General features: G+C 43.2%; 3 protein-coding genes across 4 annotated transcripts in view; all 3 read left to right on the forward strand.

Moving 5' to 3' along the window:
• LOC135530167 (uncharacterized) overlaps window positions 1–1,640 on the forward strand; it is a 5,221-nt gene extending 3,581 nt beyond the window's left edge. Inside the window, exons 6-10 of the mRNA XM_064958539.1 lie at window positions 1–32; window positions 183–522; window positions 558–1,116; window positions 1,207–1,318; window positions 1,576–1,640. The exon at window positions 1–32 is cut by the window's left edge and continues 61 nt beyond it. Of these exons, the coding sequence (XP_064814611.1) occupies window positions 1–32; window positions 183–522; window positions 558–1,116; window positions 1,207–1,318; window positions 1,576–1,640 (1,108 nt within the window). The remainder of the gene's footprint in view (window positions 33–182; window positions 523–557; window positions 1,117–1,206; window positions 1,319–1,575) is intronic.
• A 13,944-nt stretch (window positions 1,641–15,584) lies between these two features.
• LOC135530160 (EVI5-like protein) lies at window positions 15,585–44,355 on the forward strand. The gene is made up of 19 exons (XM_064958535.1): window positions 15,585–19,419; window positions 21,657–21,846; window positions 22,771–22,995; window positions 25,096–25,170; window positions 25,372–25,497; window positions 26,271–26,414; window positions 26,637–26,726; window positions 29,352–29,449; window positions 29,682–29,745; window positions 29,928–29,981; window positions 30,557–30,589; window positions 31,079–31,219; window positions 35,698–35,814; window positions 35,913–36,053; window positions 36,406–36,573; window positions 39,717–39,863; window positions 40,308–40,403; window positions 40,801–40,896; window positions 42,511–44,355. The coding sequence occupies exons 1-19, from the start codon at window positions 19,184–19,186 to the stop codon at window positions 42,817–42,819; spliced, it is 2,550 nt and encodes an 849-aa protein (XP_064814607.1). The 5' UTR covers window positions 15,585–19,183; the 3' UTR covers window positions 42,820–44,355.
• Window positions 44,356–47,980: 3,625 nt separating this feature from the next.
• Window positions 47,981–53,526, forward strand: LOC135530159 (zinc finger protein Gfi-1b-like). Of its 2 annotated transcripts, none has more exons than XM_064958533.1 (7): window positions 47,981–48,430; window positions 48,766–48,830; window positions 49,884–50,231; window positions 50,448–50,608; window positions 51,030–51,173; window positions 52,392–52,557; window positions 52,973–53,526. In XM_064958533.1, the coding sequence occupies exons 3-7, from the start codon at window positions 49,958–49,960 to the stop codon at window positions 53,134–53,136; spliced, it is 909 nt and encodes a 302-aa protein (XP_064814605.1). In that variant the 5' UTR covers window positions 47,981–48,430; window positions 48,766–48,830; window positions 49,884–49,957; the 3' UTR covers window positions 53,137–53,526. The 2 variants fall into 2 exon arrangements, with proteins under 2 accessions (XP_064814605.1, XP_064814606.1); XM_064958534.1 differs by having other exon boundaries at window positions 49,908–50,231.
• The last annotated feature ends 18,563 nt before the right edge of the window (window positions 53,527–72,089 follow it).

Here is a 72,089-nt window from a genome sequence, read left to right on the forward strand (position 1 = left end):
CGATTACAAGGCCAGACTCATCATCCAGAAAGGTACACTTATAACCTGTTTTGCCCATATCACCAGTAATAACTTGTGTAATAACCAGTGTATTACCATTATAGTAAATGTACTAGATACTGCATAGTGTTATACATGGATGTGGCTTTGAACCAGTTCAGAATATGAGTGTGTTTTCTTAGGATTGGATTCCGGTGCCAGGGAAAGGTTCCCTGACTCTCTGTGTTCCTCTTCACCCAAGGACGAAGAGGAGGTGGTTGTAAGTGTCATGACTGTCTCATACCCTAAGCCCTCCACCTCAACCCAGGCAGCATGGGCAGCTCCTGCCCAGACTCTGGAAGAAGAGGTGGGGGGGGCTGAGGTCTCCGAGATGAGCTCCCTGATGCCCACCAAAAACAGGCAGGACCCCCTGGAGAAGATTCCCTCCCTCCTACCAGGCAAGGAGCACATCCTCCTTTGCAGCACTCCCTGGGCCACCGTCATGAGCCCCCAGACTCTGAAGTTTATTCTCCACGGCATCATGTGCCAACTGGAGGCCTCAGAGTCCCCCAGACAAGGAGGGCCAATGACCCCTTCAGGCTGATGAAGGATCTCTTTGTGGAGGTCCAGCATGCCCTGAAGTATGCTGACATCTCTGTCGTCTTTGGCCTGGAGGAGAGCATCCAATTCAGTGGGGAGGATGCGGTGAAGGCCATCGTGAAGACTGCGGCTAAAAGATTGTCCTTGCGTTCGGACTCCAACCGGGCTCAACTGCGTGCCGCACGCTCTGGTAGTGAGGGAGCCATCAGGTGCATGGCGGACACCATCACACAAGTCATAGATGACTATTCAGAGGACTGTAGTTCCGATGGCCATTTTGGAGCCAGGAGGAGCCGTGGTAGTGGGAGGTCACACTCCTCAAGGAGTGACGTCACCCTCACCGAGGAGCTCCTGGCTTGGAGGGAAACCCTAGAAGAGGACCGAGAGGAGATGGCTGATGACAGCACTGGTTTGGAAAAGACCAGTGTAAGCTCAGCCATCTCTGAAAAGTCCCAGGTTATTAGCTACCTTTCTGAAAGCACCAAGCCCATCAGCAGCGCCCTCTCCACAGACCTCGAGGACATCACCTCCACACAGGTGAGACGGCCAAGAACTAGTAGATCGTTTAGTTATTTGGGCTGTTTAATTGTGAGGCATCAACTCATGTCTGTTTCTCTCTCTACTAAGAAGAAAGAGAAGGAAGAGGCTATGAAGAAAGAAGTGAGGAAGTCAGGAAAGAAGAAGCGAGGAAATAACAAGAACCAGAAGAAGAACAAGGTGTCTCCTCTTGGCAATGATAGTAAGTCCTCATTTCTGTCAGTCAACATGTGCATCTGTCTTCAGCACACTATTGTAATGTAAGGACGGGAGACTATGATGAAGTTATCAGGGTCTTATTCATTAGCCACTAAATGGAAGACAGCGGACTAAAACAGGGAGGAACTTTCTTGAACTTGCCAATAACAAATGCTTGTTTTTGTTTTAAAATATTTTGCTACTGTGTACCCTAATGAACACGACCCTGATTTCATGCCTTGTTCTCTGTCACCTGTTCAGGTACTGTGGCTGCAGATGAGCCTAAGAAAAAACAGGCTCTCCTCCCCGGATCACAGCCGCCCTAGCAAAACTATTTTGCTTCCCCTGCAAAAAAAAAATGCAAAAAGTAACTGTGCAGAAGACGAGTTTGGGAAAAACCTGCTGCCACCTCCCCCAACCCACTTTCTAAATAAACTCTCAAAGCCAACAGAAGAGGGAGTGAGACAACCCCCCCTACTCACAACTAATTTTTATTACACCCCATTTAATTCAATAAACACAACTTGCAGCTATTTTGATCTTCTTCTTGATTTTTTTTTAAAGACCCACCTGCATGCTATTGATTATTAAGGTCAATTTGTCTACTGTCTACTACATTATCATTGTTATGAGTATGTTCACTGTGCCAGTCATTATAGCCAGTATAGGCTATAATAATGCCCTAACCTAATTGCAATTGACATAATAAGAGTTACATTTGAATAATTCCCCATTTTTATATTTTTTTAGAGGGAATAAATCTCTAAAGCACAATAGAGTGCCGCCACTTGGATGGGGTGCGTCCCCACAGAATTAGACATGGGTTGCGGTGTCACTGATGTGATCTTCCTTCATTGGCTTTGGCATGCCAATAATGCTTGGGTTGTGCCGGAGATCTTTGTGTTGTTGTCTGATTGGTGTGTGCATCACCTCACGGCAAATGGTCTTGAAATGCTGATGCACGCCATTCTGTTTATGATTTCTATTAATGATTGACGCTGGTTGTTTAAAGATTTTAATCTGCCTTATTTGTATGGGGGCATAGTTTTGGCAAAGTGGGTGGGGTTATATTTTCCTGTTTGGCCCTGTCAGACGGGGCTGAGCGATCATTTTCGGATGGGGCCACGAGCGATGGCTCCTGACTGCATCCTGTTTTTCTCAGCCTCCAGTATTTATCCTGCTGTAGTTTGTGTGTCGGGGGGCTAGGGTCAGTTTGATTATGGGAACATTCAGGTGGGCATTGCTGTTTTATTTATCCGATGTCCTTTAGACATTATTTACTGTTGTTCTTGCTTTATAATTTCAGGTGTGAGCACTAGGACCATTCCTCAGGACTACCTGGCATGATCACTCCTTGCTGTCCCCAGACCGTGCAGCTGCTGTTTCAGCTGCTCCAGTTTCACATAAATATTTGTCATACATCAGATGGACCTGGCATGTTTACGTTTCTGTCCCAAAGTCCACCTGTATTTTTACATTGCAGCTGCTCTTAATATTCATCAGAGGTTCTGCGAGCGGTGCTATGGATCGTGACTTCTGTTCTCTCTTGTCGAATTAATACCTGTCCCAGACAAATTTTTGACCATGCAAATGGTCATTTATGAACATTAGAAAATCTTGGCCATGTTTTGTTATAATCTTCATCAGAGGTTAGAGGACACATTGTAGCGGTGCTGATACTCCATTCATTTCGTTATCAATCGTTGCAATGTTTTAAGTGGTCTTCATTTGCATATTTCCCAAGACATAGGATTGAAGACATTTGAATTGGAAAGGGAAGACAACAAAGCAGAAATCATCTAGCCGAAGCCTAGGCTACAAACCCAGGTTGCAGGCATTAGCATATTGGCCTGAAATCCGTGCTCAGTGCCATCACACAAACAGAAACAGGCAAAACCTACGTAATTACATCCTCAGACAGTTCTTTGTAGCCTATACAACACAGGTTATTTGTCCTTCAGGTGTTTTCTTTTTGCTAGTGAAGGCATGCTACAGCTGTTAGAATATTGTAGTCAGAAATTGGTGTCCCTTGGGTTGGCTTTACTCCAAAAGATGAGAGCGAAAGATCTCAAACATTTTATTATGGAAGAGGTATTATGGCTGACTATAAAAAAGTGAAGTATTCTGCCCCAAGCATCTGCATTCAGTCTTTTTGGGGACAACCTTTCAAAGAATAAATTACCTTGCATTTCAGGCTAATTATTGTTAATATTATAAACGCTGGAATAGAACAGACTGGAGACATGCACCACCAAGTGAAAGCGCTGGGTAGATTTCACCAGCATAGGGTGTGTTGAGTGAGAAATCAAGTCATTTCTTTTAACCTTATCTAGGAAATGCACTCACCATACAGAGAGTGAAACACTTGCTCTCAAGAAAACAATGATCTGATCTTCACACATCATGACCTTGTTTTTAAATTAAAACTATACTAGATTACCACACACACGAATGGGACATTTGAACATTACAGCTCAGTAAAAGTGACAGTTGGCATTTACACACAGCTGTGTAAACCTCACTTCTTTCTCATCATCCCTGCTACTTGCTGTTGTTATGGCAATCCATGCTAAGGTGAACTGTGAATGAATGGTAAACTAATATGCCTTTGTGTTGTTGTCAGATTAAGTCTTTGTGTTTTACACCGGCTTGGCTGTGGCGTGCTTCTGCTGTACAAAACTGCTGAATGCCACAATAAGGACTGTAGTTGTCTGATGTCTCTGTCATCTCTGTCTGTCTCTGCATTCTGTCTATCTGTTCGTCACACCGACTCTCACTGTGGTTGGTTGGTTGTAGCGATCAGCAGAGGCCTGCCCTGTGCTAAAGTTCCACTCCATTATCCTGCTGACGCTGAGATACTGGGAGCAACTCCATGACCTGACATATCAAGTCTAAAACTCCAGTATCCTGTCCTACTGCAGCTACTACAAGCTCCCTTCTAGTCTGTTGTTCATATTATTTTGGAAGCACTTCACATTACAGCACGGAATAAAGAGGAAATGGAATGGCAACTGGTTAAAGTTACTCACAAAGCAAACCATTATTTGCCCAGATACAGGATGCTACAGATCAGTATAACTGTATTGTTTCAGAGACATCACATACTAAAGGGATGATAATATTACAAAAACAACATTGCAGTGTTTCCCCTAAAATTCCCCAAATGTCTTGGCATGGGGCCCCCAATTGATTTTGTTATAATGTTTGACTCACTCAGATACACTATATATACAAAAGTATGTGGACACCACTTCAAATTAGTGGAGTCGGACAGTTCAGCCACATCCTTTGCTGATAGATGTATACAAATTGAGCACACAGTCATGCAATCTCTGTAGACAAACATTGGCAGGAGAATGGCCTTTACTGATGAGCTCAACGTGGCATCATCACAGTTCGTCAAATATCTGCCCTGCTTGAGCTGCACTGGTCAACTGTAAGTGCTGTTATTGTGAATTGGAAACAGCTAGGAGCAACAACGGCTCAGCCGTGAAGTGGTAGGCCACACAAGCTCACAGAACGGGACCACCGAGTGTTGTAGCGCGTAAAAAATAATCTGTCCTCAGTTGCAACACTCACTACCAAGTTACCAACTGCCTCTGGAATTAACGTCAGCATAATAACTGTTTGTCGGGAGCTTCATGAAAGGGGTTTCCATGGCCGAGCAGCCGCACACAAGCCTAAGATCACCATGCGCAATGGCAAGCATTGGCTGGAGTGGCGTAAAGCTTGTCGCCATTGGACTCTACCAGGACCTGCCACAATGCATAATGCCAACTAATGTTTGGAGGAGGAATAACGAATTGCCTGGGGCTGTTTTTCATGGTTCGGGATAGGCCCTTTAGTTCCAGTGAAGGGAAACCTTAATGCTACAGCATACAATGACATTCTATACGATGCCCTTTCCTGTTTTAGCATGACAATGTCTCCGTGCACAAAGGGAGTTCCAAACAGAAATGGTTTGCCAAGGTTGGTGTGGAATAACTTGACTGGCCTGCACAGAGCCCTGACCTTAACGCCATCGAACAGCTTTGGAATTAATTGGAACACCGACTGCGAGCCAGGCTTAATCACCCAGCATCATTGCCCGACTTCACTAATGCTTTTGTGGCTGAATGGAAGCAAGTAGCAAGTCCCCGCAGCAATGTTCCAACATCTAGTGGAAAGCCTTCCCAGAAGAGTGGAGGCTGTTATAGCACCAAAGGGGGGACCAACTCTATAATAATGGCCATAATTTGTAATGAGATGTTTGACAAGCTTTTGGTCATGAAGTGTAGCATAAGAACACAACACAAGCCATGGCAAAATGTGTAGAATTGCAGGAAACTAGCTTAATTAAACTGTAAAATGCATTCTTTTCCCCATGGCAAAATGTATAGAATTGCGAATAGCAGACAAAATTGTTTTAAAACGGCAACATTTTGTTTCTGCTGCCATGGGAGGGCCTCTAAAAATGTTGGTCGGAGAAGGCGCTGTTGGCCACGCCCCTGTTGGCCACGCCCCCCCCCCCCCATCTATTTCTCCACCTAGTCAGGTGAACAGGGCCTTGCCCTTTATTATGATAAACAAGCCCGGGCAACCATTTCACCAGACCTGTTGTCTTGGTTACACCAGATCACTGGTGTCTGGTAATGTACAGGAATGATTCACCTCAATTAAACTTACATACTTCCGGCGCCGACAGAGATGGCCGCCTCGCTTCGCGTTCCTAGGAAACTATGCAGTTTTTTGTTTTTTTGACGTGTTATTTCTTACATTAGTACCCCAGGTCATCTTAGGTTTCATTACATACAGTCGAGAAGAACTACTGAATATAAGATCAGCGTCAACTCACCATCAGTACAACCAAGAATATGACTTTCGCGAAGCGGATCCTGTGTTCTGCCTTTCAACCAGGACAACGGAATGGATCCCAGCCGGCGACCCAAAAAAACGACTTCGTAAAAGAGGGAAACGAGGCGGTCTTCTGGTCAGACTACGTAGACGGGTACATCGTGCCCCACTTCCTAGCATTCTTCTCGCCAATGTCCAGTCTCTTGACAACAAGGTTGATGAAATCCGAGCAAGGGTAGCATTCCAGAGGGACATCAAAGACTGTAACGTTCTTTGCTTCACAGAAACATGGCTCACTGGAGAGACGCTCTCGGTGGCGGTGCAGCCTGCGGGTTTCTCCACGCATCGCGCCGACAGAAACAAACACCTTTCTGGAAAGAAGAGGGGCGGGGGCGTATGCCTTATGGCTAACGAGACGTGGTGTGATCACAGAAACATACAGGAACTCAAATCCTTCTGTTCACCTGATTTAGAATTCCTCACAATCAAATGCAGACCGCATTATCTACCAAGAGAATTCTCTTCGATTATAATCACAGCCGTATATATTCCCCCCCCAAGCAGACACATCGATGGCTCTGAACAAACTTTATTTGACTCTTTGCAAACTGGAATTCATACATCCTGAGGCTGCATTCATTGTAGTTGGGGATTGTAACAAGGCTAATCTGAAAACAAGACTCTCTAAAATGTATCAGCATATCGATTGCGCCACCAGGGCTGGCAAAACCTTGGATCACTGATATTCTAACTTCCGCGACACATATAAGGCCCTGCCCCGCCCCCCTTTCGGAAAAGCTGACCACGACTCCATTTTGCTGATCCCTGCCTACAGACAGAAACTGAAACAAGAAGCTCCCACGCTGAGGTCTGTCCAACGCTGGTCCGACCAAGCTGATTCCACACTCCAAGGCTGCTTCCATCACGTGGACTGGGACATGTTTCGTATTGCGTCAGGCAACAACATTGACGAATACGCTGATTCGGTGTGCGAGTTCATTAGAACGTGCGTTGAAGATGTCTTTCCCATAGCAACGATTAAAACATTCCCTAACCAGAAACCGTGGATTGATGGCAGCATTCGCGTGAAACTGAAAGCGTGAACCACTGCTTTTAATCAGGGCAAGGTGACTGGTAATATGACCGAATACAAACAGTGCAGCTATTCCCTCCGTAAGGCTATCAAACAAGCTAAGCGTCAGTATAGAGACAAAGTAGAATCTCAATTCAACGGCTCAGACACAAGAGGTATGTGGCAGGGTCTACAGTCAATCACGGACTATAAGAATAAATCCAGCTCAGTCACGGACCAGGATGTCTTGCTCCCAGGCAGATTAAATAACTTTTTTGCCCGCTTTGAGGACAATACAGTGCCACTGACACAGGCTGCAACTGAAACATGCGGTCTCTCCTTCACTGCAGCCGAGGTGAGTAAAACATTTAAACGTGTTAACCCTCGCAAGGCTGCAGGCCCAGACGGCATCCCCAGCCGCGCCCTCAGAGCATGCGCAGACCAGCTGGCTGGTGTGTTTACGGACATATTCAATCAATCCCTATACCAGTCTGCTGTTCCCACATGCTTCAAGAGGGCCACCATTGTTCCTGTTCCCAAGAAAGCTAAGGTAACTGAGCTAAACGACTACCGTCCCGTAGCACTCACTTCCGTCATCATGAAGTGCTTTGAGAGACTAGTCAAGGACCATATCACCTCCACCCTACCTGACACCCTAGACCCACTCCAATTTGCTTACCGCCCAAATAGGTCCACAGACGACGCAATCTCAACCACACTGCACACTGCCCTAACCCATCTGGACAAGAGGAATACCTATGTGAGAATGCTGTTCATCGACTACAGCTCGGCATTTAAAACCATAGTACCCTCCAAGCTCGTCATCAAGCTCGAGACCCTGGGTCTCGACCCCGCCCTGTGCAACTGGGTACTGGACTTCCTGACGGGCCGCCCCCAGGTGGTGAGGGTAGGCAACAACATCTCCACCCCGCTGATCCTCAACACTGGGGCCCCAGAAGGGTGCGTTCTGAGCCCTCTTCTGTACTCCCTGTTCACCCACGACTGCGCGGCAACGCACGCCTCCAACTCAATCATCAAGTTTGCGGACGACACAACAGTGGTAGGCTTGATTACCAACAACGACGAGACGGCCTACAGGGAGGAGGTGAGGGCCCTCGGAGTGTGGTGTCAGGACAATAACCTCACACTCAATGTCAACAAAACTAAGGAGATGATTGTGGACTTCAGGAAACAGCAGAGAGAACACCCCCCTATCCACATCGATGGAAAAGTAGTGGAGAGGGTAGTAAGTTTTAAGTTCCTCGGCATACACATCACAGACAAACTGAATTGGTCCACTCACACAGACAGCATCGTGAAGAAGGCGCAGCAGCGCCTCTTCAACCTCAGGAGGCTGAAGAAATTCGGCTTGTCACCAAAAGCACTCACAAACTTCTACAGATGCACAATCGAGAGCGTCCTGGCGGGCTGTATCACCGCCTGGTACGGCAACTGCTCCGCCCACAACCGTAAGGCTCTCCAGAGGGTAGTGAGGTCTGCACAACATATCACTGGGGGCAAACTACCTGCCCTCCAGGACACCTACACCACCCGATGTCACAGGAAGGCCAGAAAGATCATCAAGGACAACACCCACCCGAGCCACTGCCTGTTCACCCCGCTATCATCCAGAAGGCGAGGTCAGTACAGGTGCATCAAAGCTGGGACCGAGAGACTGAAAAACAGCTTCTATCTCAAGGCCATCAGACTGTTAAACAGCAACCACTAACATTGAGTGGCTGCTGCCAACACACTGACTCAACTCCAGCCACTTCAATAATGGGAATTGATGGGAAAGGATGTAAAATATATCACTAGCCACTTTAAACAATGCTACCTAATATAATGTTTACATACCCTACATTATTCATCTCATATGTATACGTATATACTGTACTCTGTCATCTACTGCATCCTTATGTAATACATGTATCACTAGCCACTAGTGATACATGTATGCCACTTTGTTTACATACTCATCTCATATGTATATACTGTACTCGATACCATCTACTGTATCTTGCCTATGCTGCTCTGCACCATCACTCATTCATATCTTTATGTACATATTCTTTATCCCCTTACACTGTGTATAAGAAATTAGTTTTGGAATTGTTAGTTAGATTACTTGTTGGTTATGCGAGTGTAGCGAAATGCTTGTGCTTCCAGTTCCGACAATGCAGTAGCATTGTCGGAACTGGAAGCACAAGCATTTCGCTACACTCGCATTAACATCTGCTAACCATGTGTATGTGACAAATAAAATTTGATTTGATTATACTCCCAGAGAGAGTGACCTAACGCCACCTCTCTATTGGCCCATTCCAGTGTGTGTGGCAAACTATTCAGACCTGTTCTGTAACCCCAGAGGGAGGTTTCATGTGGTGTTAATATAGAGCTGAATGAACACACAATCAACTGACACAATGTACTGAGGCTATTGTACCAAAGTGGCACAGGTGTAATAGTAATAGGTCAGATGGTTTCTTTTTGACGCCACACTAACTATACTGGTCCCAGATCAGTTTCGATCAGTGCTCCAGAAAAAGGGATCTGGTTGGTTCGTCTACTTTGGGAAATTGAGGCTTAAACCAATCCCATGGACATACCATGTATCGTTTATGTGTGTATTTTCTGTTAATGCCTAGGCAAATGCAATGGCATCCGGGGTTATGTTGGTGTACAGTGTTAAATCTGTTTGTAATCCATTTGAGGTTAACGCAGCAGTGCTGGTGATCCTTTTAATCTGTATCTTATTGAATCACAGACCTGATCAGGGTCAGATCGGCCTAGCCCCCCTCCGACAATACACTCACTACCATTGCAGAATAAATTATTAGTCACATCGCATTGCTTTGCAATTCCTGTGGAGGGAGGATGGTGGAAGTGTGTATTTTAAAGCCATGTTCCCCTTGGTATTCATGGAAACGTGATTATCAGGAGGGCGCTTATTGCGACACGAGGAATTCAGGAAGCTATTCTTCTTCAAAATGTGGTTGCATTTAGGGAACTTGGGTAGTCTGAGGGAGCTTCACCGGATGACATGATATTAGCTAATTAGCTCAAATGTGTCTGGTCTTCATTCAAGCTTATCATCAAAGTAACTTATTCATTAGATTCATCTTGATTCTAGATAACAGCTGCTGTACAGGGCCATGGACCGATATAATGAATGTATATAAACAGCAAAAAAGGAAACGTCCTTTTTCAGGACCCTGTCTTTCAAAGATAATTTGTAAAAATCCAAATAACTTCACAGATCTTCATTGTAAAGGGTTTAAACACTGTTTCCCATGATTGTTCAGTGAACCATAAACAATTAATGAACTGGAACGGTCGTTAAGACACTAACAGCTTACAGACAGTAGGCAATTAAGGTCACAGTTATGAAAACTTAGGACACCAAAGAGGCCTTTCTACTGACTCTGAAAAACACCAAAAGAAAGATGCCCAGGGTCCCTTCTCATCTGCGTGAACATGCCTTATGCATGCTGCAAGGAGGCATGAGGACTGCAGAGGATAGGTACATCCAAACATCACACCTGCGGGACAGGTACAGGATGGCAACAACAACTGCCCGAGTTACACCAGGAATGCATAATCCCTACATCAGTGCTCAGACTGTCCGTAATAGGCAGAGGGGGGCTGGACTGAGGGCTTGTAGGCCTGTTGTAAGGCAGGTCCTCCCCAGACATCACCGGCCACAACGTCGCCTATGGGCACAAACCCACCTTCGCTGGACCAGACAGGACTGGCAAAAAGTGCTCTTCACTGATGAGTCACGATTTTGTCTCACCAGGGGTGATGGTTGGATTCACGTTTATCGTCGAAGGAATGAGTGTTACACCGAGGCCTGTACTCTGGAGCGGGATTGATTTGGAGGTGGGGGGTCCGTCATGGTCTGGGGCGGTGTGTCACAGCATCATCGGACTGAGTTTGTTGTCATTGCAGGTAATCTCAACGCTGTGCGTTAAAGGGAAGACTGCCTCCTCCCTCATGTGGTACCCTTCCTGCAGGCTCATCGTGACATGCATGACAATGCATGACAATGCCACCAGCCATACTGCTCGTTCTGTGAGTGATTTCCTGCAAGATAGGAATGTCAGTGTTCTGCCATGGCCAGCGAAGAGCCCGGATCTCAATCCCATTGAGCACCTCTGGGACCTGTTGGAACGGAGGGTGAGGGCTAGGGCCATTACCCCCCCCAGACTTTTCCGGGAACTTGCATGTGCCTTGGTTGAAGATTGAGGTAACATCTCACAGCAAGTATTGGCAAATCTGGTGCAGTCCATGAGGAGGAGATGCACTGCAGTACTTAATGCAGCTGGTGGCCACACCAGATACTGACTGTTACTTTTGACCCCCGCCCCCCTCTGTTCAGGGACACATTATTCCATTTCTGTCAGTCACATGTCTGTGACTGTCTGTAACTGACTTGTTCAGTTAATGTCTGTTGTTGAATCTTATGTTCATACAAATATTTACACATGTTAAGTTTTCTGAAAATAAACGCAGTTGACAGTGAGAGGAATTTTTCTTTTTTTTGCTGAGTTTATAATTCACTCTGTCAAGGATGGTCAGGTTGTCATTGCCATGAAGATGTTGGATGACTAGGGGAGGTCAAGCCTATTACAGACCAGGGTTAATACACAGCCATTACAGAAACAGTGGGAATACATCAACAACAGTGACGTCAGAAGAGCACATGGTTCATAATACTAACCCTAGACACCAGAGCGGGAGATGAACTGGGCACTACAAAGTGGACTACTTTTGACCAGGGCCCATTCCCAGGTAGCGCACTATATAGAGCATAGGGCGCCATTTTGGATGCTTCCACAGTCGCATGCACTTGGATGTTGTGGCGTTGAGGAACAAGCCACGTGTCAGTGGACAGACGGGCATAAAGATGTAAATGAGATGTAGCAACAGCGAGGTTAGGGCGAACAGGAGGGAGGACTGGGGGAGTTGCATGGGGGGCTGCCTGTGATGTCAAGCATGGCCTGAGGGTGAGGCACAGGACATACAAGGAGGGAGAGAGGGGAATGGAGGGGTGGATTAGGGGTTCAGGGGGAGAAATGGGGGATAGGGAGGGCTGATAGTTCGGGGTACAATAGGTCTGTCTGTTGCAGTGGACGGTTGGCGCGAGGATAGGAAGCACTGAGGCGCACACAGAATGCGATAATTGTGCACGCGGATAGTGGTTTACATACAAACTCATGCATAGGCACAACACAGTGCTCACATTGAAGATGCCCCATTCACGGCAAGGGAGAAGCTCCTGTACACATACACACACACAACAGGGCTCACATTGAAGCTCCCTCATGTGCTGGGCACGGCCCTTGGTCCCCCAAGGCTATCTCCGTCTCCAGTACTCTGCAGTCCCAAGTTTACCATGGTGGTGTCTTAAATTGCACCCTATTCCCTATATGGTGTAGTACTTTTAACCAGGGCCCCAAATTGGCTCTGATCAAAAGTAGTGCACTATATAGGGTGCCATTTGGGAAGCACAACATATCACCTCCAGACACACTAAATGGGAGGACTTCCGCATTCAGCTACATTCAGTGCCATTTTTTTTTTGTCCTACGGTTACCCTTAGAGAGAGTTAATGTACTGATAGCGAGAGCAGCAATAGTCCCGCATACTGCTGTAGTCTAGCATGACTCAGAGTTTGGACTATAGCCTGGCTTCAATGACATTGCTGTATACCTCCTCTGGTGTACATCCTACTGTAGCTGGACTGGAATGATTCCTGGTGATATGACAAATTAGGATGCCAGTAATTTAGGGGATTTGTTTGCAGAGGGAGACTAGTGTTATATTTTCATAGATTTTAAGATTATTTCTTGCATTGGTTTCTTAAAAGGTAACTATTGTGCATTTCCATCGTCACAGTGAGCAGTCTTGAGGAATATCAAAGGTTAAAAGTGCAGTATTTATGGTGTCATAAGATTAGCTTTGATTAAATTAGGCTACATATGGACAACTTTTCTCTTGTTTATATTGTTACATTGTTTTGGAGGAACTAGCTGCGTGTCATTTCGAGGGAATATCGTGACGGTTTGGGGATGCTCGTTTTGCCCGAGCTGCTGCTCTTCTGATGCAATTGGTCTCGTGCTAGTTAATGGCTCTTTTGATTGGCCTCTCCCAGCGCATGAATGGTGTCCTTGTCCCTCCATCCCTCTGCAGTGTTTTCTCCCTTCAAACAATCTTTTTTTCTTCTCTGGGCAGTTTTTTCTGCTTGTCATTGTCGCGCTTCAGTAGACTTATGTATCGGTGTGACGATGGCGGATATTAAAACAGCTAGGATTTCAGTGTGTGTGTGTGTGTTGTAGTCATAGAGCTGTTCAGCATTCCAATGGGGGCTAGCCCATTCTCCTCCTCTCTCACTCTTGTAGATGTGCATAAGCCCCACCTTCTGGGATTCCATTTGTCAAATGTATGCTGAAATTACTCTCGGCTTGGGGTTAGGTCTATCTCTCCTCTCCCTCTGAATTGGGGCCACCAGCTCGGCTGGGTTTTGGCTTACCCAGTAATAGAGTTCCCATACATGATGCAGGCCAGGGCTGTGCTTCTGTCCATAGAAATATAAGCAAACAATGGAAATGCTATGAGGGTGCAGTCAAATTGCCATGGCCATGAGGCTGTCAGGGATTTCTTTTTCATTCTAGTAATTATATTTCTATGGTGCTGCCTAGCTGTCATATACAGGAGTGGAAACACCATAGAACTAGAATGAGTTGAAAGGAAACAACCCAGGCCATCGCAATTTGGCTGCACCCTCATGGGATTCTCATTCTAGTAATTCCATTTCTATGGTGCAGCTTGGCTGCCACAGACAGGAGTGCAGAGAGGAACTCCAGAGCAGTGTTGCTACCTTCTTGGTTAAACAATAGCAGCGGGACCTCTGGCTCTGGTTTATCACTGACCAATGGTTCCTCTCTGGTTCAGTGACTGCCTGCAGGGAGAAACTTTGTTGCAGGGCAGGGGAAAAAAGAGGAAGAAGCATCGGATGAGGAAATGTTGGCTGGGCAAGGAGGCATGGCTGAGTCAAATAGGAATCCTGACTAAATTAAGTGGTGATTTAAAGGACTAAGCCATGTGCTTCTTGTCAGTAACAACCACATCATCAACTTTAGGGGACATGGGAAGCTGCGAGGAGGAGGGTTTATTCTCCAGGTCTTTAACCGTTTTCCAGAACTTCTTGGGGTTAAACCCACAGAGAGAGAACATCTCATTTTCTTTATGGGGGCGTATTTGTTAACAATACCACTGAAAATATAAAAAAAGAAGGTCCAAGCGTCTTCGACAGAGGGGATCAAGCTGATTCTATACCATTTTACAGAGGCCTGTTCATGAAGGAAGGCTTGCGGACAGACTTGGTGGAGACAACTGAGCACTGAAGGTGATCCTTGGTAAAGTTTGCCTCTCCACCACCTTTTGGAAAATCTGTCTTGCCAAAAAAGGTTATAACCAGTAAGGTTATCAGAATTCAAAACACTCTCCTTAACCACCTCTCAGTAATGACCATCACAACACACCCTACCATACCCCTGTCTCTACATTATGCCCTGAATCTATCCTACTTCGCCCATTATTCTGCTTCTTTTATTCTTTGTCCCCAACGCACAAAACTACCAGTTTTGATAGGCTTCAGCCATACCCTCATCCTACTCTGTTCCTCGGGGGATGTGGAGGTTAACCCAGGCCCTGCGCTCTCACTTGTTGACTTCTGTAACCGTAAAAGCCTTGGTTTCATGCATGTTAACATCAGAAGCCTCCTCCCTAAGTTTGTTTTACTCACTGCTTTAACACACTCCACCAACCCTGATGTCCTTGCTGTGTCTGAACCCTGGCTTAGGAAGGCCACCAAAAATTCTGAGATTTCCATCCCCAACTACAACATTTTCCATCAAGATAGAACTACCAAAGGCGGAGGAGTTAGCCTGCAAAGTTCTGTCATACTTTCAAGGTCTATGGTCTATGCCCAAACAGTTCGGGCTTCTAATTTTAAAAATGAATCTCTCCAGAAATAAGTCTCTCACTGTTGCCGCCTGTTATAGACCCCCCCCCCCCCCCACTCCCAGCTGTGCCCTGGACACCATATGTGAATTGATTGCCCCCCATATACCTTCAGAGTTCGTTCTGCTTGGTGACCCAAACTGGGATATGCTTAACACCCCGGCAGTCCTACAATCTAAGCTAGATGCCCTCAATCTCACAAGGAACCCACCAGGTACAACCCTAAATCCATAAACATGGGCACCCTCATAGATATTATCCTGACTGGCTTGGTTTTGCTCTAACATGCACGGTCAACTGTGGGACCTTATATAGACAGGTGTGTGCCTTTCCAAATCATGTCCAATCAATTTAATTTACCACAGGTGGACTCCAATCAAGTTGTAGAAACATCTCAAGGATGATCAATGGAAACAGGATGCACCTGAGCTCAATTTGAGTCTCATTGCAAAGGGTCTGAATACTTACAGTACCAGTCAGAAGTTTGGACACCAGCTCATTTTAAAGGTTTTTCTTTATTTTTTACTCTTTTATACATTGTAGAATAATAGTGAAGACATCAAAACTATGAAATAACACACATGGAATCATGTAGTAACCAAAATAGTGTTAAACAAATCAAAATATATTTTATATTTGAGATTCTTCAAAGTTGCCACCCTTTGCCTTGATGACAGCTTTGCACACTCTTGGCATTCTCTCAACCAGCTTCATGAGGTATTAACCTGAAATGCATTTCAATTAAAAGGTGTGCCTTGTTAAAAGTGAATTTGTGGAATTTCTTTCTTTAAAACTTCTCTGGGATATGTGGGACGCTAGCAACAGCCAGTGAAATTGCAGGGCGCCAAATTCAAAACAACAGAAATCTCATAATTAAAATTCCTCAAACATACAAGTATTATACACCATTTTAAAGATAAACTTCTCGTTAATCCAGCCATGGTGTCTGATTTCAAAAAGGCTATACAGCAAAAGCACACCTTGTGATTATGTTAGGTCAGCGCTAAGTCACAGAAAAACATACAGCCATTTTCCAAAGAAGGAGAGGTGTCACAAAACTCAGAAATAGCGTTATAAATATTCACTTACCTTTGATCTTCATCGGAATGCACTCCCAGGAATCCCAGTTCCACAATAAATGTTTGTTTTGTTCGATAAAGTCCATCATTTATCATCCATTCATTTGTTCACGCGTTTAGCCCGGTAATCCAAATGCTCAATGCGCGATCACTTAGTTCAGACAAAGTCAAAAAAGTCATATTACAGTTTATAGAAACATGTCAAACGATGTCTAGAATCAATCTTTAGGATGTTTTTAACATAAATCTTCAATAATGTTTCAACCGGACAATTCCTTTGTCTTTAGAAATGAAAAGGAACGCAGCTAGCTCTCATGCCTCTCATGCCATGCGTGCCTTACTGTGCTCATGGCATTCTGCCAGACCTCTGACTCAAACAGCTCTTATTCTCTCCCCTTTCACAGTAGAAGCCTGAAACAAGGTTCTAAAGACTGCTGACATCTAGTTGAAGCCTTAGGAAGTGCAATATGACCCCATAGACACTATATATTGGATAGGCAATGACTTGAACTGTTCTACCTTATTATTATTCGACCATGCTGGTCATTTATAAACATTTGAACATCTTGGCCATGTTCTGTTATAATCTCCACCCGGCACAGCCGGAAGAGGACTGGCCACCCCACATATGCTCTCTCTAATTCTCTTTCTTTCTCTCTCTCGGAGGACCTGAGCCCTAGGACCATGCCCCAGGACTACCTGACATGATGACTCCTTGCTGTCCCCAGTCCACCTGGCCGTGCTGCTGCTCCAGTTTCAACTCTTCTACCTTATTATTATTCGACCATGCTGGTCATTTATGAACATTTGAACATCTTGGCCATGTTCTGTTATAATCTCTACCCGGCACAGCCAGAAGAGGACTGGCCACCCCACATAGCCTGGTTCCTCTCTAGGTTTCTTCCTAGGTTTTGGCCTTTCTAGGGAGTTTTTCCTAACCACCGTGCTTCTACACCTGCATTGCTTGCTGTTTGAGGTTTTAGGCTGGGTTTCTGTACAGCACTTTGAGATATCAGCTGATGTACGAAGGGCTATATAAATAAATTTGATTTTGATTTGATTTGATTTGAAAAACTACAAACCTCAGATTTCCCACTTCCTGGTTGGATTTCTTCTCAGGTTTTTGCCTGAGTTCTGGTATATTCACAGACATAATTCAAACAGTTTTTAGAAACTTCAGAGTGTTGTCTATCCAAATCTACTAATTATATGCATATTGTAGCTTTTGGGCCTGAGTAGCAGGCAGTTTACTCTGGGCACCTTATTCATCCAAGCTACTCAATACTGCCCCCCAGTCCCAAAGAAGTTAATGCGTTTGAGCCAATCAGTTGTGTTTTGACAAGGTAGGGGTGGCATACAGAATTTGGTAAAAGACCAACTCCATATTATGCCAAGAACAGCACAAATAAGCAAAGAGAAATGACAGTCCATCATTACTTTTAAGACATGAAGGTCAGTAAATCATGAATTTCAAGAAATTTGAAAGTGTCTTCAAGTGCAGTCGCAAAAAAAAAATAGTGAAAATAAAGAGGAACCCTTGAATTAGTAGGTGTGTTCAAACTTTTGGCTGATACTGGAAATAAGGTATTTCTGTTTTTTATTTTTAATAAATTAGCAAAAAACTCTACAAACATATTTTCGCTTTGTCATTGTGGGGTATTGTGTGTAGAATTTTTAGAATTTGGCTGTGAAGTAACATTTGGAAAAAGTCAAGGGTTCTGAATACTTTCCGAATGCACTGTTTGTATGTATACTGAACAAAAATGTAAACGCAGCATTCATTCAAAGATTTTATAGTTATAGTTCATATAAGGAAATAAGTCCATTTGAAGTGAATGAATTAGTCCCTAATTTATGGATTTTACATGACTGGGAATACAGATACATCTGTTGGTCAGATACCTTTAAAAAAAAAACGTAGGGGCATGGTTCAGAAAACCAGTGTGACCACCATTTGCCTCATATAGCGTGACACATCTCCTTTGCATAGAGTTGATCAGGCTGTTGATTGTTTCCTGTGGAACACAATGTCATACACGTTGATCCAGAGCACCCCAAACATGCTTAGTGGGTGACATGTCTGGTGAGTATGCAGACCATGGAAGAACTGGGACATTTTCAGCTTCCAGGAATTGTGTACAGATCCTTGCGACATGGGGCCGTGCATTATCATGCTGAAACATGAGGTGATGGCGGCGGATGAATGGCACAACAATGGGCCTCAGGATCTCATCACGGTATCTCTGCATTCATTTTGGTTAGAAAAATGAACATTAGATTCTCTGGCAACAGCTCTGGTGGATATTCCTGCAGTCAGCATGCCAATTGCACGCTCCCTCAATTTGAGACATCTGTGGCATTGTGTCGTGTGACACAAATGCTCATTTTAGAGTGACCTTTTATTGTCCCCAGCACAAGGTGCACCTGTGTAATGGTCATGCTGTTTAATCAGCTTCTTGATATGCCACACCTGTCAGGTAGATGGATTATCTTGGCAAAAGAGAAATGCTCATGAACAGGGATGTAAACACATTTGTGCCAAATATTTGAGAGAAATACGCTTTTTGTGCATATGGAACATTTCTGGGATCTTTTATTTCAGTTCATGAAACATGGGACCAACACTTTACATGTTGCATTCATATTTTTGTTCAGTGTATGTCCTCATGCATATGTCCTCATGCATATGTCCTCGTAATTCAAATGTCCTCAAAATTCACAACAGATTTGAGGAACCCTGATCCAATTGGCTCCGGCACCACCCTACCAGGTGACCTTACAGCGGGGGAGACGGGTAAGGAGACCCAGCCACAGCCTCCCCTGTCCAACAGTGCATTGCACCGTGCCCACCTCCACCATGTCCACCCCCAGCGGCAGCCCCGAGAGAGAGTGCTCCACAGGGGGACCCAACCAGCTGGAGTGTCCCCCTTCCTCTCCCCCTGGCATGGACCATTCCATGGGCAGCCCCCTTCTCAGCCCGGACTCATCTTGCCAAGATGCCATGCTCTCGGCCCCCGCCGCCTCCCCCGCCGACTCTGAGAGCCTGAGCCCTGACGAGCTAGAGCTGCTGGCCAAGCTTGAGGAGCAGAACAGGTGAGAAAGAGATGGGAACCGGGGTTCACATGTGCTGCACAGTAGCTACAGGTAACTGCCAAAATAAAGGAAACACCAACATAGTGCCTTAATAGGATGCTGGGCACCACAAGCCAGAACAGCTTCAATGCACCTTCACATAGATTCTACAAGTGTCTGAAACTATTGGAGGGATGCGACACCATTCTTCTGCATGACATTCCATATTTTTTTGTTGTTGTTGGTGGTGGAAAAGGCTGTCTCAGGCACTGCTCCAGAATCTCCCATAAGTGTTCAATTGGGTTGAGATCTGGTGACTGAGACACACACGCTTTAAACCCCCTATACTCCTTTGATCCCCCTCTTTCAAAGTCACTGATGTCTCTTCTTGCCATGGTAGCCAAACTAATGGGCAACTGGGCATTTTATACATAGATGCTAAGCATGATGGGTTTTTAATTGCTTAATTAACTCAGGAACCACACCTGTGTAGAAGCACCTGCTTTCAATATACTTTGTATGCCTCATTCACTCAAGTGTAATTTATTTTGGCAGTTACCTGTATGTTTCCATTAACTTGTCCAGTGGTTTTGTGTAAATATTTAGAAAGAAAATAGATGCGACAATTGCCTGCCACTTTGCGTTTTCATTGAACTGTCTCGTGTCAATATAAAAACAGCTGGACGTAATGACATCCCATGAAAAATAACAAACCTTTTTAGCAAAAATGTGTCAACCACTTCATTTTTATTTGACATTTTTCCATGATCCATTTAGGCAAATTGCACATTTATTAAACTGGCGGCAGCCTGTATGCCCTCTCACCTATCTGTTTCATGTCTGAGGTAGCTCCCAAAGTCAGCATGGATAGAATGCAAGAATTGACTAATATTCTAAGAATTCTCATGTGCCACCTTATCGCCATGGTGAAACTTGCACTCTTTTTAGATCTGAAATAATTGGATCTTGAACTTGCATCCAGCCAACCAGAAAAGAAAGGCTAAGCAATTCAGGCATTATTGAAAGTCACTGCAAAGGGAAATATATATTTGACCAATAGTTGGATTTAGAATTAAATGTGGATTCGATGTGCCGCTCGTAAGCTTATCTTAAAAATGATTTGGCCATAATCTATTACATAAGCACAGTCTCCATCATCATTTCTTGCAATAAAGAAAGATCCACCCTTATTGAACGGATAAAAATGTTGTCAATCTGTAGCACGTTTCTCATATATCTGCCGTTTTCATGACACATGTCTTTTTGCAACATTGCTTTTGTAACCTTGTTCAATGGAAACTTACTGTTCGGTTGTGACTGGTCTCGCATGACTGCGTTCAAGATCCCTGCGCTGTTGTGAGAATGGCATTTGCTGATATTTTGCCAGGTAAATGATGAGCCACTCATAAACAGACGGGTACAGTCCAGCGATCCAACTGTGTTACAGCACATGGCTATGAGGTTTCCAGGTCAGTATGGGGTAGCAGAGGTTAGCCTCTCCCCGCTGTGGGTAGCTCCAAAGCAGATGCACTGAGCAGATGTGTCATTGGGCTGGAGGAGCTTCTGGCCAAGGTCTAGCGGGCCGGCTAGGCTAGCTGAGAGACACTTTGATGCCAGAGCTGGAACATGCACTGTTGCACCTTCCTCTTCTGGCTCTGTGAGCTGGACCTTTGTTGTTACTGGCACGGTGTTATAACCAATGTGCAGGCACACACTCAGCCTGCGTCCCAAATGGCATCCTATTCCCTATGTAGTGCACTACTTTTGATCAGGGTCCAGGCGAGCTCGGGTCAAAAGCAGTGCACTATATAGGGGAAAAGCTGCCATTTTGGACACACCCTCATTGTCTCTACTATCAGAGTAGCTGCTTGGCACTGATAAGTATCTCAACAATAGGCCCAGTGCCCAGTCACTATCAGAGAGGTGCTCAAGGCTCAGTAACTTGACCTAGTGGTATTAAAGTTACTGCTGGTTCTTTGTGCTCTCCAGTGTTTTACATGACATTCTCCCACACGTGATTTTCTACTACATGGAGTAAAAATTAAAAACGTTTCAAGTAGCAGTCTAATTTAATGCAAAAGAGCATATAACATTAAGCCTGAAAAGCTTAACATTATGGATTAACAATAAAAAGATCAAAGCAAGTAATGGAAACAAGACTAGAGTAATGAAAGCATAAGTGGGTCTAGATTCACTCATATGACCCATGTCTGACCTTTGACCCCTAACCCCTTGACACCTCCCCCCCCCTACCTCAGACTTCTGGAGGCGGACTCCAAGTCGATGCGCTCGATGAGCGGCTCGCGGCGGAACAGCGGCTCGTCCCTTGTGTCAAGCTCCTCTGCCTCGTCCAACCTGTCCCACCTGGAGGAGGACACCTGGATCCTGTGGGGACGCATCGTCAACGAGTGGGATGAATGGAGACGCAAGAAGGACAAGCTGCTCAAGGTGAAGGGGGGTGGATGAGTGATTGAGAGACTGACAGAGCAAAGGGAATAGAGGGGAGAAGATGGGGAGGAGAGGGGGAAAAGTGGTGTTGGAGGGCCAGTAGGAGGCACCCTTCCCTCTGGTCTAAAAAAAAATATCCCAATGCCCCAGGGCAGTGATTGGGGACATTGCCCTGTGTAGGGTGCCTTCTTTCAGATGGAACATTAAACAGGTGTCCTGACTCTCTGTGGTCACTAAAGATCCCATGGTACTTATTGTAAGAGTAGTGGTGTTAACCCCGGTGTCCTGGCTAAATTCCCAATCTGGCCCTCATAACATCACTGTCACCTAATCATCCCCAGTTTACAATTGGCTCATTCATCCCCCGCCTCTCCCCTGTAACTATTCCCCAGGTCGTTGCTGTAAATGAGAATGTGTTCTCAGTCAACTTACCTGGTAAAGTAAGGGTTAAATAGAAAAAGAGGAGATATGACATGGGAGTGGTGGGCAGAGGAGAGATGGATGGATGGGTAACGGAGAGGGTACATTGGGGTTAGGGGGGATAAGATAGAGAGCGGGGACAGAGGAGAGAGGACGAATAAGGGGGGGGACTGTAGGGAAGGTGAAAGTGAGAAGAGATGGATGAGATGGTAAAGGACAGTCAGAGTGCGGGGAAGAGCAGAAAAGATGGAGGGAGAACATTGAGGGAGAGAGCAGACAGAGCTAGGGAAAAGGATGGAAAAAGGGAGAGGGAAACAGCAGGAGAGATTAGAGAGGAGAAAATGGGAGCGGGGACAAGTGAGGACAGAGCACAGATGGAGGGATAAGATAAGTGAAGATTAGAGACGTATGAGATGACATAGATATTCAGTATAGGCTGGGAGGTGGAGTTCTGCAGCAAACTGAGAATTTGATTCGTAACTAAATCTTTCTTTTCACCTCCAGGAGCTGATCCGCAAAGGCATCCCACACCACTTCCGGGCCATCGTGTGGCAGCTGCTTGGTAACGCCACAGACATGCCAGTGAAGAACCAGTATTCTGAGCTGCTCAAGATGTCCTCGCCCTGCGAAAAGCTCATCCGCCGGGACATCGCCCGCACCTACCCCGAGCATGAGTTCTTCAAGGGCCAGGACAGCCTGGGTCAGGAGGTGCTCTTCAACGTCATGAAGGTGAGGACATTTTCACCTTGAGCATTACTTTTTTGTTTGTTTTTGTGAACGTTGTCTCTTAGGTTTACTTGGACAAACAGAATAGATTTGTTATGATTAGTCCTTTTTGGTACTATTTTGCTTTTATTGAACCTTTTCTTTAACTAGGCACTAGTGAGATGTGCAGTTGGATGAACAGTTAGAAGCAGTTACATCTGCATTGCTTGCTGTTTGGGGTTTTTGGCTGGGTTTCTGTAGAAGCACTTTGTGACATCTGCTGATTGTAAAAACGGCTTTATAAATACATTTGATTGATTGAGTTACAGTGCCTTGCGAAAGTATTCGGCCCCCTTGAACTTTGCGACCTTTTGCCACATTTCAGGCTTCAAACATAAAGATATAAAACTGTATTTTTTTGTGAAGAATCAACAACAAGTGGGACACAATCATGAAGTGGAACGACATTTATTGGATATTTCAAACTTTTCTAACAAATCAAAAACTGAAAAATTGGGCGTGCAAAATTATTCAGCCCCTTTACTTTCAGTGCAGCAAACTCTCTCCAGAAGTTCAGTGAGGATCTCTGAATGATCCAATGTTGACCTAAATGACTAATGATGATAAATACAATCCACCTGTGTGTAATCAAGTCTCCGTATAAATGCACCTGTACTGTGATAGTCTCAGAGGTCCGTTAAAAGCGCAGAGAGCATCATGAAGAACAAGGAACACACCAGGCAGGTCCGAGATACTGCTGTGAAGAAGTTTAAAGCCGGATTTGGATACAAAAAACATTCCCAAGCTTTAAACAGCCCAAGGAGCACTGTGCAAGCGATACTATTGAAATGGAAGGATTGTCAGACCACTGCAAATCTACCAAGACCTGGCCGTCCCTCTAAACTTTCAGCTCATACAAGGAGAAGAATGATCAGAGATGTAGCCAAGAGGCCCATGATCACTCTGGATGAACTGCAGAGATCTACAGCTGAGGTGGGAGACTCTGTCCATAGTACAACAATCAGTCGTATATTGCACAAATCTGGCCACTCTTTATGGAAGAGTGGCAAGAAGAAAGCCATTTCTTAAAGATATCCATAAAAAGTGTTGTTTAAAGTTTGCCACAAGCCACCTGGGAGACACACCAAACATGTGGAAGAAGGTGCTCTGTTCAGATGAAACCAAACTTGAACTTTTTGGCAACAATGCAAAACGTTATGTTTGGCGTAAAAGCAACACAGCTCATCACCCTGAACACACCATACCCACTGTCAAACATGGTGGTGGCAGCATCATGGTTTGGGCCTGCTTTTCTTCAGCAGGGACAGGGAAGATGGTTAAAATTGATGGGAAGATGGATGGAGCCAAATACAGGACCATTCTGGAAGAAAGCCTGATGGAGTCTGCAAAAGACCTGAGACTGGGACGGAGATTTGTCTTCCAACAAGACAATGATCCAAAACATAAAGCAGAATCTACAATGGAATGGTTAAAAAATAAACATATCCAGGTGTTAGAATGGCCAAGTCAAAGTCCAGACCTGAATCCAATCAAGAATCTGTGGAAAGAACTGAAAACTGCTGTTCACAAATGCTCTCCATCCAACCTCACTGAGCTCGAGCTGTTTTGCAAGGAGGAATGGGAAAAACTTTCAGTCTCTCGATGTGCAAAACTGATAGAGACATACCACAAGCGACTTACAGCTGTAATCGCAGCAAAAGGTGGCGCTACAAAGTATTAACTTAAGGGGGCTGAATAATTTTGCACGCCCAATTTTTCAGTTTTTGATTTGTTAAAAAAGTTTGAAATATCCAATAAATGTCGTTCCACTTCATGATTGTGTCCCACTTGTTGTTGATTCTTCACAAAAAATACAGTTTTATATCTTTATGTTTGAACCCTGAAATGTGGCAAAAGGTCGCAAAGTTCAAGGGGGCCGAATACTTTCGCAAGGCACTGTAAATGTGTATGTGAACTGTAGGGGCCGGTTTCCCAGACACTGATGAAGCCTAGTCCTGGACTAAAAAGCATTGCAAATGGAGAATCTCTAAACTTAATCTGTGTCCGGGAAGTCTCCCCAATGAGTATAGGTTTGTTCATATTGATTGATGTCTGTGTGTGCAGGCGTATTCTCTGGTGGACCGGGAGGTGGGCTACTGCCAGGGCAGTGCCTTCATCGTGGGCCTGCTGCTCATGCAGGTAACGTCTCTTCAGTAGCCCTCTAGTCTCGACATTCCCCTCTCTTGCTATCGCGCTACGTTTTGCTAAATACGGAATTGTCCTGATTCTACCCGTTTTTTGTTGCTTATACAGTATGAATAAATGACCTCTGAGCTCCTGATTAGTGTGAATGCACACACATTCACACAGCCTGACCCGGTCTCTCCTGTGCCCCTCTAGATGCCAGAGGAGGAGGCGTTCTGTGTGTTTGTGCGTCTGATGCAGGAGTACCGTCTGAGGGAGCTTTTCAAACCAACCATGGCTGAACTAGGTCTCTGTATCTACCAGTTTGAATACCTGCTGCAGGTAAATCAACTTTATCCATCTCCATATGTCACGCTGGCCAATGTAGAAGGTTGAATGTGTCCCAAATGGCAAATTATACCCTATAAAGTGCACTACTTTTGACAAGGGCCAATAGGTCAAAGTAGTGCCCTATGTAGGGAATGTAGTGCCATTTAGGATGCATATATTGTCAAATAAACTAAAACCTTAAGGGCCTTGCAGGTGTCTGGGATTGAAATGGGAAAGAAATACCTAAAAAATGTCTGGTTTTACTTATGTATATGGTGTACTGTAGTTGGGGAACAAGCACAGATATTGCAATTATAGAGTTGTCCACTATGGGGCAGCAAATAGATTCATACAGCACAGATTTGTTCTAGGTTAGTCCTTACATTTTTTATAGTACCACTTTTAAACCATTACAGTGTTGCATCTCAACTAAAACCCCTATTATTATAAACTGGGTGGTTTGAGACCTGAATGCTGATTGGCTGACAGCCATGTTATATCAGACCACGGCTATGACAAAACATTTATTTTTACTGCTCTAATGACATTGGTTACCCGTTTATAATAGCAATAAGGCACCTTGGGGGTTTGTGATATATGGCCAATATACCACGGCTAAGAACTGTGTCCAGGCACTCGTGCATAAGAACAGCCCTTAGCCGTGGTATATTGGCCATATACCACACCCCCTCGTGCCTTATTGCTTAATTAACTCCTCTCGTCTCTTCCCCTCTCATCTACCCTCTTTCTCTTCCTCTTTTCCCTCTCTCACCTTATCCCAACAGGAGCAGCTCCCGGAGCTGAACGTCCACTTCCGTTCTCAGAGTTTCCACACCTCCATGTACGCCTCCTCCTGGTTCCTGACTCTCTTCCTCACCTTCCTCCCCATGCCCGTCGCCACACGCATCTTCGATATCTTCATGTATGAGGTAAGAGACTCACCGCTGGTGTCTTATGCGAGTGTGAGAATGTGTTTGGGTGAACATACTTTGAGAGAAAAATCAACATAGTGGATCTTATAGACATGGTTTGATTTAAATGTAACCTTTATTTACGGGTTGTTCTCATGAAGATAAAATATCTTCCATAAGAGAGTCTTGTGGTCTAGCACTATGGTTGTGTTGAATTGAACTTTGATTCCCTGTCTTCAGGGTCTGGAGATTATATTTCGTGTGGGCATGGCCATTCTGCAGTACAACCAGACTGACCTCATCCAGTTGGACATGGAGGGCATGTCTCAGGTAACAACCACTCGGTCCCCTCAAAATTAGTGGACGATATATGGAATAGGGTGCCATTTGGGATTTATCCAATATTTTTATTTTACCTTTATTTAACTAGGCAAGTCAGGGCCAGAACATATTTCTTTACCTTGTCATCTTGGGGATTCAATCTTGCAACCTTTCGGATACTAGTCCAACACTCTAACCACTAGCCTACCTACCGTCCCTATAAAAGGCACTACAGCAGGGTTCCCCAATAAGCTGTTTCACCATAAAGTAATTCAGCTTTAAGGGACCAAATTTCTCTTGTGGGTGATTTTATTTGGCCCCAATGTTTTCTGAGATTTTATTTAAACAAAAAAAATATTTCTTGGACATAAAAGACTGTAAAATTACCAGAAAATGAGCTCAAAGTGATTTAAATTTAGGAAATTTGTTCCCAAGTATTCCCACGGATACATGGAGACACATGTGATCGTATCACAATGTGATCAAGGTTTGAAATTCAAATTGTTTTGTGAAATACTATATCTGTTCTTGCGGTCAATTTGCAGTGTACAAATTATTTATAACTATGTTCCAGCCCCCCTCCCATCGGCTCAAAGAAAAATCAGCCCACAGCTAAATGTAATTGGAGACCCCTGCACTATAGTATAAATCATGAATTATCACTGTAGATAGACACAAGACTTGCTGGAGGCAAGAAAAACAAAAGAGTGAAATTAACCATTGTTTAAACATATGGGCATTTGTGAAGTGTCTTTACTTCAATTATCATGTGATACCTACAGGACATATTATTCCCTTTCAGAGTGTATTAACAGACATATTATTCCCTTTCAGAGTGTATTAAAAGACATATTATTCCCTTTCAGAGTGTATTAAAAGACATATTCCCTTTCATAGTGTATTAACAGACATATTATTCCCTTTCAGAGTGTATTAACAGACATATTATTCCCTTTCAGAGTGTATTAACAGACATATTATTCCCTTTCAGAATGTATTAACAGACATATTATTCCCTTTCAGAGTGTATTAACAGACATATTATTCCCTTTCAGAGTGTATTAACAGACATATTATTCCCTTTCAGAGTGTATTAACAGACATATTATTCCCTTTCAGAGTGTATTAACAGACATATTATTCCCTTTCAGAGTGTATTAACAGACATATTATTCCCTTTCAGAGTGTATTAACAGACATATTATTCCCTTTCAGAGTGTATTAACAGACATATTATTCCATTTCAGAGTGTATTAACAGACATATTATTCCCTTTCAGAGTGTATTAACAGACATATTATTCCCTTTCAGAGTGTATTAACAGACATATTATTCCCTTTCAGAGTGTATTAACAGACATATTATTCCCTTTCAGAGTGTATTAACTGGAGACATATTCTCGTTCAGAGTGTATTAACTGGAGACATATTCTCGTTCAGAGTGTATTAACTGGAGACACATTCTCGTTCAGAGTGTATTAACAGGAGACACATTCTCGTTCAGAGTGTATTAACTGGAGACATATTCTCGTTCAGAGTGTATTAACTGGAGACATATTCTCGTTCAGAGTGTATTAACTGGAGACATATTCTCGTTCAGAGTGTATTAACTGGAGACACATTCTCGTTCAGAGTGTATTAACTGGAGACATATTCTCGTTCAGAGTGTATTAACTGGAGACACATTCTCGTTCAGAGTGTATTAACTGGAGACACATTCTCGTTCAGAGTGTATTAACTGGAGACACATTCTCGTTCAGAGTGTGTTAACTGGAGACACATTCTCGTTCAGAGTGTATTAACTGGAGACACATTCTCGTTCAGAGTGTATTAACTGGAGACATATTCTCGTTCAGAGTGTATTAACTGGAGACACATTCTCGTTCAGAGTGTATTAACTGGAGACACATTCTCGTTCAGAGTGTATTAACTGGAGACATATTCTCGTTCAGAGTGTATTAACTGGAGACACATTCTCGTTCAGAGTGTATTAACTGGAGACATATTCTCGTTCAGAGTGTATTAACTGGAGACATATTCTCGTTCAGAGTGTATTAACTGGAGACACATTCTCGTTCAGAGTGTATTAACTGGAGACATATTCTCGTTCAGAGTGTATTAACTGGAGACATATTCTCGTTCAGAGTGTATTAACTGGAGACATATTCTCGTTCAGAGTGTATTAACTGGAGACATATTCTCGTTCAGAGTGTATTAACTGGAGACACATTCTCGTTCAGAGTGTATTAACTGGAGACACATTCTCGTTCAGAGTGTATTAACTGGAGACACATTCTCGTTCAGAGTGTATTAACTGGAGACACATTCTCGTTCAGAGTGTATTAACAGGACATATTCTCGTTCAGAGTGTATTAACTGGAGACACATTCTCGTTCAGAGTGTATTAACTGGAGACATATTCTCGTTCAGAGTGTATTAACTGGAGACACATTCTCGTTCAGAGTGTATTAACTGGAGACATATTCTTGTTCAGAGTGTATTAACCTCGAGACATATTCTCGTTCAGAGTGTATTAACTGGAGACATATTCTCGTTCAGAGTGTATTAACAGGACATATTCTCGTTCAGAGTGTATTCTATGAAGCTCTAACCATGTCTCTTCCTTCTCTCGCAGCACTTCCAGAAGTTGATCCCTCACCAGTTTGACAGCTGCCCAGACAAGCTGATCCTGAGGGCCTACCAGGTCAAATACAACCCCAAGAGGATGAAGAAGTAGGCTCTGCTTCTAATCACTGCTCATTAGAATAACAATACTGGCTTTAGGTTGTAGACGACAGTTCATATGGCCCAATGGGCCCTGATTTGTGGTGGTGTTACTATACAAAGCATGCTTTCAGTTTAAGATGATTAGTTTCTGTTTGATTTGCACACAGTCAAATGCATAAATGGAAAATGGAAACGCATTGTGTGAATCTAACTCTGCTAAAATGCTTTTATTTGCCAGGTTGGAGAAAGAGTACACCACAATCAAGAACAAAGAGATGGAGGAGCAGATAGAGATCAAGTGTGTGTGTGTGTGTGTGTGTGTGTGTGTGTGTGTGTGTGTGTGTGTGTGTGTGTGTGTGTGTGCTCACGCGTCTTAACTTCTTTGAGCTAATCTATTAATAGACCAACAGATTTATAAGCCTTGTATAATGACTAATACATGTTCCTAACGGTCTCTCTACCCGTTTTAAATACACATCCACAGAGGTTACGCACAGAGAACAGGCTTCTGAAGCAGAGGATTGAGACATTGGAGAAGGTAAGACATGGAAACTTGGCTTCGAGTCAGACACTCACTTTCGTGCTTATGCGAATAAGGTTTATGATGGACAATAAAACACAGCCAGGAACATGAAGCTAAAATATGCCAACCAAGACTTATATCCTGTCACATTTACAGAATAAGTGAGGTGACTTAAGTTGTGAATGCACCTAAAGACAGAGATCATGTTTGTTGATTTTGTGTGCGTGAATGGATGATTGAAATGGATGGGCCTTATTCTAGACCGGAGCCACTGAGCCTCTCCTCCTTTTTCAAGCACTCTGGCTTTTCTTCCCCTCTTGCTTCTCTCCTGTTGTTCTCTGAGTAATGCTCGTTGTCTTTCTGTCCTCTTTTTATTCCTTCTCTCACACAAACCCACTGCCGCTCCTTCACTCTGTACTGTGATTTATTTATTTCTGTCTCGCCCTCTTATTTATTTTCTGTTGTCACGTTTCCGTTAAACGCTCGCCCTGTTCTTATCCTTCCCTCCTCTTTGTCTTTATGTCTCCCTATTCTCTCCTTATCCTCCTTTTATTGTCTTATCTTCTTCCTCTCCTTCACTGGTGTTGTAGGAAAGTGCTGCTCTAGCAGACAGGCTGATACAGGTACGGTACTGGAAAACCATCTCTCCTCCTCTCTTAACACCTTCCTTCCTCCTGCACTTCCTCTCTCTGTCTGCAATGACAGTGACCGATCAGTGCCTGACTTCTGCATGAGAGAATGTTTTGTTTGTCTGTCTGTCCGTCCGTCTGACCCTGCTCCCCCTGTGACCGCATGTGTGTCCATGGCAGGTGCTCTAACACTGCATGTGGCTCGTCGAAACACAGGCACTGTTTTGTGCCCTTTGTCATTTATTAGGACAGAAATGTCTTTGCAGGGTAATTGCAACCTAATTGGAATGGATACAGAAGAGCCATTTATATTCTACACTGTCAAACTCCTAATATCTAACCTCCAATAGGGAAAGTGTTAAAGCTAAGCACCAATTCCCTCTAAATTCCAACCAACGATGTCCATAGCCCACCCCCCAGACACATTCCCTATAACTGACACGGCCCCCTCTGGTCTCTGACCCTGTGTCTTAACTATTCCAGGGTCAGGTGACGCGGGCGCAGGAGGCGGAGGAGAACTACGTGATCAAGCGGGAGCTGGCGGTGGTGAGGCAGCAGTTCAGTGTGACCAGTCAGAACCTGGAGAAAGCCCAGGACACCATCGGAGAACTGCAGCGGGAGAAGGTAAGGAATGATCTGGAGTCAGTGTGGGTGAGATATTGGGATGGGGCAGGGACTGAACTAAAGTCAGGCTTTGATGAACAGTGCACCCGTCTTAGGCTTTCACTCAGAGATTATGAGCAAAATGATCAAATACAAGTCTATTGCAATGGATAACAAGCTCTAAAAGTTACAAATTGGCAAAACATGTTTTTGATGCGCCAGTGACTGTTATGGAAAAATACCAGCACTAGGCTTTATAGTCTGTGGTTGCCCTTGTGGATTTTGTTTCTTGTTCTTGTTTGGGGAACTGACTCATTCGGACAGTCTTCTGCTCGTAAAATATTGACATAATTTTTAGCAAATTACATTCTACATCAATGACATTGACAAATTCTTCGGTGAGAAAAAAATAAATAAAGGCTGGTGTTGGTGAGAACGGTGAAATGTCAAAGTGAATTTCCCCAAGTCAGTTTGTGTTGAGTTGTGACCTCAATCTAGCCAGAGTGGCACAGTTAGTAGATGTTGGATGATAGACAGTATCGGTCTGCATCATAATCAGTGATGTAAAGTACTACTTAAGTAGTTTTTTGGGTATCTGTACTTTACTATTTATATTTTTGACAACTTTTACTTCACTATGTTAGTAATGAAAAATTCTGTACTTTTTACTCCATACCTTTTCCCTGACGCCCAAAAGTACTCTTTACATTTTGAATGCTTAGCAGGACAGAAAATAGTCAAATTCGCACACTTATCAAGAGAACATCCCTGGCCATCCCTACTGCCTCTGATCTGGCAGACTCACTAAACACAAATGCTTCATTTTTAAATGATGTCTGAGTGTTAGAGTGTGACCCTGGCTAACTGTAAATAAATAAAAATAAAACAAGAAAATGGTGCTGTCTGGTTTGCTTAATATAAGGAATTAAATAATGAGTTTTTGCTACTTAAGTATATTTAAAACCAAATCCTTTTAGACTTTTACTAGTAGTATTTTACTGGGTGACATTTACTTTTACTCAAGTATTAGAATTTAGTACTTTTTCCACCACTGGTCATAATTAATGGTCAAAATATATATTATTTGTGTATATACAATATAAAGAAAATACAGTGGGGCAAACAAGTATTTAGTCAGCCACCAATTGTGCAAGTTCTCCCACTTAAAAAGATGAGAGAGGCCTGTAATTTTCATCATAGGTAGTACACTTCAACTATGACAGACAAAATGAGAGAAAAAAAATCGAGAAAATCACATTGTAGGATTTTTAATGAATTTATTTGCTAATTATGGCGCGTATGGATGTTTGTGATTCGTACGTTTAGGACCAAGTTGATTATCGTCTTATCGTAAGTGTCTGGGTAGCGCTTTGATGATAGTGGAAAGGCTGGCAAACACTTTCTTAGTTTCTCGTCATGGGTTATATCTGAAAAACGTCACTTAAATTACAGAAACTGAATCACTACCAAAGTAACTGTTCTATATGCTCACTTACAGTAATTTTGTGTGTGTTTTTAGGACGGTGTTGCTTGTCAATGTGTTGACTCTTTTTAATGTAGAATTATTGCATTCAGTTGCCAGCAGAGCAACACCGTACATTATAAATCCAAACAAATGTTATTTGTCACATGCGCCGAAAACTTACAAGCCCTTACCCAATAATGCAGTTTCAAGAAAATAGAGTTGAGAAAGTATTTACTAAATAAACACAATAAAATAACAATAATGCTGCTATATACAGACGATACTGGTACCAAGTCAATGTGTGGGAGAACAAGTTAGTCAAGGCAATTATGGTCATTTGTACATGCAGGTAGGGGTGAAATGACTGCATTGATAATAAACAGCGAGTGGCAGCGGTGTAAAAAACAAAGGGGGTGGGGGAGGGGGGAATGCAAATAGTCTGGGTGGCCATTTGATTAATTGTTCAGCAGTCATATGTCTTGGGGGTAGAAGCTGATAAGGAGCCTTTTGGACCGAGACTTTCCGAGGCATTCCGGTACCGCTTGCCGAGCAGTAGCAGAGGGAACAGTCTAGGACTTGCGTGACTGGAGTCTTTGCCAATTTTTTGGGCCTTCTTATCCTGTAGTTCACAATCATTTCCTTTGTCTTGCTCACGTTGAGGGAGAGGTTGTTGTCCTGGCACCACACTGCCAGGTCTCTGACCTCCTCCCTGTAGGCTGTCTCATCGTTGTCGGTGATCAAGCCTACCACCGTTGTGTGGTCAACAAACTTAATGATGGTGTTGAAGTCGTGCTTGGCCACACAGTCATGGGTGAAAAGGGAGTGTACAGGAGGGGACTAAGCACATACCCCTGAGGGGCCCCCATGTTTAAGATCAGCGTTGCAGACGTGTTGTTACCTACCCTTACCACCTGGGGACGGCCCTTCAGGAAGTCCAAGATCTAGTTACAGAGGGAGGTGTTTAGTCCCAGGTTCCTTAGCTTAGTGATGAGCTTTGTGGGCACTATGCCATTGAACGCTGAGCTGTAGTCAATGAACAGCATTCTCACATAGGTGTTCCTTTTGTCCAGGTGGGAAAGGGCAGTATGGAGTGCAATTGAGATTGTGTCGTCTGTGGATCTGAGGCGGTATGGGAATTGGAGTGGGAAAAGGGGTTTGCGAGATGATGGCGTTGATGTGAGCCATGACCAACCTTTCAAAGCAGTTCATGGCTACCGAGGTGAGTGCTACGGGGGCGGTAGTCATTGTATAGAGTTTGATATTTGACCTGTTCTAAATCCATAGTGTTATAACATTGTGTTCACCCAGGGCTGGTGTGGTATAAGCCAGTTGTATGAGCATTCTAATGTATAGATGTAGACAGACCGCCATGGTGAGGTGGACAATTAGTGTGATGTTGAATGGGTAGCCCAGCTGGTCCAGTACAATAGGGCTTCAGTTATTCTATTGTGGCTGTGTGTTAGCAGCTGTGTGTCGCCTGTCCTTGTGTGTTAGTGTTTGTTGTATGCTACAGAAACACCGAATGCTCCTCTGTGACTTTGCCTCACGGTGCACTGTATCATGTGTGTAGAATGTTGTTTTAATTTTTTATATATATATATATATTTTTTTTTAAATCTTTCTCACACACACACACACTATTTTAGTCTATTCAAACACGTGTGAGTCAGTCGGCGCTTGAATCCGTTTTGAATGCAAGTCCCCCACTACGGCAAAAAATAAAAGATGATGTGTTTCTGTTACTGAATGTGTCAGGAACTACAACGCTTTCTACAGACGTTAGTTTCTCAGTTTCAATTCAAAGGGTTTCATTGGCATATGGGGAAACATGGTCACATTGCCAAAGCAAATGAAATGGATAATAAACAAAAGTGAAATAAACAGTGAAATAAACAGAAATAAACATTACACTCACAAACGTTTCAAAGGAATAGAGACATTTCCAATGTCATATTATGGCTATGTACAGTGTGTACAGTGTTGTAACAATGTGCTGTTTCTCTTCATACTCAGACACAAGCAGTCACACTAATGTGAGAGCACGTCTCAACATTGTTTCCTTGACTGTCTCCTCCTCCTCCGTTAGTCTTTCAACACCAGTTGAACTAAGTTTAGATCTACTAGAATTGGAGCCATGGAGAGAATCAGTGGTATAGGTGTGTGTGGTGTTGCTATTGATTTGGAGTTTCAGGTGTGGTCGGAGTATGTGTTGTGCCTCCGATGACTAGCCTGGGTATATTACCAAGCCAGAATTCACACACCCCCACCTCTCACTTCTCTCTCACATTGAAACAGAGTGGCTACTTTAATTCACAAAGAAAGAAAGGCCTTTATGCCATGCATACACATACAAAGATATTGGTTTGTCCCAACGTTCTCTCTCTATCTCACCAGCTCTCTCTTTCAGTCTCTTCTCTCTGAACTGCATCTAGTGAGAAACAGACATGTTTTTTTTTGGTTGGTTTCCCCCTTTTGCCAACCCACATCCCTTCTGTCCATCTCACCACAACTACCACAGCTACACAGAGCTGTACTCCACATCTCCTTTTAGTACATCATTCATTTATTTGCTTGGGTGTCCACCAATGAGGTGAATCTACCTGGTGGATACACTGATAGACTTTGTAAGTGGTTTGACATTTCCATATCAATAGAAAACAGCCATTTAGACAGACATTCTTCTGCCCCGTCAACCAATCAAATGTATTTTAAAAAGGCCTTTTTGAGTTAGCAGTGGCAAACTGCTATGCAGAAACCCAGCCTAGATTCCCAGACCGCAAGCAAACCAGATGTAGAAGCACGGTGGCTAGGAAAAAATCCCTAGAAAGGCAGGATCCTAGGAAGAAACCTAGAGAGGAACCAGGCTCTAAGGGTTGGCCAGCCTCTTCTGACTGTGCTGGGTGGAGGATCTTTATCTTCTGATGCCTTAGTACACAGAGCAGTTTGATTGATTGGTTGATATGTGTAGTGTCAGTTTGGGATTGATCCCAGTGTGTTGTCTCCGTTTATAATTGGTCCATGTGTTGTGTCTCAGTACACAGAGCAGTATGTGACCAGTCTGCAGACGCAGCTGGAGCAGTCCCGGCTGCAGGAGGCAGACCTACTGGGAGCCCTCAAAGAGATGCAGGACAAAGTACTGGACCTAGAGAAGGTAAGAGAACCGAGCTCAACCACACCTGTGTACATGTGTGTGTGGTTATATCTGTATGTTTCATATCTTTATCATGCGTGTGTGTGTTTGTGTTACAGAGGAGCAGCTCTCTGCCTGATGAGAACAACGTGGCCCAGCTACAGGATGAGCTGAAGCTGGTGAAGCTCCGAGAGCTGGAGACACTGCACTCCTTCAGAGAGATGCAGGACACGGTGACCGAGCTCAACCAGCGTTGGCAGGTAAGTAAACACACCACAGAGCAGAGAACTGTACAGTAGGGAACTGAAGGCTTCAGAAGGGGAGAGCATAGTAGAGGTGACTAGAAGGACTGTGCTTATGTAGCAGTATTGCTTCCGTCCCTCTCCTCGCCCCAACCTGGGTGAGAACCAGGCACTCTCTGCACACATTGACAACAGTCACCCTCAAATCATCGTTACCCGTCGCTCCACGAAAGCCACGGCCCTTGCAGAGCAAGGGGAACAACTACTTCAAGGTCTCAGAGCGAGTGACTTTAGGGAGAGATAGATAGAGAACCGATGCACATTGGTTGTGGCTCTCTAACCTGTCATCTCCGTTCCTCTCTCTCTCCAGCTCCACATGTCAAAAGGCGGCGGGGGTGGAGGTCACTGGAAGGAATCCCCCAAGAAGAACGCCCTGAATGAGCTGCAGGAGAAGCTGATGGGGGTGCGTCTGAGAGAGGCCCAGGCCCAGGCTGAACTCAGGGAGGTCAAACTCCAAGCCATACAGCTGGAGAGCAAGGTCAGTGGAGGAACTTTAGCCTGATGCCAAATCTGTTTGTGCTCTATCTAAATAAAAGTGATCCATTGTGTGTTATTTCCTTAGTCTGATCTCAGGTCTGTCTCATGTAACAATGACCATAGGAGTTGGCAAGATGGCACAAACAGTGCTGGGACCAGCCTAGGGAAATAAATTGTATTGACTCACATTTCTAATGGAGACTTTCATTAGGCCTAAATGACTAAGGGGTAACTACTACGACAAATACTATGTGGAAATGGTAGATAAATCCCAAATAGTACCTGCAAAACACCAGTCTCAACCTCAACATCCTGACTCCGGGATGCTGGCCTTCTAGTCAGAGTCCCTCTGTCCAGTGTTTGTGTTCTTTTGCCCATCTTAATCTTCTCTTTTTATTGGCCAGTCTGAGATATGGCTTTTTCTTTGAAACTCTGTCTAGAAGGCCAGCATCCCGGAGTCGCCTCTTCACTGTTGACGTTGAGACTGGGGTTTTGCGGGTACTATTTAATTAAGCTGCTAATTGAGGACTTGTGAGGCGTCTGTTTCTCAAACTAGACACTGTAATGCACTTGTCCTCTTGCTCAGTTGTGCACCGGGGCCTCCCACTCCTCTTTCTATTATGGTTAGAGCCAGTTTGGGCTGTCTTGTGAAGGGAGTATTACACAGCGTTGTACGAGATCTTCAGTTTCTTGGCTATTTCTCGCATGGAATAGCCTTAATTTCTCAGAACAAGAATAGACTGACGAGTTTCAGAAGAAAGCTCTTTGTTTCTGGTCATTTTGAGCCTGTAATCGAACCCACAAATGCTGATGCTCCAGATACTCAACTAGTTTAAAGAAGGCCAGTTTTATTGCTTCTTTAATCAGAACAACAGTTTTCCGCTGTGCTAACATAATTGCAAAAGTGTTTTCTAATGATCAAGTAGCCTTTTAAAATGATAAACGTGGATTAGCTAACACAACGTGCCATTGGAACGCAGGAGTGATGGTTGCTCATAATGGGCCTCTGTACGCCTATGTAGATATTCCATAAAAAAATCTGCGGTTTCCAGCTATTCTTCATTTACAACATTAACAATGTCTGCACTGTGTTTCTGATCCATTTGATGTTATTTAAATGGACAGAAAATGTGCTTTTTCTTTCAAAAACAAGGACATTTCTAAGTGACACCAAACATTTGAATGATAGTGTACATATATTGCCTCATCTTTTTGATTTATGGAAAGTACCTCGCTAAGTTTTTAACATTCAGTTCCACACTCATGTTTCTCACCCTGATGAGTGAGATGTTTGACTTTTGTGGTGGATTATTCAAAGCTCTATACAACACCATAGGCCTACACACACACACACACACACATTTTCGTTACAGTTCATCACTTTGGGCCACAGGTTGGCATTTATTGAGATGACTCATGTACTGGAGGCAGCACTGCAGAATGGTCACGAGCTGGCACAGCCAGTCAAAATAGCATATTTTAAACCTAACCTTAAATTAAGACCAAAAATCTAATATCATATACAGTACCAGTCAAAAGTTTGGACACACCTACTCGTTTAAGGGTTTTTATTTATTTTTTACTATTTTCTACATTGTAGAATAATAGTGAACACATCACAACTATGAAATAACACATATGGAATCATGTAGTAACCAAAAACGTGTTAAACAAATCAAAATATATTTTATATTTGAGATTCTTCAAATAGCCACCCTTTGCCTTGATGACAGCTTTGCACACACTTGGAATTCTCTCAACCAGCTTCACCTGGAATGCTTTTCCAACAGTCTTGAAGGAGCACTTGTTGGCTGCTTTTTCATTCACTCTGCGGTCCGACTCATCCCAAATTGACTTGAGGTCGGGTGATTTGTGGAGGCCAGGTCATCTGATGCAGCACTCCATCATTCTCCTCCTTGGTCAAATAGCCCTTACACAGCCTGGTGTTGTGTTTTGGGTCATTTTCCTGTTGAAAAACAAATGATAGTCCCACTAAGCGCAAACCAGATGGGGTGGCATATCACTGCAGATGCTGTGGTAGCCATGCTGGTTAAGTGCGCCATGAATTCTAAATAAATCACAGACAGTGTCACCAGCAAAGCACTGTCACACCACCTCCTCCATGCTTCATGGTGGGAACCACACATGCGGAGATCATCCGTTCACCTACTCTGCCTCTCACAAAAACAGCGTTTGGAACCAAAAATCTCAAATCTATACTCATCAGACCGAAGGACAAATTTCCACCAGTTTAATGTCCATTGCTCGTGTTTTTTGGCCCAAGCAAGTCTCTTCTTATTGGATTCCTTTAGTTGTGGTTTCTTTGCAGCAATACGACCACTAAGGCATGATTCACTCAGTCTCCTCTGAACAGTTGATGTTAAGATGTCTGTTACTTGAACTCTGTTGCAATTTCTGAGACTGGTAACTCTAACTATAACTCATCCTCTGCAGCAGAGGTCACTCTGGGTCTTCCTTTCCTGTGGCGGTCCTCATGAGAGCCAGATTCATCATAGCGCTTGGTTTTTGCGACTGAAGAAATGTTCAGTTCTTGAAATGTTCCATATTGACTGACCTTCATGTCTTAAAGTAATGATGGACTGTCCTTTTTCTTTGCTCATTTCATCTGTTCTTACCATAATATGGACTTGGTCTTTTATCAAATAGGGCTATCTTCTGTATACCGCCCCTACCATTTCACAACACAACTGATTGGCTCAAATGCATTAAGAAGGAAAGAAATTTCACAACTTAACTTTTAACAAGGCACACCTGTTAATTGAAATGCATTCCAGGTGACCTCATGGTCACCTGAAGCTGGTTGAGAGAATGTCAAGAGTTTACAAAAGCTGTCTTCAAGGTAAAGTTTGGCTACTTTGAAAAATCTCAAATCTCAATATATATTTTGATTTGTTTAACACTTTTTTTGGTTACTACATGATTCCATAGTTTTGATGTCTTCACTATTTTTCTACAACGTAGAAAATTGTAAAAATAAATAACCCTTGAATGAGTGGGTGTGCAAACTTTTGACTTGTGCTGCACATTACATTTAAATACTTGCAATTTAGCAGACGCTAATCCAGAATGACTAATTACGCTTTCAGTCTTCTGACTGTGTCCCCACTCTCTCTTTACCTTCAGAACCAGATTCACAGCAAGCTGATTGGGCGCCATGAGGTGGAGAGCGCCGCCATGCAGGAGAGGCTGCAGCAGCTGGCGGGCCAGAACAAGGGGCTGCAGTCCCAGCTCACCGAGATGAAGAGGAAACGGGCCGAGCTCGACTGCAAGGTGGGGTAAAGGCGGAGGGAAGGGGGAGAATGGAGGTAGCCAACGGTAGCGTTGATATGTGTGGAATAAGTGGGCTGCAAGTTAAGACTGAAGGGAGAGCGGGGATGAAGGTGCAGAAAGAGGGAGGGATGGAGAATGGAAGCGGGAGGAGAGGGGAAGTGGAGATGGTATGAGGAGGATGGAGGAAGGTAGTGAAATAAGTGGACTGACTGCCAGGTGAGAGAAGAGAAGATGGTGGGAGAAAGATAGATAAAGGAGAGGGTGTGGGAAATGGAAGCAGCCCAGGGTGACATTGATAAGTGGGCTTTGTGTGTGAGGCTGCAATTTAAACAGACTCTATTGCACAACTAGATGGACTAGTGGCTTTCACTCAGGCTTTGCGCCAGAGGTAATTTTTCTCTTTCTGTCTTTTCTCTTCTACCACCCTCTTCCCTCTCTCTGTAGAGTAAAGAGGAGGTGATGGCGGTGCGCTTGCGGGAGGCTGACAGCATGGCCGCCATAGCTGAGCTAAGACAGAAGATAGCTGAGCTGGAGATACAGGTGGGGTGTTTGTACACAGATCTGAACTTGACTTCCATATTGAATGGATGTGATTGTCAAGTGTGTTTAGATTTCTTCTGGCTGGTATGTGTGCATTGGGGAGATCGTCTTCCCTGCTTCTTTGGCGTTGACTGTTCGGTTGTGTCCGTACGCGGGCGAGTATGTGTGCATCTCATCCACCTATCCCTGTCCTACAAAAGGAGTAGGGTCTGATCCAGGGCCAGCTGAACCACTCTGACTCGTGTGTGTGTGTGTGTGTGTGTGTGTGTGTGTGTGTGTGTGTGTGTGTGTGTGTGTGTGTGTGTGTGTGTGTGTGTGTGTGTGTGTGTGTGTGTGTGTGTGTGTGTGTGTGTGTGTGTGTGTGTGTGTGTGTGTGTGTGTGATCCCTGTCCTACAGAAGGAGGAGGGTCTGATCCAGGGCCAGCTGAACCACTCTGACTCCAGGCAGTACATCACCCAGCTTCGAGACCAGATCGGAGAGCTCAAGAACGAGGTCACACACATTTAATGTTTAACAGTCATTTTGCAGACACTCTTATCCAGAGCAACTTACGGAAGTGAGTTCATACATTTTCATATTTTTAGTTTGTTTGTTGGTACTGGTCCACCCCGTAGTAATGGAACCCACAACCCTGGTGTTGCAAGTGCAATGCTCCACCAACTGAGCCACATGGGACCCCCCCCCCCACACACACACACACACACACACACCAGTAAAAGCCCTCGTGTCTGGCATTAGTTTAGCCATTGAGACCCAGCTATGTAAATCGCATCCCCTCGTGCTTTTTGTATTTCTCTGAAATGATAGATGTTGGCTGCTACGTGAAGCATGACACACTAGAATCACTACTCTGGCCTTCCTCTGTATGACATTTCCAACCACAGAACAGACGTACCCCCCCCCCCCCCCACCACTTCAAAACCCCAGCCCTCAGAAAGAGGGCGATGAATGCGTGTGAGAACTAGACAACACTGATTCTCACATGCTTAAACACACACACGCACGTAATATACACTTGCTCATTCAGAGAGCGTCTGTGCGTGAGAATGGAGTGATGGGACTGCCTTGCCCTTTTCTGTTCATTAGTTCTTAGAGTGCATACTATTGTGGGTATTCGTCATATAGAGCCTTTATGTAAAGAGTACCGAAACATTTGTGACAAAGTCAAAATTAGCAAGGAGTCATTTTTCGGTCTCAAAACTCTCGGGCATCTGTTTTGCAAATTAATTCATGTTTTGGTGTTGGACCAGAGCATAAGTAGAATTAGCATAAATGTTTTTTTTACATTTTTTGTAACAGTTTAAGTTATGATTCTAAAGTGTTTGTCATACCAATGACTTTTGAATATTCTGATTTTGTCCCAGAACAATATGATACACTTCGAGAAGGGCTGAACTAGAATCAGATCTGGGGTTTTTCCAGCCAGTATAGTGTACATGATTGAGCTCTGCTGTGTAAACCGAGACTGAAGAGGAAGAGGTGGGCGAGTGCCTAGTTATAGTGTTCCTATTGGTTAACCACTACCCTCCCCCTCCTACCAGCCTAACTCAGTACAAATCTCAGAGTTTTCTGTAAGTACTGAATCAGTGTTTTATCTACACACTCACGCAGACACAGACATGTACTTGCTGAAGCATTTGGAGACCGGCTGTGGCTTGTCACGCAAGGGACACCCACTACACGTCATTGATGCAGGTTTCATATGTGAACACACAAACACACATACACACACACAGGTGAAGTGGTTGGTGCTTCAGCAGGTTCTTTCATAGTAAAACAGACTTCAATCTGTACTGGCAGCTGAAAATCCACAGGTACTCTGACTCTCTGTGAAGCTTATCGACAGACCTTATCAATGTACTAGGTACTAGATTTAGAACACACCCACAAGGTTAAACCCAGTCTGATGTGCCTGTCACTGCAGGCTAGACCACCATACCAGATTTCTATAGAAATGGGTCACTTTCAACCAGTGGTACACACTCTTCTCACCAGCTGAAACAGCATCAAAAGCCTTTATTTTTGCTCTCAGTAATATCCTAGATGACTGTGATAATGATCCCCGGGTATGAGTATCTTCTATAACCTTATTTCTTTCTCTTTTAGATCAGGCAGCTCCGCGGGCAGCGCTCCAAGTTCGCCCCTAGTTCCCGGGACGGGGGCGGGGGCTACCCGGATCTGTGTCTAGCTAGCCCCTCGTCGGCCGGAGGCGACTACCTGAGCTCGGATGAGGACCTTCTCCCCAGCCCCATCCCCCCCAATGCCATGTACCCTGCCCTGCCCCACCCCTCGGCCAGGCTGGACAGCGAGGGCAGCACCGACAGCGAAGCAGAGGCCCACCCGGACCACCCCCACCACGGCCCCTCGCAGCAGCTCTACACTAGCATGGTGTGTGCTGAGGTCCTGGACAACTGAGCCATGGAGGTCCCTGGAACTACCTGGTCCTGACCTAGACTACTAAAGATACTGTACTCTGCATCTCTTTAGTATTAGAGATGCTGTACTCACCCCAACTTTATTGTACGACTGTTCTCACCCTAAACTCCTACTGTAACCTGTAATGGACATCCTCCCCTCCTCCTTCGCGTTGGTGCCATGGTCTCTCCTCTTTTTGTCATTCTCTTCTCTCCATCTCCCCCTTTTACTTCTCTCTTCAGTTATCCCTCTCTTTATCTCCCTCTCTCTCCCTGAATCTCTTTCTCCTCGACATTATCACCGACAGACCCTATATTCCCTATGGGGGTAGAGTCAATTCCAGTCTGATTCCCCTCTCCTCTCCTGACCTGTCCTTGCCATTAGTTTCCACACTGCACTCCGGACCTGAGTGAAGAACAGATAACTTCAGTATGCTCGCTCACTGTGCAGCAAGCATATCCTATCCTCACAGAAAGCCGAGAAAACAAAAAAGGATTGAAAATTGACCCCAAAAAATAGCTTTCAACTTTCAATACTCCAACCATACCACACAGCAGTGACTATGAGATGCATCAAGACGTCACTTTGATTAAATGATTCCCCTCAAGTTTGGAAGGACTTCCATATGGATTTGGGATCGGTAAAAGATGAGATGGATGGATGACTTGATGGGCTTGACGCTGCTCGTCCCATGAGCGAGATGTGGAACACGCCGTCTCTCCATCTCTCTCTCTTTCCTCCTCCTTTTCTCTCTCTCTCTCCATCTCTCTCTTTCTGCCATTCCATCATTCCAAGAAGATCCATTAGCCACCTGCACTGCCTGTTACAATGGAAACAACCCTCCACTGTAACCTCACAATGCACACTTCAAAACAATGAGAGCGAGAGGGAAGGAAGGATAGAGGTAGGAAAGGAGTATGGTATGGACTTGTACACATCAATATCATAGGGATGTTACTAGATGACATCACATGCATAGATCGATATTAACAATTTATCTTACTGAAATTGTATGTTGTGTGTGTCTCAATGCCTTGCAAATGAAACAAGGCAAGTGAATTACGATGGCTCATGTCAACAACAACAAAAATCTCAACGTTGCCAAATCTTTTTTTTTCTGCTATTATTTATGTTGTTATTTATTTTAATCTTTTTTTATATATATATCTCTACAAATATAAATATATAGATGGATACCAACGGCGGCCAAACTTTATACGTTTTAGTTCCTTTGGTCCTTTGTGCCAACTTGAATCCTGAAGCTGAGGTGTCGTCCATGACGATGCATGTCAGAGAGACCGAACGAATGCGCTGCTATGATTTTCCTCCCTGTCTTCTTTTAAGTTATGTTCTATCTGCTCAACATGCAGTTGAACTTTACAACCCCTTAGGAATCAGGTGCGAGTGCGAAAACTACTGTGAAGAAATTGTTGAACGGTTAAGGCTAGACTTCATAATGATGTCTCTACCTATGACTTAAGCATGACTTAAGCATGTGAGAGTACCCACACATAAACAACTCCTTTTTATAATCTATTTGAAATGTGTTAAGGAATTTTTTAACCCTAAAAGCAGATATCAACACACAAGTGCTTGTAAGAGGACAGCAATGGCTCAGTCAATCATTCATTTTGTCTAATGGTGAGGCTAGAGTTTGACTAGTGTGAGACGGATTGGCATGTGTCCTTTAAAAGGCTGTGTGAGTGACGTGAAGGTGTTCATTTTGAGTTACTGGGGAGAAAAAAAACATGAGAATTTGTTGAAATTGACGATCAGAGGCAAAAAATATATATAATTTACGAGCTACAAGTGTACTGATCAAATCATCATAAATATCATTATCAAGTTGGACCAGGGTCATCACTCTCTCTGTTGTTCTGTACTGTTGTTCTCGTCTCAGTCATGGTACTGTATGATGAATTATCAATACCTCTCCTTCCAGAACAGCCAACTGTGACATCACTTCCTCTTTCTACTGCCTGTTACCAATAGGATTTAGGGATGGATGGAAACATTCAGTTGAACGTGTTGACTGAACATATCTGACTATCTGATGCGTGCTGTTACTACAGCTTCAGATGGCTATAATGCACAGATGTTAACAGACTGGGGCAGTATTTTGCCTAGTATATACCTCACTGGCTAACTATGTGGCGTATCATCCCAATAGTCTTGAATATATGACAAATGCTTGTGAGAATTAGTTTTAGTTCAGTCATTAGGAGCGGGGAGACGAATGCATCGGCTTGGTGCCATGTTTCCAAAGCATTCAAATGCTCTGTGTTTATATCAGTGGGACAGAGTTGATCGTGGGAATCGATGATGGTCGTCGAGAAAGAAGCTCCATGTGGTTTCCATACAAACTCTATATAGATGGAAGGAAATGGAAGGAGCGTTGTCTTACTTCTGTGGCAGACACTTCACATTTCTACATTCTTACAACAGTGGAAGCGAAACATATGGAATATTATTGGATTATACAATATGACAACCTGAACCAAAGTATTAATATAAATATATCACAATAGTAATTGAGTTGATTTGCTGAGGCAGACTGCAGGGGATGTGTGGTATTATATTCAATAGGGTGTTATATAGATCCCAAGATTCGAGATACAGATCCTAAGATTCGAGATACAGATCCTAAGATTCGAGATACAGATCCTAAGATTCTAGATACAGATCCTAAGATTCTAGATACAGATCCTAAGATTCTAAATACAGATCCTAGGATTCTAGATATAGATCCTCAGATTCTAGATATAGATCCTCAGATTCTAGATATAGATCCTAAGATTCTAGATATAAATATAAATTCTAGATCTCCTCTTGTCTTAAAGCAGTGAGTACTGTCCTGGGAACATGGGAGTGGATGCTTGGAGTGGTTAGTGTAGCAAGTTACTCTATGCCACCAAGCCTATGCATCCCAACTTTGTATCATGCTTTCTGTTTTCTTATGTTCAACTTATGCCATGTACTCAGATTTGGTGTGTGCCTGGCTTTTGTCACACAATGATGCTGGATGAAGGGGGAACATGTCACCAACTGCCAAAGAAATAAGGGAGCTCTTCCAATGGGGTTCCACTGCCATGTAGCCCATCTTTTGCTCACTCAAGTATTACAAATAACCACCTTTTTAGAGGTTAAATCAGTGCAGCAGCTGAAATCACTGTTGTCTGGTGTAACATCCTGGACCAGTCAGTTACGGCATTACTTTAGCAATGGGAAGGAGTTCGGATGCCATGTGTTGTCGACCTGCGGTAGAGTATAGTCTTGGTCAGTGGTGGGAAAAGTACTTGAGTCAAACCTGAGTAAAAGTAAAGATACCTTTTTTGTAATAGACAATTACTCAAAAGTGAGTCACCCAGTAAAATACTACTTGAGTAAAAGTATTTGGTTTTAAATATACTTAAGTATCAAAAGTAAAGTATAAATCATTTCAAATTCCCTACATTCAACAAACCAGACGGCATCATTTTTTTGCTTTTAGTTTATTTACAGATAGCCAGGGGCACACTCCAACACTCAGACATAATTTACAAATGAAGCATTTGTGTTTAGTGAGTCTGCCAGATCAGAGGCAATCGGGATGACCAGGGATGTTCTCTTGATAAGTGTGTGAATTTGACAATTTTCCTGTCCTGCTAAGCATTCAAAATGTAACAAGTACTTTTGGGTGTCAGGGAAAATGTATGGAGTAAAAAGTACATAATTTTTATTAATTTTACTCCACTAAATTCCTAAAGTTGCCAAACATAAAAAGTAAAGTACAGATACCAAAAAAAACCGACTAAAGTAGTATTTTAAAGTATTTTTTACTTAAGTACTTTACAGCACTATTAGACACTACCAGACAGTGTCTAATTTACACATAACACAAACTATACTGCTGTTCAGAGATGGTGCTCGGACGTGGAGCTCCCCAGTGTCCCAACTACAACTGGTATAACTGTGACTAAAATACTTTTTGATACACATGAAGATGCCCTCTGATTCAGTATTTGTCATCCATGTAGTTTTATGATTAGCGTTGGTATGGCTATTCTTTGATCTGAACTAAGATCATGGTTAAAATCTTAGGGTGTGGCGAATGGTAGGGTTCCATGTTTAAATCTTATATAGTGCCATAATGTAGGTAGATTTATACATAGTATATAAATTACATGTATATCAAATGCAATTTTCATAGAAAGTTCAGCATTTTCACTCTGGTTTAGGGTGGTGTTCACCAAAAATATCTCAAAGGTGAAGGCCACTGTTGCTAGGACTGAAGGAACCCCAATATGTTTAAGATTTATATATATATATATATATATAAATAAATAAATAAATGTTAGAATGAAACTGGAACACTATACATGCCATTGTCTGTGTCTCAAAGAAAGAAACAGAACACGGAGACTCCCCCTTATGGACGGTGTCCTCGTGCATACCCTGGGTTTTATTCATTAGGGCACACAATGTAATCTGCAACAGAAAACAAACATTTGTGTTTATTATTGGACACGTCCATTGAAGTCCCTCCCGGTTTCAGTCACTTTTCTTCCGTTTCGTGCCTCAAACACAACCCTGGTGTAAGACTTCTCTCATGTATGTAACAGCAGGTCGGTATCCACTTTACTCCCGCCAACCTTGTTCACTCTCTCTTGCAATTCTACCAATGTGTTGTCAAGTATATTAATGACAGTAATAAAGATGATATTAAAGACAATATTATGAAAACATTTCAGTGTTTTGTACTTGATGATGATTGATATGAAATTAACATTGACACTACACATTCTCAGATGCCATGTTGAGGTGGTACGGTGTTGTTGTGCTGACTCGAGCGTTGTGTTGATTGTGTGCACCCTGTCTTCATTTGGATATAAAATCCATTGTAATCTTCCATTGAACCCGTTATCCTCTCTGGCTCGCTGTCCCTCTCTCTATTCTTTTTCTCCCGCTCTGCTCATCACGACATTGGGTTACTAGTTAATTTCTGTTTGGGATTCCCCTCTCCATCGCTCTCTGCTCTAACCTCCATTTTGAAACCCCCTCCTGTCTCAACACTTGTGTGTGGCGACACTTTCTACAGAACGTTACTCAAGTGACCCCACCATCCTCCCCTCATCCAATTTCTTGTTACTTATTTTTCTCTTGCCTCACTTCAACACATCTTCCTGTTTTGTGATCATGTGAATCATTGTGATATAACAGTGAAGTAGACTGACATTGGAGATTTGTATACCAACCTCAAGTCAAAGAGGACATTTGGCCATTTGAAAGTGAAGAGATTAGAGCGAGTACATCGGGACTCGTTTGGTCCTATATACTGTAGCAAAAGTGGATTTTTAGTGCAGCAGAAAGAACTGTTGCTCGGCAGTGGTGTCGGTCTGGTCTTTCTGAGGAAGCGCTGTGGTTGAGGTGGCTGCTGCTGAGTGGAGCGGTGCTCTACAGACATGCTCTTCCCCATCCGCGTCATTGGACTTCACTAAACACAACATCTGAATACAGTTTAGAGCTTAAACTTGAGCATATAGATAGATTTTTTTTTCTCCCTGTAATGTTACATGATTTGAGCTTCCTGTTTTAATTTCATTAGTTCACTAGTGGGAGATTCGGGAGTGAGGTAAACATTTTGGCATATCATATTTTTTATATTTTGTTTAAATTCATTTAGAATTTGAGCCAGAATGTATTTGTTCTGCCTATTTGCTTTGTGAAATGTTGACATTTTGTATGCCTTTTCAAAAAACGTGTTATCTGGTAAGTTTGTTTGAAACACTTTTTTTGTAGTGAGGTTTTCAAATTTTCATCGCTAGCCATAAAGGCATAAATTACTTCTTGCGGTCTTCAATTCCATTCTGCAATTAAGATTAGGAGTTTATTTTTGCCTTATGCTTTTAGGAAATGATCATGTACAGTATCATCATCTTAAAAATCAAAGCTCTGTCCCCTCACCAGGTGACTTGACTGATGACATCTTCAAGACGGCTAGCTCCAGAGATTTGTCATTCCTCTTTTATAAGGTGAGTTTACCTGCATTTACCGTACCAAATGAATTCGGCCAATGTGTTCAATCTAATCATCATTCATCTCCACTGGTGTATCTGCATCATACTTAATTATGCTATTTCAAATGCCACACTGTATCTGCAACATTACACAGTCGAAAGTGTCCTGTTTTATCCAGTGATCCATTGGCCCTTGGGCAAAAGATGGAACTATTCTGCCTAGTAACATAGAATACTTCAAATGAGAAATATTTTATATCTGAAGCTTTTAACCAGTATAGTATGAATCCGGCATAGGGAAAGAAATCAAGTTTTTATATTTTCGGGATCTTTATTGCCCCTAGTCTTATATCTTGTTACGTCTTCAAGTCTCTTACTATTTGCCACCTGTAAGGGCTGTGCAACCAGAGGGGAGAGAGTTCACAGGGTTAGTCGGGATAATACATAACGGTCTGCTGTGTTTAGTTGGATTTTGGTGGTAGTTGCTGTGGAATGGTTTCATAACACTGCGTGCTAGTATTATGTGGCCACAGTTTATGCAGCAATCCAACCAAGCTCAAGAATAATGAGTTTGTGCAATGACTTGGCTGAGACGATCTGCCTAGAGATGTCTCTGTCAATTGGACATTAAATGTCAAATAAATGACTTCCTTTATGAATATATAGGAAAAGCTCTGCTGGGAAAACTCAGCATTTCCATTCAGCATATTTGAACTGATTTCAGTATGGAGTTCGTTTTTATGGTTTCAAAATGTTGTCTTCATAATTTTAGTGTCAGCAAAACCCACAGTACTGTTACTTTAGGAGTGGTTGTGTGACCAGGGCCTGTACTTAGAAAGCATTTCCGATTAGGTGTGCTGATCTAGGATCAGGTCCCCCGTGGTCCTGTTATCCTATTCATAATGATCTGAAAACTGATCCTAGATCAGCACTTACACTCTGATAAGCTGTATGAATACGGCAGTGTGGTATGTGACTGTGTTAGTCAAAGCACTGCTGCCACCTGCTGTATTTTGGTTGAATAACACCTGGACTATTATGTAAATTTTCATGTACTCCATATTGCAGGGCCTTCTTCTTCCCTTCCATTAGATTGAGTCTACAAAACCCTCTGTGCCCCTGCTGCTTCTCGCTTTCCCACCATGCCTCGCTCTTTCCTGGTGAGGAGGGGGGGCTCTCACCCTCTGCGCCCCAAAGCAGGTAGCCCCTGCTTGGGCACGACCCTGGTGCCAGTGGGTCCCTCAGAAACGGACAAGAGGCAGTGGGGTACCCTTCAGGGACAGCCGTCACTGAAGAGTGCAGTGTCTCTAGTGACACACAATGAGGCCTACCCACCACAGCCCTCTCCACCTCCAGCCCTCCACCCTGCCTCACATAGTCCCCCTTACCTTCACCCCACCAGTCCCATGTTTTCAGGTAGGTGTTGAACACTGAGGCTCAGCTAACACAAGCTCATGTACATCCGCCAGTTTTGTGTATTATCGTTCTCTCATAAATCATTCATTATTATACAATGTTCATTCAAGTTAAGACTGAAACAGCAATGTGTTCAAGACCTAGAGATCAGTGATTGCTTGTAAGATGGGGCTAATTAATGTAACTTTTCAACCACCTGCTATTCCCCATCTTAAGATGATAGAGCTGCGCTGCACCACCACTCTCCCTCCCAGTTGAACCCTGGCAGCCCTGCTGAAGAGGTGGGCTCTCCCCTCCTGGGAGAGACCCGACACAGAGACTGTCTCCAGATCAGTGACCACAGGACCACTGGGACTGAATGTCCACTTTGTGGAAAAGTTAGTGGATGATCCCAAATCAGTTTTGTTATTCTATCCCTCTGACAAGTCGTCATTGCAAATAATGATCTGTTCTTCATTTATTTACCTGTATAAATAAAGGTGAATTATTAAACACCTATTCTCTCCATCAAAAAGGGTTGATATTAGTTATAAGAGAATGCTGTTTGCTTCCATCATGGATAATGAATAATTCTGACTCATTTGAATACCACTGAGGTGATTGGATAGACCTACACACAGCCTTTTTATTAACCAAAGGTCAAAGTGCAGAAACTGAAGCCTGACGTGCTTTGATTCTCTATTCTGTTTCTGACTGGAAGTCCAGTGTGAGGATTAAATTAATATAATAGGTCAATTGTATTTACTGCACTGCTCTCCCCTTCTGCAAATCACATTAAAGTGTTTGTTTTCTTTTCAGAGTTTCTTTTCTGTCTCCAGTCTGGAGTCCCACGTCCACAACTCCCATGGTGGCAGACACAAGCAGTCGTCATCAGCACACACAAAGACAAACAGTCAGCCGTACCGCTATAGGCCAGACCTGGTTTTGAGCTACAGGGTCAAGGTAGGAATAACACACCTAATGAGGCAAATAAAGGCCTGTTGCCTGCCAAATTACATGCATAATAAATGGTTTTAAAGCAGGGTTGGGGTCAGGTCTATTCTAATCAAATCACATTGTGATGTCATGATGCGGCACAAAGTTCCATCCCACCTGAAAAGGCTGATAGTGCAGGCATTTGTTTTTCATACAGCTCCTACAGAAAAAGGGCGTTATCATCATTTCACAATTTCAGAGTGTTATTACCACCTCATAGTGTGGAAATATCTTTTTTTTTTTTAAATGTGAAATTAAGTTATTAACTGCACTGTTCTACTAAGATATATGGAATTGTTTTAAGGCCATACCAAGGATCATTTAGCTATTTGATTTTGAATTTGAAGACTCATTGAAGTATCAGGTCTTTACTGTTATTAGGTTATAGGTTATAGGTTATAGGTTATTAGGTTATACAAACACATTGAATAACAGATTCACTACATGAAACAACAGATAGTCCCCAAAAAATATCAAAAGGAAGTTTGTTCTGAGGTGTCTCTCCTATATCTGAGAGATTTAAGAAAGATCAGGAAACATTTGTTTATTTTTTATTATTATTACTTTTTTACATGTGTATTTAACCCCATATTTTGGCCATTAAACAGTCTCCATATATACTATCATAATTTTTTTCAGCTGGTACCAGGGGATCTTCAGACGAGTCTTGTGAGCGTCCTAGAGTAAATCATGTACATGTTCGTGAGAGTCTCAAAATAGTTTGTAGGACATTCGGAAACACCACAGACGATTTTGTGAGAAGACAGATTTTCAAGATGTCTCCTCCTGGTCTGACAAACACCGCTCTAGCTCTGTCAACTTTCACCTCAGATGTGAAAGTGCGACATAGGCGGATGTGGTGGATTGAGACACATCCAATGCAAAAACAACATCTCTCTATCTTAAACTGACAGATTTTTTATGGGGATTTTTTAAATGCTGATTAGATTTCCACTGGACATCGACTTTAGGGAGTTTTAAGAGTTTGATGCTAGTTCTAAACTATATACAGGAAAAAACACCACAGTAGACCCTATTCATGACTAGGTGGCCTATACTCATTTTTGTTTGGTGTAAAAAATAAAATAAAGATTCATTACACTTCTCCTGAAACTGTGAACCCAAATAAAAAATGTTTTTTCACAAAATATGTGGCCATATATGCTTTGTTCTCATGTGTTTCAGGAGCGTACGTTTGGCTGTAAGGTGTGTGGGAAAGTGTTCAAGCGCTCCTCCACCCTGTCCACTCACCTGCTAATCCACTCTGACACGCGACCCTACCCCTGTCAATACTGTGGCAAAAGATTTCACCAGAAATCTGATATGAAAAAACACACCTTCATTCACACTGGTGAGTCGATATGTATTTTCTGGAAATAGGGATCTTGTCTTTGTCACAGTCACGTTCGAAATGTATTAACTATTTTAAATGTTAAAAAACAAAAACAATGGGAGTGGTAGGGGCATGTGATGCCTGTTAAAAATGAAAGTGACTGCATGCCATATTCCGGCGATGTGGGAAGTGATTTGGCCTTTAAAATAAATCATTTAACAGCCACTGCATGCCCCTACCACTCCCATTGATTTGGATTAAGTTAGCTGAAATTTGTAGTGGCTGTTTAATTAAAGAAAACCGAACCATGCATTACAGTTTTTCCTGGCTCACTTTCAGGGTGAGGAACCATCTAACTTAATCTATCTATTAAGTTATAAAAGAGTGAACTTCCCCTTTAATACAGTATGTCCCCTCTGCCATTCTATTCCAGGTGAGAAGCCCCATGTGTGCCAGGTGTGTGGCAAAGCCTTCAGCCAGAGCTCCAACCTCATCACCCACAGTCGTCAGCACAGTAGCAACCAGCCCTACCACTGCCTCTATGGCTTCCAGCGCAAACAGGAGCTGAGACAAAACCAGAAGAACTACCGTACATAGACCTTTCGGTCAAGTCCCTGGCTAAGAGCTGATCTGAGTTCAGTTTTCACAATCGGGAGATTGGTCATAGCTGACCCCAGATCATTTTTTCATTATAAGGGCACAACTGGACAAGCGTAACAGAAGCTGGGGATGGATGGAAGAACGGATGGATGCTCCACAAAAAATTCTAACAAACATTTACCTTGACTGTAGTTGAATCCCAACTGTATATTTTGCCTACATATATATTTCTGTTTTTTCAGTGTCATCAGAGGGTCATATCAGAAAATATGTTGAAAACACCTTTGAAACATTCCAATCCCATTTATATTCCAAAGTATCACTTTCTTAAGTGTGTGCATTAAAAATCTTTGTTATCCACTTTCAGATTTGGATAACAACAAGATATTATTGTTATGAATGAATGATCATTGTTTTTTTAGTGATCAAGCTCCCTTGCTTTTCAATGATTTACCTCTCGGGGTGGTTTTAAAGATATGTCACTTTGAGATAAAAGTAGTTAAACCGTGTACAACGACCGCGTAGGTTCTCTGGAATTCTCTGGAAAATGAATCATTGTCTTCATTCTCTTCAATTCTCTGGTACGGAAACATTTACCTGTATTTAAATACCTGTGATAGGCTGAGATAGCCCCCTCTCTCTCTCTGTCAGCGCTTCCATATAAAAGCACAGCCAAAAGTACTGCACTAAAACACCTGATCCCTTCGACCTTCAAGGCCTCCACTGCACCACAGAGGAAGAACACACAGACACAGGTAAATACATCATTTAAAATACATGCTTTAGGTTTTACTATTGGCCTTATTGTGACCTCATCCCCAGGCTTAATTGCTACAGAGAGAGAGCTGGCTGGGGACAAGATTAGCCTCATGGTGACATACCTGAGCAGGGACGACAGAGGGACCTTACAGAGAGAGAGCCGGCTGGGGACAAGATTAGCCTCATGGTGACATACCTGAGCAGGGACGACAGAGGGACCTTACAGAGAGAGAGCCGGCTGGGGACAAGATTAGCTTCATGGTGACATACCTGAGCAGGGACGACAGAGGGACCTTACAGAGAGAGAGCCGGCTGGGGACAAGATTAGCCTCATGGTGACATACCCGAGCAGGGACGACAGAGGGACCTTACAGAGAGAGAGCCGGCTGGGGACAAGATTAGCCTCATGGTGACATACCCGAGCAGGGACGACAGAGGGACCTTACAGAGAGAGAGCCGGCTGGGGACAAGATTAGCCTCATGGTGACATACCTGAGCAGGGACGACAGAGGGACCTTACATGTTGTGTGTGGATCAGTCATTCAAAAATCATGTTAACCAATGTTAATGCACACATAGCGAGTCAATGTAATTTATTATTCGATTTGAAGTAAATGTTTTGTCCTGAACTAATTTAAGCTTGCCATAACAAAGGGGTGTGAATACTTATTATAGGTACTGTCAGTAGTGTAGCGTCCTGATGGTGGTGCTGTTTAAAGTTGTCTACTATTTTAATTCAAATTCAATAAATTAATTGGAATGAGAATTCTCAAATCAACTTTGATTTGACACCCACCCTGGTCTCGATTCGAGACTTAAAAACAGTTTCAATCAGTATACAGACCAAGACATCACAAAAGACATATGTACTGCCAGTTTATGCAATGAGGGGTGACTGACGCTGAATAAAAATGTCAGTATCTTCAATGCATGTTGTACCGTGCTTTCCATTTACATTTGGAGCATCTCAGTGTCTCTCTTCATCGCACCCTCATTCTCTGTCCCTCTCCATTGTAGCAACAATGGGTTAGAGAAAGAGTACTCCAGCTTCAGGGACAGACAGCCATGACGACCGACAGCCATGACATATCAGGCGTAAACGTATCAGATCAAAGCATATAAGGTGGTAAGGCCGATATTTCAACTGGCAAATCACCAATCAGGCCAGTATGTAACCTAGTCCAGCAGGAGGGACTCTATATAAATGATATGATTTATTTATTATTATTAATATATATATATAAATTCCTACATTTATATTTTATTATTGCGCAATGTCACTTAGCCTATGTGGCCCATCCCACATGGGATGATAAGACACATTTATATTAGACATTTCAAAGAATAAGAAATGACATGTCCATTGAGCTCCAAAAGTATTAGGACAGTGACACATTTCTTATTTTGGTTCTGTAGTCCAATTATAAATTATACAATGATCATGAGGTTAAAGTGTAGACTGTCAGCTTGAATTTGAGGGTATTTTCATCCATATCAGGTGAACCGTTTAGAAATTACAGCACATTTTGTACATAGTCTCCACATTTTAGTGGACCAAAAGTATTTGGACAAATTTACTTGTTTATTACAGTAGTACACATGACTATTTGGTCCCATATTCATAGCACGCAATAACTACATCAAGCTTGTGACCAAAAACATTTGTTGGATGCATTTTCTGTTTGTTTTGGTTGTGTTCGATGTTGTGCCCAACAGAAATTAATGATTAAAAAATATATATTATTTCACTTTTATTTAACCAGGTAGGCCAGTTGAGAACAAGTTCTCATTTACAACTGAGACCTGGCCAAGATAAAGCAAAGCAGTGCGACAAAAACAACAACACGGAGTTACACGTGGGATAAACTGTCAGGGTTTACCAGAATTGGACCCAGAAGCAGACCAGGACAAGGTGAGTATAAAGATGGTGAGTATTTATTAATCAATGAGAACGTGGAGGTAGATAGTTCCGGGTGGAGGAGCGGGCAGCGGGTTGATGGGAGTGGATAGGCAGATCCAATGGATAACAACACACTGGCGAGAGCAGACAGGGATGGGGTATGGGTTCCGGGTGAATGGCTGTAGACAAAACAAACGGCGGTAAGTTAAAGGCAAGCAAGACGTACAAAATAATAAAACAAAACAAACTCTATAAACTGGAGGCTGGTTCGTGGGCACAACATACTGTTCATGGCTAACGATCCGGCAGGGAACGGATGTCAGGTCAGAGCTTTTGAAGGGGAGAGGTGATGATCAGGACAAGTGTGCAGATTACTGATGGGATACAGGTGCGGGTGAACATCGATCACCCAACAAGCTAATTCGCCCGGCAACCAGACAGGGTGCGTTCCAGGACACCGGAAACACACTCCAGGACAGAAACACAGGCAAACACAGACACAGGAAGCGGGATTCGTGACATAAACAAAAGTACAATCAATAATACAATAGAAAAATCTATATATCGTGTGTGCAAATGGAGAAAGGAGGTAAGGCAATAAATAGGCCATAGTAGCGAAGTAATTACAATTTAGCAAATTAACACTGGAGTGATAGATGTGCAGATGATGATGTGCAAGTAGAAATACTGGTGTGCAAAAAAGTAAATAAAAACAATATGGGGATGCGGTAGGTAGTTGGATGGGCTATTTAAAGATGGGCTGTGTACAGCTGCAGCAATCGATAAGCTGCTCAGATAGCTGATGCTTAAAGTCAGTGAGGGAGATATAAGTCTCCAACTTCAGTGATTTTTGCAATTCATTCAAGTAATTGACAGCAGAGAACTGGAAGGAAAGGCAGCCAAAGGAGGTGTTGGCTTTGGGGATGACCAAAGCTGCTGGAGCACGTGCTGTGGGTGGATGTTACTATGGTGACCAGTAAGCTGAGATAAGGCGGAGCTTTACCTGGCAAAGACTTATAGATGACCTGGAGCCAGTGGGTTTGGTGATGAATATGTAGCGAAGGCCAGCTGACAAGAGTATACAGGCCACAGTGGTGGGTGGTATATGGGGCTTTGTTGACAAAACAGATGGCACTGTGATAGACTGCATCCAATTTGTTGAGTAGTGTTGGAGGCTATTTTGTAAATTACATCGCCGAAGTCGAGGATCGGTAGGATAGTTTTACGAGGGTCTGTTTGGCAGCGTGAGTGAAGGAGCCTTTGTTGCGAAATAGGAAGCTGACTCTAGATTTAATTTTGGATTGGAGATGCTTAACATGAGTCTGGAAGGACAGTTTACAGTCTAGCCAGACACCTAGATATTTGTAGTTGTCTACAGTCAGAACCGTCCAGAATAGTGATGCCTGTAGGACGGGTGGGTGCAAGCAGCGATCGGTTGAAGAGCATGCATTTCATTTTACTAGCATTTAAGAGCAGTTGGAGGCCACAGAATGACTATTGTATGGCATTGAAGCTTGTTTGGAGGTTTGTTAACAGTGTCCAAAGAAGGGCCAGAAGTATACAGAATGGTGTCATCTGTGTAGAGGTGGATCAAGGAATCACCCGCAGCAAGAGCGACATCATTGATATATACAGAGAAAAGAGTCGGCTCAAGAATTGAGCCCTGTGTCACCCCCATAGAGACTTCCAGAGGTCCGGACAACAGGCCCTCCGATTTGACACACTGAACTCTATCTGAGAAGTAGTTGGTGAACCAGTTGAGGCAGTCATTTGAGAAGCCAAGGCTGTTGAGTCTGCCGATAAGAACATGGTGATTGACAGAGTCGAAAGCCTTGGCCAGGTTGATGAAGACTGCTGCACGGTACTGTCTTTTATCGATGGCAGTTATGATATCGTTTAGGACCTTGAGCGTGGCTGAGGTGCACCCGTGACCAGCTCGGAAACCGGATTGCACAGTGGAGAAGGTATGGTGGCTGATTTGTACGGGTCCAGGTTTTGGAACTCTTTCAGAACATCTGCTATCTAGATTTGGGTGAAGGAGAAGCTGGGGAGGCTTGGGCAAGTATCTGCAGGGTTGCGGAGCTGTTTGCCGGGGTTGGGGTAGCCAGGAGGAAAGCATGGCCAGCCATAGAAAAATGCTTATTGAAATTCTCGATTATCGTGGATTTATCAGTGGTGACAGTGTTTCCTAGCCTCAGTGCAGTGGGCAGCTGGGAGGAGGTGCTCTTATTCTCCATGGACTTTACAGTGTCCCAAAACTTTTTGGAGTTGGAGCTATAAGCAAACTAGCCTTTGCTTTCCTAACTGACTGTGCGTATTGGTTCCTGAATTCCCTGAAAAGTTGCATATCGCAGAGACTATTCGATGCTAGTGCAGTACGCCACATGATGTTTTTGTGCTGGTTGAGGGCAGTCGGGTCTGGAGTGAACCAAGGGCTATATCTGTTCTTAGTTCTACATTTTTTTTAGAAAGGGTCATGCTTATATAAGATGGTGAGGAAATTCCTTTTAAAGAACAACCAGGCATCCTCTACTGACGGGATGAGGTCAATATCCTTCCAGGATACCAAGGCCAAGTCGATTAGAGAGGCCTGCTCGCATAAGTGTTTTAGGGAGCGTTTGACAGTGATGAGGGGTGCTCATTTGACCGCGGACCCATAACGGATGCAGTCAAAGAGGCAGTGATTGCTGAGATCCTGATTTGAAAAAAGCAGAGGTGTATTTGGAGTGCAAGTTGGTCAGGATAATATCTACGAGGGTGCCCATTTTTTTCAGATTTAGGGTTGTACCTGGTGGGTTCCTTGATAATTTGTGTGAGATTGAGGGCATCTACCTTAGATTGCAGGACGGTTGCGGTGTTAAAGCATATTCCAGTTTAGGTCACCTAATAGAATGAGCTCTGAAGCTGGATGGGCGCAATCAATTTACATATGGTGTCCAGTGCACAGCTGGGAGCTGAGGGGGGTCTATAACAGGCGGCAACAATGAGAGACTTATGTAATGTGTCATTTGTAATATAATATTTTTCTAAACACTTCTACATTATGTGGATGCTACCATGATTGCGGATCATTCTGAATAAATGGTGAATAATGATGAGTGAGAAGATTACAGAGAAGATTACATACCCCCCCCCCCAAAAATGCTAACCTCTGTCTGTTATTGTAATGATGAGAGGTTAGCATGTCTTGGGGGTATGATATTTGTGCATCCACTGTTTGACATCTTCCTAGCAAATTATGTTGAGGGTCTCCCCAAATCCTACATGATCACTGACGACAAAGGGGCGAAGTTCGCCAAAACTGGAAAGATCTATGAGGATGTGGTGGATCACACCGACAAAAAGTGTGGACTCTGTATCAGAATGGTGGTACCACGAAAGCACATTGTTTCTACTCAAGGTTCCTCTGTGTTCAGGGGTATCGAAAGTGCGGTATGGTCCAGGTGTGGGTATAATAGACACAGTTCCTGTTCCATGCAGTTGTCAAGAGTGGTGGTTATGAAAATAAGCATGACAAAAAAAATGTATTATCCTAATCCTCAGGGTGGCACCCCCTTGAGGAGATAACGGATGGGAGACTGGCAGCATGTTCCGTCCAGTGGCGGGCATGTGCAGTTTCACCATGGGTGATGAGAATGGTGGCAAGGGGGTACGGTCTGCAGTTCGCTGTGCTTCCTCCTCCTTTTTGTGGTGTCATTACGTCAATCGTCCCCAAGGTCCTAGCACCTGTCTTAAAAGACACACCCTCTCCCCTTAGCCCTCAAATTAAGTGGACACTTCTGATGACATACCACGACGTCTGACGAGTTTACACTTGCAGGGCAAGGGGCGAGGGTGGAAGGAATTCATCTCAAATGGATCGCCCTTACCTGGAAATTCGTCACTCGTTCGTCCCGCGACAATTGTGTTTTCAGCAATCAGTAGCTTGTGGGTGTTTTTATATGCGCTACAGTCAATTAAGATTGCAATATAATTATTAATATACGCTTACTGTATGATAGCAAATTAATTAGCTAACTAACGTTAGCCTGCCTAGCTGGAACTTTTACTAGATGTGTTTGTGCCGTCACGTGCATTAGTAGCACAATTTCTAACTTATTTACATTCATTTTAACTTACACTTGTATGTTGACTTCATATTGACGTTGAGGTGTTAAGTCTTAGCGAATGTACAATCATCGCAAATTGAATTATGGGGCATTTCAGGCCCCGAAGTGAACATAATTATACACTGGAGGACGGTGTTTTGAATTTGAAACGCAGCCTTCCTCTCCTCTTCAAAGGCAGGCAATTCGGTTGGTCCCCCTGTGCCTTTTCACTTAAGCCTGCGGTTATTGGGTCTGATGATCTCTGATAGTGGTTCCTCTGAGACTTATGTTGATGCGTCTGTTTCAGCGCTGGGTGATTGCTACGCGTCTGGATGCATCTCACCATTGCCATCGGTTGCTCAAAGTATCCTTGTCGTGCCTAAGGGCGTTGACTCTTTGGAGGGACCCGTGACTAGTGTAGCAGAGCGTTCTCATGGGCCGGGTAGTGTTCATGGGCCGGGTGATCACGACAGACACATCCTTACTGGGATGGGGAGCACTGTGTGTTGGCTACTCGGAACAGAGGGATTTGGTCAATAGCTCATAGCTGCATATCAATTACCCAGAGCTACTGACTGTATGCTAGTGCTGAGGCGTTTCCTTTTGATGTTTGAGGGCCAGCATGTGTTGGTTCGGTCTGACAACAGGACACTTTATCAAGTCACGACAGGTGTTCTATTGTTTTGACTTGCAGTTCCTTGTACGAGTTGTGACATTTGCATGGTAAGTATTCTTGGAACCGTGGGATCTATGGACTTGGGCTGCAGTGGCAGCGTGTCAGTGTGCATAGCCAAGTTGCAGCCGGTTCTGGTTCCCTGACTCTGACAGTTCAGGTCTCTCGGGTATGTATTAGGGGGAAAGGTGGCTTTTGAAACCCCTTTTTTGGAGGTTGGGGCCTCCTAGTTTGGTACCCTCTGTATGTCCCCATATTATGTTATACCGAGTGACAGACTGAAAGGGAACGTACAGTTATGAATATATCTACTGTTCCATGAAGGAGGGAACGAGGTATAAATTATTTTGGCCCTCTCCGTCGGGGGGTTTGGGCTCGCTGAAGAGCGGTACTGAATTGAGGAAATGAATACGAGCCCCGGTATTTTAGCCAGGAAGGCGGGCTTATGAGGGTGGGTTCGGCATCCATTGGCCAGGTTGGGCGTGATTTCTTCAGGTGAATCTGATTGGTCAAAATGATATACCATAATATACCATAAATGAGGTATGGTATACCTAATTTACAGGAGGTTGGTGGCACCTTAATTAGGGAGAACGGGCTCGTGGTAATGATGGGAGCAGAATCAGTGGAATGGTATCAAATACATGAAACACATGGTTTCCAGGTATTTCATGCCATTTCATTTGCATCCTTCCCTCCATTATTACGAGCCATTCCCCCTCTGCAGCCTCCACGGACCTCATTCCCTCCTTCAGGGAACAGTAGTTATTCATAACTACATAACTATTCATAACTGTACATGTTAAAGCAGGGTTGGGGTGAAATCCATTTTAATTCGGTCATCGAAATGGTTTTGACCACAACCTTGGTTCAAAGTAGATACAGTTAATGAAATATGTGATATTGTGTATTATCACCAGGACTGTTTATTAAGGTTTTGATGCCAGTTATAAACTATATACAGGAAAACACACCACAAGCAGACCCTATACATGACTAGATGGCTTATACCAAGGTTATTGAACTCTTACCCTACAAGGTCTGCAGCATGCTGGTTTTCTGTTCTACCTAATAATTAATCCCTCACACCTGGTGTCTCAGGTCTAAATCAGTCGCTGATTGGAGGGGAACAAAGAAGATATAGTGTGGAACTGGTTTTGAAGTCCAGAGTTGAGTTTGAGGGGGTCTACGCTTTATGACCTATATTAGTTTGTTTTGTATAAAAGGATTCATTTAACTTCATATGAAACTGTGATTAGAAATGAATGTGACAACCCAATAAATAAAATGTTCCACAAAATATATGGCCTATATGCTGTGTCCTCATGTGTTTCAGGAGCGTACATTTGGCTGTATAAGGTGTGTGGGAAAGTGTTCAAGCGCTCCTCCACCCTGTCCACTCACCTGCTAATCCACTCTGACATGCGGCCCTACCCCTGTCAATACTGTGGCAAAAGATTGCCAGAAATCTGATATGAAAAAACACACCTTCATTCAAACAGGTGAGTCAATATGTATTCTATGGACATAGGGATATTGACTTTATCACGGTCACGCTAGAAAATAATTAACTATTTAAAATAAAAGAACAAAAAAACAATGGGAGTGGTAGGAGCATGTGATGCCTGTTAAAAATGAAGTGGCTACGTGCCGGAGTATGTGGGAATATATAGAAAATGTTTCAAAAAACAGCCACTCCCATTGATTTGGATGAAGTTAGCTGAAGTTTGTAGTGGCTGTTTAAAGAAACTTAAACGTGTGTTAGTTTTTCCTGGCTCATAGACTACTTTCAGGGTGAGGAACAATCTAACATTACATTATAAAATAATAAACTTCCCCTTTAATGCAGTATGTCCCCTCTGCCCTCCTATTCCAGGTGAGAAGCCCCATGTGTGCCTGGTGTGTGGCAAAGAGCTCCAACCACATCACCCACAGCTGTCAGCACAGTGGCAACCAGCCCTACCACTGCCGCCTCTACGGCTTCCAGCGCAAACTGGACCTGAGACAGCGCATATACCTTCAGGCTAAGACCCTGATACCAGCTGATCTGAGATCAGTTCTAATAAGCAAGAGAACAACTCCACATAGATAGCAACTCAGCGACTCTTACATGGTCAGAGCTGACCCCAGCAAATGTTTTAATTCTTAGTCTGATCATCGTTTTATTATTTTAGGTGATCAAACTCCCTTGATTGTCTGTGATTTACTTGTCAGGGGTAGTTCAAGGAATGGTACTTTGAGATAAAATACGTTTTAGTGTTTGACATCTAAATATACAGCTCTTGTGACGCCCACGTCGGTTCTCGAACTGAATCCTTCTTTTCAGTTCTCCGGCACATAAACTTTTACCTAGATTGGGCTGAGAACCCCGCACCGACCCTCCCTCCCTCCTTCTGTAAGATCTACCCTATAAAAGCAGAGCCATCTCTCCACTCTGCACTAGAACACCTGATTACTACAACCTTCAAACCCTCCACTGCACCAAGGAAGAACACCCAGACACAGGTAAATACATTATTTAAAATACATGCCTTAGGTTTAGGTTTTAAAATCACTATTGGCCTCATGGTAATCTCATCCACAGGCTTAATTACTACAGAGAGAGCCAGCTGTTGACAAGAAAAGCTTCATAGGCTGCGTTTACACAAGCAGCTCAATTCTGATATTTGTTTCCACTAATTGGTATTTTGACCAACCACATCAGATCTTTTTCAGAACTGATCTGATTGGTCAAGAGAACAATTAGTGAAAAAAAGATCACAATTGGGCTGCTTGTCTAAACACAGGCATGGTGGCATGACCTGAGCAGGGCCAACTGAGGGAACTTATAGATATGGTGTATGCCTAATGAACATCGAATCAAATGGCTACCCAGACTATTTGCATTGCTCACCCACCCTCCCACCATCGACTCTGTACCGGTACCCCCTGTATATCGTCTCGCTATTGTTATTTTACTGCTGCTCTTTAATTGTTTGTTCCTTTTATTTCTTGTTCGTATTTTTTTAAACCGCATTGTTGGTTAGGGGCTTGTAAGTAAGCATTTCACTGTCCACACCTGTTGTATTTGGCACATGTGACTAATAAAATTTGATTTAACATGTATGGGGTACAGTGCAGAGATGGATCAGTCCCCCAAAAAATCATGTTAAGCACAATTATTGCACAGAGCGAGTCAGTGCAACCTATTATTTGATTTTAAATACATTTTAATACATCAGAATAACACCTTTTTGTATTCATTGTTTTAAATCACTGACAGTATGGAGTATGTTGTGTACATCAGTGACAAAATCCCAAATTAAATCCATTTTAGTTGTGGTTTAACACACAAAGGTAAAGGGGTGTGAATACTTGTTATAGGTACTGTCTGTAGTGTAGCATCCTGATGGTGGTGCTGTGTATAGTAGTTTACCATTTATTCAAATTCAAGAATTTAAATCAATCAGCAATTTACATTTGGAGATGTACTTTCTCTCCGTACCTGTCATCCTCTTTCTCGCCTCTCTTCCCCCTCTCTCTGGCAGCAATGGGAGCTAGTGGGTCAATCAACGTCAACAGCGAAGCGCAAGGTATGTAACCCAGTCCAACTGGAGCAGGGACTCTGTATATGAATACATTTGTTGCCACTTAGCCTGTGGCCCATCCTACATGGGATTCTAAGTGTGTGTGTGTGTGTGGGGGGGGGGGGGACAAGTTGATTATTCCCCACCAATAAATTCTTGTTGGGGTTGGGGGGCCCCCCCATATAGCATACTAACATGTCGTAAGCAATGGCAAAATATGTAGAATTGCAGGAAATCAGCTTTAACGGTCAAACTCCTTTTTCAATTTTCAAACAGAAATGGGGTGTGCCTTTGGTTCATTGTGTCACTCTGGTCATGCGTGCTGTGAACGACGTAGCGAGCTCATTAGCTAAGCCAGCCACTTGTAACTAGCCAGTATCGGCTGACATCATTTCATGGGACTTGTTTTTGGACGGAAGCTGTAGAGATGGCACTTCCGTAGCCAAATATCATGTGCATTTATTTTTAAAGCATTAAATAACCTGGTATGATGGTGCATAGATCAGTTAGTTTAAAGCGGTTATTTTTGCGTTTTTGACCAGTGTTTTCAGATTTCTATGAAATATTACCTATAATGAATTACAATAGGAGAGAAATAGTTTACCTTCCAAAAATATTTAGTTAAACATGTTGGAATGGTGTGGGCGTATACTGGTCATTAAATATTCGTGCGAGTAGACTGCTGATTGGCCAGCTCATCTGCTTCAGGAGGACTACATTCTCGGACGAAATAGCAAGCATTTATGAAACAGGTCTGTTTGAGATACAAGTGTGAGGTTTAAGTGTTTTTTTTCTCCAATTTATGCTTTCGCCACGAATATGAACTTAAGTGAGATTTTCACTGGACAGTTACTTTAAAACTGCATCATTTTCTCTCAGCCTCATGGCAAAATTTGTAGAGTCGCAGGAAATTAGCTTGAAATCTGCTACATTTCTCATCATGGCAATCTGTGAAGAATAGCAGGACAAGAGCTATAAAACCTAATCTCTGCCCCATGGCAAAGTGTAGAAATGCAGGAAGTTAGCTTTAAAACTGCTTAATTCTCTCAGACTCATGACAATGTGTAGAAAAGCATAAAACTGCACATTTCTCTTCCCCTTTCTTTTGGCAAAATGTGTTGAAATGCAGGAAGTTCAAAAATGTCCCTTCCACTTATACTGCATTTTCATAGTACCCCTCCATACACCCCTCAAGAGAGGCATAATAAGTCATGTCAAACTGTAGAATTGCAGAAAACTTGTTTTAAAATGGCTTGTAAGACTATGCTAGTGAGTTTATAGTGTACTTTTGACTAAAGGCAGTAGCGGGTGGATTGTTTGTTAACTGCCAATTGGGCTCCGGTTAGTGACCAGTATCCATTACGCCGATTCTGTTGCAAAACGTTTATTAAAACAGAAGCAAACGGAACGAAAGGGACCTACCTGAATTTGTCCAATAGAATCTCTCATTTTGACCTGTTTTGGTTCTTAAACGGTTTCCATAATTAATACACCACAGGACAAAGACTCCAGAGAACATTTAACCATTTATTGTAGCACAAAAAGTGGCCCAGCACAGAGGGCAAACACATGAATAAAGACTACTTGAAAGAGTATGATTGAGTATGGTTTCTGTGAAAAGACAAAGAAAGAGGCATAAGAGTTTACATCAACAGAACAACAATGCTAATGAAGGAGTCCAAACATACACATCAAAAGTTGGTAAGTTGAACTAGGGGTCAAACAAAGAATGTAGCGCAGATAACACTCACGTTTACCCTGAACACACACTAGTGAAGTCAGGCGAAGGCTGCCAAACCAAGAAATGTTTAGTGTGCTTGGCAGACATAGTTATAGGGTCAGGTGACAGGTCACCTGATTTTCATTTCATGGTCACCTGAGAAGTCACCTGACTTGGAGGCCTTCTTGGTATGGAATATTGTCATTATGAACAATTCTAAACATTTACATTTTAGTATTTTCCAAAAGGTGAACAAGTGTGTGACTATGTTGCTCTCAGCAGTGTTCCTAGCAACACCTAATATTGACAACCACATTTCTTTCAGCACTGTCCAGTATTGACTATCTCACTCTTTGACTATCTCTCTCTATCTATCTCTCTCTCTCTCTCTTTCGGTTTCATTCTCTTGTTCTCTTAGGTTGTAATATAGCCAACGCAACAGGTGGCAAGGTGCGTCTCTACTACAAGTCAGAGAAGATGGCTCTCAGTGACCTCATCGAGGGGAGTCATCTCAAGAAGGGCGACTCCATCCTCATTCTGGAAGGCACCTTTAAGAAGAGCATTCTCCCACATAACCTCTATGTCACTGGCTTCCAAGTAGAAAGTGACAATTCACATAGTTGCCCTAAGGAATCCCCACTGAATGGGCTGAACAACCTCCTGGCAGAGTATGCACAGGGTCAGCCCAAGTCCTACATCCTCACTGTCGATAAAGAGGTCAAGTTCGCCAAGACCGGAGAGATCTGGGTGGATGAGGACGGGGTGGATCATAACCCCAAAAAGTAACGCCACCAGGGAACCTCTTGTATCTTAACACCCTTTATTAATCACAGATTAAACTACATTATGTGTACAGATTTAAATTCAAGAGATTCAATCACAGATCCATGAAATGGGGTGTTCTTACTGCTAATGCTTTTTTGTATGGTAGAAATCAGCAACTCTACTTTTTGACAAATAAATGTGTTACCAAACTGAGAAGTAAGTATGTGTTTTGTAAGATGTTATTATGACAGGAAACTCTGTGTGTGTGTGTGTGTCTGTGTGTGTGTGTGTGCGTGTGTGTGCGTGTGTGTGTGTGTGTGTGTGTGTGTGTGTGAATACATTACATGATTGGGGTTGACACCAGATATCCTACATACTTATTTTAAAAGTGGTCAAGAACACAAGATTGTAGTCATGTTATTTCAAGCACACACAGTGATGGCACAAGACACTTGCAAGGAGCACAAATAATTAGCAAAAAATGTGCACATTTTCTCTACATTGGATTTGAAAGTCATGTGAACTAGAATGTTAGATATATGTAGTGTTTCCCAACTAAAGGTTTGATGAGTTGAATCAAGCATGTTAGTGCTAGGGCAAAAACCCTTTGGGTCCCTAAGACCAGGATTGAGAAACAGCAGATTAATGCATCAAAATGAATGAACACCACTCCAAACAACAACTTTCACACCACATGGCTCTGTCAACCCACCCTACAATTCTGGAAAGAAACAATACTGTCACGTTCTGACCTTTAGGTCTTTTGTTATGTCTTTGTTTTAGTATGGTCAGGGCGTGAGTTGGGTGGGTTGTCTATGTTCCTTTTTCTATGTGGTGTTTTGCGTTTGGCCTGGTATGGTTCTCAATCAGAGGCAGGTGTCGTTAGTTGTCTCTGATTGAGAATCATACTTAGGTAGCCTTTTCCCACTTGTGTTTCCTGGGTGATTGTTTCCTGTCTACACCAGGCAGGACTGTTTTGTTCTGTTCATTCGCCTTTGTTATTTTGTTTAGTGTTCGCATGATAATAAATGATCAATATGGACACTTACCACGCTGCGCATTGGTCCTCCTCCTCTTCTTCCACCAACAACGGCCATTACACACACAAACTGTCTACCCTTTTGGATCGCCAGACCTTCCACCCAAACATCATCGGTCTATTTTAAATCGCTTTAAATATCGCCAAGAAAACATGATTACTCAACTGGAAAAAGAGATACCAGCTGTCTGTTTGTCAATGGCTCAATCTTCTCACTGACCACATTACAATGGAAAGAATTACAGCATCCACCAAAGACTAAATGAAAAAGACTAAATGAAATCCTTCATCGAAAACTGGACCCCTCAACTCCTCAAGTCCTTGCAGATACCACTGAGCAGAACTCTCCCTAATGTTTCCTCTATCACTCAAGTTGCTATTACTATTTATTTTTTAGCAAATATATTTATTGTATTATTATTTTATTTATTTACTTTTGTATCTAATCAGGTTTAAAAAAAGATTTATCCCCTGCAACAATATTTTCACCATAGGTGACTTCCCCCAAATCCAAATGTTCAATTTGTTATTAAATGGTGTCCTGTCTCCATTTTCGCTCCTGTCGTGTCAACCTGTCCCAACAAGGACCTGCTGAATGTGTGTCTTGTTTGCTTGTTTTTGTCGTTACTATTGTTGTTTGTTTATTCTTTGTGTCACATTAAATGGTTTGATTGGGAACAAACAGGATGGGGGGTTGTTTATTGAAATTGTTTTGGTCTGGGGTATTAGGAGCGGCTTCACTTTTGGAAAAATGTATACTAAAAACTTCAATAAAATAAATGAACTATTAGGATATATTTTTCACAATGGTCTGAATCAAAGACCGCTAGGCAACCACTGAGTTGACTTTAATAACCATTGAGAGCTCTGGCAAGAACACCTGTTGAGTGTTCCCCCCCCCCCAGTGGTGTTCTCATATGAGTGACCCCCTAACCTGGACCCGCTGGGCCAATTGTGCACTGCCCTATGGGACTCCCGATCATGGCCGGTTGTGATACAGCCCAGGACCTAGGGTCTGTAGTGAGGCCTCTAGCACTGAGATGCAGTGCCTTAGACCACTGCACCACTAGGGAGCACTACAGGCAGTGAGTGCTATATAGTTATGCCAATTCCCCTGACTGAAACAAAAGCAGAGCCAAACAGGTGGCTGCCCACTGGGCAAAAACTGCTTGAATCAATGTGGTTTCCATGTCATTTCAACCAAAACGTGATAACGTTGAATATGTTCAGAGACTCCGCTGATTACATCGACGAGCTAATCACCTCGGTCACTGGCTTCATTAGAAAAGGCATCGGTGACTTGGCCCACAGTGAAGGTTTGCTGCTTCCCCAATCAAAAGCCCTGGATTAACAACAAGGTTGGTGCTAAGCTAAAGGAGAGGACTACCGCACACTGTGCTATTGCAGGCAATCCTGAGGCTACGGCTGAGGACATGAACAAGTACAAGAAGTCCTGCTATGACCTCCACTGAGTCATCAACAAGGAAAAGTTGGAATCATATTACACATGTTCTGATGCCAGCCGCATTTGGCAGGGGCTACAATACAGTCCATTACGGTTTACAAAGGAAGACCCAGCAATGATCTGCCAAACAATGCCTCTCTACCAGACAAACTGACCCTCAACACAGGGGCCCCCAGGAGTGTGTGCTTATTCCCCTTCTGAACTCTTTCTTCACCCATGACTGTGTGGCCCAGCATGACTCCAACACCATCATCAAGTTTGCTGGCGATACAACGTTTGTAGGCTTATCACCGGCAACGATGGTACAGCCTATAGGGAGGAAGTCAGAGACCTGGCAGTGTGGTGCCAGGACAACAACATCTCCCTCAGCATCAGTAAGACCAAGGAGCTGATCGTGGACTACAGGAAACGGAGGGCAGGGGGACTTCAAAGTCACTAAGGATTTATAATGGTCCACACACACAGTCGTAAAGGAGGCCCGACAGCGCCTCATCCCCCTCTGGAGTTTGATAAGGTTTGGCATGGGCCCTCAAACACTCAACAAAAGTTCTACAGCTGCACCACTGAGAGCATCTTGACTGGCTGCATCACTGCTTGGTATGCCAACAGCACCGCCCTAGATGGCATGGCGCTACAGAGGGTGCTGCGAACAGCCTAGTACATCACTGGGGATGAGCTCCCTGCCATCCAGGACGTCTATATCAGGAAAATTAGCCACCCAAACCATCTCTACTTACGCACAGCAAGCGGTACCGATGCATGAAGTCTGACACCAACAGCCTCCTGAATAGCTTCTATCCCCAAGCCATAAGACTGCTAAATAGCTAACAAGATGGCTACACAGACTATCTGAGTTGACCCTTGCATAACATTTTGGGACTGCCTCTATGAACACTCACAGGACTCTACACACACTCACGCACACTGACACTCAAACACAAACACACACACACACACACATTTATACTTACTCACATACAATCATACACACTGCTACTACTCTGTTTATCATATACCCTGATGAGTAACGCATATTACAGCAACAGCATGTCACCAAGAAACTGGCACATAGTTTGCGCATGGCAGCCATCAGAGAATGTGTGTGTAGAACCTGGCCAACTAAATAGACTGCCATATTAGGGTAGTGATGAAACTAATTGGTGCAATATCAGCTGATGCGAACACTCTGGTTACCTGTCTGAACTTGCTTCACATGATTGATTTTGATTATATCAATGCCAGTCTATAATATATATTATAAACTGCGTGGTTCGAGCCCTAAATGCTGATTGGCTGACAGCCATGGTACATGACACCGTATACCACAGGTATGACAGAACATGTATTTTTATTGTTCTAATTACATTAGTAACCAGTTTATAACACCAATAAGTCACCTCTGTTTTGCTTAGTGCCTAAGAACAGCCCTTAACCGTTGTATATTGGCCATAGCCACACACCCTTGGGCCTTATTGCTTAAATTAAAAGTTCAATACAAATCTACAGACACCATATACAGTGCCTTCATAAAGTATTCACAGCCCTTGTGTGACTTTTCCACCTTTTGTTGTGTTACAACCTGAATTTTAAAAAATATAACATTTTGATTTTGTCACTGGCCTACGCCTAATAACCCATAATGTCAAATGTGGATTTTTGGGGGGAGATTGAATTTCTTTTTTTAATGAAAAGCTGAAATGTCTTGAGTCAATAAGTATTCAAACCCTTTGGTATAGCAAGCCTAAAGAAGTTCAGGAGTAAAACATTTCATAAAAAGTTACAGAATAAGTTGCATGGGCTCACTCTGTGTGCAGTAAGAGTGTTTAACATTATTTTTTTATGATTTTGTCATCGAGCAGTACATTTCAAACACAGATTCAACCACAAAGATCACCTCGCAAAGAAGGGCACCTGTTGGTAGATGGGTAAAAAAAACAGACATTAAATATCCCTTCGGATAGTGTTTCAATACACCCAGTCACTACAAACATACAGGCATCCTTCTTAACTCAGTTGCCAGTGAGGAAGGAAACCGCTCAGGGATTTCACCGTGAGGCCAATGGTGACTTTAAAGCACTTAGAGTTTAATAGCTGTGATAAGAGAAAACTAAGGATGGATCGAACGACATTGTAGTTACTCCACAATACTAACCTAATTGACATAGCAAAAAGAAGGAAGGCTGTACAAAATAAAAATATACCAAAACATGCATTGTGTTTGCAGCAAGGCACTAAATTAATACTGCAAAAAAAGTGGAAACGTCTAGGAGCAACAACGGCTCAGCTGCGAAGTGGTAGGCCACACAAGCTCACAGAACAGGACTACCGAGGGCTGAATCACGTAAAAATCGTCTGTAACACTCACTACCGAGTTCCAAACTGCCTCTGGAAGCAATGTCAGCACAAGAACTGTTCGTTGGGAGCTTCATGAAATGGGTTTCCATGACCGAGCAGCCGTACACAAGCCTAAGATCGCAATGCCAAGCGTCGGCTGGAGTGGTGTAAAGCTTGCCGCCATTGGACTCTGGAGCAGTTGAAACCAGTGGTGGGCCGTCAGGGCCAGCAAGGCCTTCTCTGCTGGCCTAAACATCATCAGAATATATATATGTTTTAAATATATTTTCCCACAAATATGTATTAAATTATTCCCCAGAGTAAGAGTTACACTCTTCATTTCATAGCGTTCCTCTTGGTTGCACTGCTTCCTGCCCCAGGTTGATATTTGGAGGGCTGGTCTTTATGTTAGATATTTTATCCAAACATATTCAGCCATCATGTGTTGCCAGGGGTCTAAAATCTGCCCCCAGGCCTTCAGAATCAACAGTGCAGGCGCTTGTAGCTTAAAGTGAATGGAAATCAAAATTTAGTGTCAACCAATTAGCTTTAGAGTTGGCTATTGTACGCCTGCTGGCTGGCTCCAGTGTTACATAGGAGCCAGCTAGCAGGCGTAGTGCCTGCACATCTTTAGATTGGAT

This window comes from Oncorhynchus masou, unplaced genomic scaffold (genome assembly GCF_036934945.1).
Source record: "Oncorhynchus masou masou isolate Uvic2021 unplaced genomic scaffold, UVic_Omas_1.1 unplaced_scaffold_1280, whole genome shotgun sequence".
Taxonomy (NCBI): Eukaryota; Metazoa; Chordata; class Actinopteri; order Salmoniformes; family Salmonidae; genus Oncorhynchus; species Oncorhynchus masou.

Coding starts and splice junctions, on each gene's coding strand:
- LOC135530160 (XM_064958535.1), top strand. CDS start 19,184: ATGTCCACCCCCAGCGGCAGCCCCGAGAGAGAGTGCTCCACAGGGGGA. Junction 21,847..22,770: donor AGAAGGACAAGCTGCTCAAG/GTGAAGGGGGGT, acceptor TTTCACCTCCAG/GAGCTGATCCGCAAAGGCAT. Junction 26,727..29,351: donor ACATGGAGGGCATGTCTCAG/GTAACAACCACT, acceptor CTTCTCTCGCAG/CACTTCCAGAAGTTGATCCC.
- LOC135530159 (XM_064958533.1), top strand. CDS start 49,958: ATGCCTCGCTCTTTCCTGGTGAGGAGGGGGGGCTCTCACCCTCTGCGC. Junction 50,609..51,029: donor AATGTCCACTTTGTGGAAAA/GTTAGTGGATGA, acceptor TTTTCTTTTCAG/AGTTTCTTTTCTGTCTCCAG. Junction 52,558..52,972: donor ACACACCTTCATTCACACTG/GTGAGTCGATAT, acceptor ATTCTATTCCAG/GTGAGAAGCCCCATGTGTGC.